This window comes from Ranitomeya variabilis, chromosome 5 (genome assembly GCF_051348905.1).
Source record: "Ranitomeya variabilis isolate aRanVar5 chromosome 5, aRanVar5.hap1, whole genome shotgun sequence".
NCBI lineage: Eukaryota > Metazoa > Chordata > Amphibia > Anura > Dendrobatidae > Ranitomeya > Ranitomeya variabilis.
Genome location: NC_135236.1, coordinates 104,763,488 through 104,835,576, shown reverse-complemented (window position 1 = coordinate 104,835,576; position 72,089 = coordinate 104,763,488). Strand labels below are relative to the sequence as shown.

General features: G+C 46.0%; 1 protein-coding gene across 4 annotated transcripts; it reads right to left on the bottom strand.

Moving 5' to 3' along the window:
- Positions 1-24,787: 24,787 nt before the first annotated feature.
- Positions 24,788-65,855, bottom strand: C5H2orf42 (chromosome 5 C2orf42 homolog). 4 transcript variants are annotated; one of them, XM_077263086.1, is made up of 9 exons: positions 65,614-65,855; positions 60,986-61,821; positions 56,268-56,393; positions 38,909-39,001; positions 37,697-37,801; positions 29,408-29,515; positions 28,647-28,747; positions 26,469-26,628; positions 24,788-25,173 (listed from the first exon to the last, which is right to left on the bottom strand). In XM_077263086.1, the coding sequence occupies exons 2-9, from the start codon at positions 61,806-61,808 to the stop codon at positions 24,962-24,964; spliced, it is 1,728 nt and encodes a 575-aa protein (XP_077119201.1). In that variant the 5' UTR covers positions 61,809-61,821; positions 65,614-65,855; the 3' UTR covers positions 24,788-24,961. The 4 variants fall into 4 exon arrangements, with proteins under 4 accessions (XP_077119201.1, XP_077119200.1, XP_077119199.1 ...); XM_077263085.1 differs by having other exon boundaries at positions 65,659-65,792; XM_077263084.1 differs by lacking the exon at positions 65,614-65,855 and adding an exon at positions 65,520-65,579.
- Positions 65,856-72,089: the final 6,234 nt, after the last annotated feature.

Below are 72,089 nucleotides of genomic sequence, written 5' to 3'. Positions count from 1 at the left end.
TTTTGAAGATAGGAATGTTTGCTCTTCTCCAGTCTTGAGACTTCTCCTGTTCTCCAAGAATTTTCAAAGATTATGGAGAGTGGTTCAAAAATTTCTTCTGCTATCTCCTTCGGTACTCTGGGATGTAATTTATATGGACCCAGAGATTTGAATTCATTTATGTTAGCTAAGTGTTTCCTCACCATCTTTCTTTTTATAGATATCTTGAATTCTTCTATTCCCTTAATAGGACAGTGAAAAATCAGCTGATGTTAGATTTTCTTTTTGAGAGAAAACAGATGCAAAATAGGAATTTAAAGGGAACCTGTCACCCCGTTTTTTCAGTATGAGATAAAAATACTGTTAAATAGGGCCTGAGCTGTGCATTACAATAGTGTATTTTGTGTACCCTGATTCCCCACCTATGCTGCCGAAATATCTTACCAAAGTCGCCGTTTTCGCCTGTCAATCAGGCTGGTCTGGTCAAATGGGCGTGGTGACATCGCTGTTTCTTCCCCCAGATCTTGCTTATCTTTCCGTTGGTGGCGTAGTGGTTTGCGCATGCCCAACTGCCGAATCCACTGCGCAGGTGAAGAAAAGAGCGCGATCTGCGCTATTCCCCTGGTTATCGTGGGGGCGGCCATCTTTCTGAGGCCGCACGTGCGCAGATGGAGCGCTCTGCTGCCCGGGGCTTCAGGAAAATGGCCGCGGGATGCCGCGCGTGCGCAGATGGAGATCGCGGCGGCCATTTTCCTGAAGCCGAGTTCGCATCTGGTGGCATGCGCAAACCACTACGCCACCAACGGAAAGATAAGCAAGATCTGGGGGAAGAAACAGCGATGTCACCACGCCTACTTGACCAGACCAGCCTGATTGACAGGCGAAAACGGCGACTTTGGTAAGGTATTTCGGCAGCATAGGTGGGGAATCAGGGTACACAAAATACACTAGTGTAACGCACAGCTCAGGCCCTATTTAACAGTATTTTTATCTCATACTGAAAAAACGGGGTGACAGGTTCCCTTTAAAAGTTTGGCCTTCTCAACATCCTTTCTTACCATTTCATCATTGTTATAATGTAAAATTCCTATATCATCTTTGACTTTTCTTTGACTTTTGACATATCCCCCAAATCCTTTTTTATTGCTGTTGACGTGTCTTGCAAGCCTTAATTCATTGTCAGCTTTAGATAATCTGATTTGTGCCCTGCTGTCTTTAGATATGCCTTCCTCTTTCCATTTGATAAACATTTCTTTCTTCCTTTTTAGCATGTGTTTAAGTTCTGTGCTCATCCATCCTGGTTTCCTTTAATGCTTCCTATTCTTCCCTCTTTTCGGAATTGTTAACGATTGTGCTTTGAGAATCTCATTTTTCAACATTTCCCAACCTTCCTTGACATTTTTGTCCTGAAGGATATCCAGCTATTGGATCCCTCCGATTCTCTGAGTCCCTTAAAATCTGCCTTTCTGAAATCTAACCTTGACGTCTGAGTCTTCACAGGTCTTCCTCCTCTACTTATCCAAAATTCTAAAATATCATGCTCGCTACCCCCTAAGGTCCCAGCCACTCTTACCTCCTCAACCATTTCCTTCCTGTTTATAAGGATTAGGTAGCAGATCCCCTTCTTTTCTCTCCTACCTTTTGGAAGATAAAATTGTCAGCAAGAGAGGATAAGAATTTGTTTGACCTGTTAGTTTTGCCTGAGAGAGATTCCCGACAAATGTCTGGATAGTTGAAATCTTCCATGACAACTATGTCATATTTGTGAAGAACTTGGCCATTTGATGCATAAAGAGTTCATCCATATCTTCAGCTTGCACAGGCGGCCTGTAGTAAATGCCTACAATGGTGTCCTTTCCATTGTTCTCTCCTTGTATTCTTACCCAAAGTTTCCACAGAACTCCCAGTCTCTGAAGCTTCAGTCTCTGTGCAGATATATGCTTTTCTAACATACAATGCGAATAAGTTGTATCCTTCTAGCCCTGTATTCCAATCATGTGTATCGTCCCATGTCATGTGTATGTCTTTTTTTGTCCTTTTGCTTCTCTTCCCACTTTGTTCTAGTTTAAAGCTCTCCTGATGAGTGTAGCAAGGCGACTTCCAAATACATGTTTTCCAGTCTTCGTAAGGTGCACCCCATCTCTAGCAAGTAGCCAAATCCTTGCTGACAGCACCATCGACATAGCCAGTTGTTCACCTGCAGAATCTTATTCCACCTCCTTGTTCCATCGCCATCCACTGGGAGGATGGAAGAGAAGACCACCTGCACTCCCAGATCTTTCACTTTCTTACCTAAGTTTTCAAAGTCACTGCAGATGGTTTCCAGGTCGTTTCTTGCGGTGTCATTTGTCCCCACATGTTAAAGCAGGAATGGGTAGTCATCTGTAGGTCTGAAGAGTCCTGCTATCCTGTCAGACACATCTTTAATTTTGCACCTGGAAGACAGGACATTTCTCTTGAGGTTATATCCGGTCTGCAGAGTGTGGCCTCTGTTCCTCTCAACAGGGAGTCCTCCATGATAACAACTCTCTGTTTCTTCTTCACAACATTTTTCTTTCTCCATCCAGGACTCTGAGGGCGTCCAAGGTTGTTCTTTGTAAGCAGAGTCTTATCTTCATGTATTTCTTCGTCGTTCTCCTGTGTGAGAACCTGGTACTGGTTCCTGAGCAGTATGGGTGCTGACTGCCTCTTGATCCTTCTGCTTCTCTGGGTCACATGCTTCCATTCCTCTGTTTCTTCAAGTGCACTTCGAATTTCTTCTTTTTCTGTAACATGAAGAGATAATTCTCTGTCTAAGAACTCTTCACCTTCTTTAACCCCTTCATGACCTTGGGATTTTCCGTTTTTCCGTGTTCATTTTTCGCTCCCCTCCTTCCCAGAGCCATAACATTTTTATTTTTCCGTCAATATGGCCATGTGAGGGCTTATTTTTTTGCGGGACGAGACATCATTGGTTTTAGCATGTCGTGTACTAGAAAGCGGGAAAAAAATTCCAAGTGCGGTGAAATTGCAAAAAAAGTGCAGTCCCAGACTTGTTTTTTGTTTGGCTTTTTTGCTAGGTTCACTAAATGCTAAAACTGATCTGCCTCTATGATTCTCCAGGTCATTACGAGTTCATAGACACCTAACATGACTAGGTTATTTTTTATCTAAGTGGTGAAAAAAAATCCAAACTTCGCTAAAAAAAAATAAAAAAAAATTGTGCCCCATTCCGATACCCGTAGCGTCTCCATTTTTCATGATCTGGGGTCGGTTGAGGGCTTATTTTTTGCATGCCGAGCTGGCGTTTTTAATGATACCATTTTGGTGCAGATACGTTCTTTTGATCGCCAGTTATAGCATTTTAATGCAATGTCACGGCAACCAAAAAAACGTAATTCTGGCATTTCGAATTTTTTTCTCGCTATGCTGTTTAGCGATCAGGTTAATGCTTCTTTTTTTTATTTATTTTGAATGGGGCGAAAGGGGGGTGATTTAAACTTTTATATTTTTTTTCACATTTTTTTTTACTTTTTTTTTTACTTTTGCCATGCTTCAATAGCCTCCATAGGAGGCTAGAAGCTGGCACAACGCGATCGGCTCTGCTACATAGCAGCGATCATCAGATCGCTGCTATGCAGCAGAAATGCAGGTCTGCTATGAGCGCCGACCACAGGGTGGCGCTCACAGCTACCGGCGATCAGTAACCATAGAGGTCTCAAGGACCTCTATGGTTACTATTCAGAAGCATCGCTGACCCCCGATCATGTGACGGGGGTCAGCGATGCGCTCATTTCCGGCCGCCAGGCCGCAAGCGCCGGTTAAATGCCGCTGTCTGCGTTTGACAGCGGCATTTAACTAGTTAATAGCGGCGCGTGTATCACGATTTCACCCGCCGCTATTGCGGGCACATGTCAGCTGTTCAAAACAGCTGACATGTCCCGGCTTTGATGCGGGCTCACCGCCGGAGCCCTGCATCAAAGCAGGGGAGCTGACCTCGGATGTACTATCCCATCTGAGGTCAGAAAGGGGTTAATGATTTTCAATGTAGCTAACCTTTCGTCTAGATTTTGCAACTTTTCCTCCAACAGGGACACAAGCTTGCATTTCTGGCAGTGAAGTTTGGCTTTGCCACTGGTAAGTCTGTGAACATGTAGCAAGAAATGCAGCTCACCAAATGGCTCCCGGCCTGTTCCATGTTCTTATTGTTAAAAAGATATCAAAACGGTGAGAAATGTGCCAAAATTTGCCTATGTCCTCCTTTCAGCTGCAACAGCCAAAATTCAGTGTTCTTTAGCTCGTGGAGACTCTTCACTTATCCCAGAAGGCATTGGGAATATGCAAATTCTCTCCTCAGGACTCTTCCCCTGGTTTGGATGGACATGATGGAATTGATAAAGTTTTGGCAAAGTCAAGTACCAGGAAGTATAAAAAACAAAGCTTTATTTAAAGCATGACACCCCAAACAAGAGGTAAAAAACAGTATAAAAATAGTGATAAAAATGCATGTAAAAAAAAATGCACTCGAAAATGCAATGAAAAAAACTCAATTCACCTAATCTAACAATCAAAGCTCATTAAACACTCATTGTGGGAACACAGTATTTCCTCACCGGCCAATGATACGTTCAATAATGTGCGATATGAAATGGTCATCTGACAAAAGGGCAAAATGTGCACAGCAGTATATGTAAAAATAAAACCATCTTGGGGCTTTGGCATCATAATGCCAGGAAATTATGCCACATAAGAGAAACTGTATGGAAGTACACTTCATCACCTTGGGTTTTTCCATTTTTTAGTTTCTTTTTTTTTTCTGCTATCATCCCAGAGCCATACCTTTTTTCATTTTCCTTCAATATGGCCATGTGAGGGCTTGATTTTTGTGGGCCGAGTTGTACTTTTGAACGACACCATTGATCTTACCATATAATGTACTGGAAAATGGGAAAAATATTCAAATTGTGGTGAAACTGCAAGTCCACAATTGTTTTTTTTTTTTTACCATGTTCACTAAATGCTAAAGCTGACCTGCCATTGTGATTCTCCAGGTCAATATGAGTTCATAGACACCAAACATGTCTAGGTTCTTTTTTATTTAATTAGAGAAAAAGAAATCCAAAAGTTTGGTTGCCATTTTCCCAAGACCCGTAGCATTTTTATTTTACGTAATCTAGGGCTTGGTGAGGTCTTATCTTTTGCGCCCCGAACTGATGTTTCCATGGCTACAACGTTCACTTGCTATGACCCCAGGTTGTCATGCCAACCCATTGTCGACCCGCTGTCATATGACACGAGCGCTGACGGGCCGGGGTTGTGATGCGCTTCCATTAAATTCTGCTGTCAGATATTGACAGTGGCATTTAACATGCTAGCTGCGAGTGGATCACGATTCAGTCCAATGTATAGGATGCAGTGATTCCGCACGGTTTAATGAACACATGCGGAATCACGAGCGTACAAAAGCCAGCAGCGCTTTGGACGGAGTGCACATGTTATGTGGAAACATACCTTAGTCTATAAGAGCCAGAATGAGGATCCCATAGACTTACAGTGAGAGGTTGTGACTGCTACCTCTGAAGTTACAGTGATAAGATGGTGGCGTGGGACCAGATAAGCTCCAGGAACAATATTGTTAGGGTAAAATAGCAGCACTCCAGCGCTGAAATAAAGAAACATACAGGAGTGCTGCTTTAAATATTACTCTCTTCCATTCTACATAGGGAAACAAGACTAACAGAGAAAATAAATTCTCCCACTTAATTTTCTGTATTAGGGTGCTTTCACATCGCATTTTGTTACACGCTCGGTGGCCCCTTCTGAACCCCATCACCCGTAAAACGATATTCGGGTGGGATTCTACTCTGTCTGGGTGTCCACCTCCCGTAGGCATATAGGCCCTACAATAATGCGCAACAGAGCACCATAATAGTCTGTGCACCACCCTTACCAACATGGAAACTGCTTTTAGGTTCTGCTAAGAAATGATCCATACACTATATTGCTGGCTGAGCAGCAATTGAAAGCAGCTTCTGAAGAAAAATGAACTGGGCATGTGAATGCAGCTACGGTATGTCTCCTTTAACACAACGGTATGTCTCCTTTAACACAAAGAATGGTGGCTCTGTGGATAGCACTACAGCCTTGCAGCGCTGGAGTCTTGGGTTTGAATCCCACCAAGGACAACATCTGCAAAGAGTTTGTATGTTCTCTCTGTGTTTGCGTGGGTTTCCTCCGGGTACTCTGGTTTCCTCCCACATTCCAAAGACATACTGATAGGGAATTTAGATTGTGAGCCCCATTGGGGACAGCGATGATAATGTCTGTAAAGCGCTGCGGAATATGTTAGCGCTATATAAAAAATAAAGATTATTAAAGAATAGTAGGAGGAGCCAGCACACGAATGGAGAGAGAAAATATCCATTTCTTTTTTTACCGATATTTAGAATGCAAAATTTGGAACCCGATGTGTCGCACCCCCAGTAATGCTCTGGAACGCCCCAAAAATCATCCACCTTCCATTGTGGTTTTGCTAAACTATTCCTCCTTTCGGTTCTGGTGAAAGGAATTTAACCAGCAAAAATGGGGGTGTTGAAGTATGCAACTTCTAGAAACCACCAGAAGGTGCAATGGGGACCTCAGATATTTGGGTTGTACACATTTCTGTCTACACTACATGTAACACACAATGTAAAACACATATAGGGGGGGTTGTTTTTGGTAACAATACTATTATTTTGCTTTGACTGTGAAAGGAAAGAAATGCAGAACACAGATCTGAGTGCTAATGATGGACGATGGGAGATTCTAGCAAAATTCTAACTTGGCAGATCGCCATGAATTTGGCTGATTAGTTTGATGCCAAATAATTCAATGTGAGTTTCATTTGCCATTTAAACATGCCTCTCCAGACCCCAAATAAATGCAGGGTTTAAAAAAAAAAAAAAAAAAAAGTTTATAACACCTCTGCCCGGCCCCACTTGTTTCGCCACTAAGCTGTCTCCAGTTCCAGTCTTCAGAACTTCTGGGGTTGATTAGGTCTCACGATGTTGTAACGTGTGACACCCCGTAACACTGAGACCCGGTGAGTGCCAGAAGCGCTAAAGAGCTCTTAAGAGTGACTGCAGAGGGAAAGAGCCACATTGTAGGACTGGTGAAGACTGAGAAGATAATATTTATTGTATTTTACCCTTCCCAGCCCTAAAACAAATCCAGGAAAATGGTGGCTCGTTGGTGGACATATTGCTAAATTCAAATAAAAAAAAATTGAAAAAAAAATGGCCAGACCTCCCAAAAAATAGTATTATGGCAAATAGGGTTTTCTTTGTAAAATTAGATTCTCTTCGCGATCTCTACCAATTGCTGAATCTGGCCACATACATTTAATATCTGCAGGCCAAATGAGGGTGTCACAAGTATACCTGGTCACACATGGCCATTGCGTATGGATTTATATAAATATGTGTCATGAAAATATCAGCCGAGAGCACTTAGGGCCCCCTGTAATCTGGGCTGGACCCCCCGCTGACACCACATTCATGTCATATCTAATCTGTGTTCCAATGAACAGCCCCTTTAAGAATATATGCTGCAGTATTGCAGTTATCCTGCCCAGAGATAAAGGATTGTGCCAGACATGAAAGGAAATCTCTTTAATTTGTGAAACATCTCTGGGGATTGTGAGTGAGCGGAAATGCTCACTCAGAGGCCGGCTGTTCTGCTGCTTTGTTTCTTTATGGCATCAATAAAAAGGTTCTAGAAATAACTAGTAATAAACCGAGCACAAAAGGGAGTCGAGCAATCATTCTAATTAAAAAAAGACCTGATGACACTACTACACAGACCACAGGGCGCAGAAAATGTTTATAGAAGAAAGCTGTAGGAAAAGGTGCTGACCTCAAGATGGACAAGTGAGGAAATAGGAAGCTTCAAGGGGCCACAAAGTCTCAACAAGTTTCAATCATGGAGAAGAATGATCACGTGGTTCTGCTAATCCCCAAATTAGAAGCTTTATTAAAGGGGTTGTCCGGGCCTGGGGTTCATGTCTGCAGTCACTCTATGCTTGCACAGTGCGTACTGTCAGGATTCTCCGATGCCGGGAGCGGGTGGTCATGAGACCACAAGTGTGCGATTTGCATATATCCGTCCACATTCCGACTAGACTTGTTTGGCCGCACACAACTAGTCAGCATGTGACTGCATGTATGGAAATCACATACCTGCGGTCACGATCAGGCACGCCTCCTAGCGGAAGAATAAACATGCTACTTCTTTTAATTGCTTCATAGTTTCTGAACCTTGAAGTGATTAAAAGAAGTAACAAAAGACCGAACATCACACAGCAATGTGTTTTTTTTATATTGCTGTGCATTATGTGGGTTCAGTGGGGCTTTTTAAGGCAGATTCCAGGTGGAATTCGCCTAAAAAAAGATGAAAAAAAAAATAATGAAACTTGGTCCATTTTTCACTGGACACCTGAATGAGACCTAAAAAGGGCCAGATGGCCAACACCCTCTGGCAGAAGCTGCCATGATCACTCAGTGCACCGATGTAATGTTTTTATGTTATGTCTGATACGCTTGTTTTTGTTGTGTAGTAAGTGCCTTCTCTTTTATACTGAAGCACATTACTGTGATTTTATAATTACTAGAAGGTCGGGACAGGAGTGTCACTGCAGATACAGGGGCAGGGAAGAGGTAATCCGATATAGCCAGACCCTGCAGATGGGAGATTGGAGAACACAAGAGATATGGTTAGAAAGTTCTAGTCTGTTTAGTTAGGCAGCAGAAAATTCTCAGGACTGTGGCCACAAAGTATATAGAAAGGAGCCAGAGGCAACAAGCCTGCGAATGACCTGAACAGTGGTTGTTGGATCTGAACACAGCAACACAGGAGAACGGACCACTTCAGTGGTTCGGAGAAAGAGGTCCAAAAAGGTATATGGGCTATAGGTTAGCTGGGAGCCTGTGGGCCGGACCTGGGGGGTTATTGAAGGAATAAATAGTTAAAAAGGTTGTCGGACATTAAAAAAAGACAAGATGAAACAACTGGTGATTTTAGACGCTGCCACCCCTTCTATTCACCCAACCATTCAACTAATCAGCCCCTTTTAGTCGCTGACACTACTCACAGCTTATCCAGAATCGGTGCACAAGTGCTGGACCATATGCTACATAGATAGGCTCCATCCCCCAAGACCAGGACTTCTCACTCTATGTAGATAGAACGCTTTTCAGTCTACCCTCATTCTCTCAACCTAGGCTGTGGGATGTTCTGCCATCCGACCTCTCCTCAGCACTAGATAGGAAGGAATTGGTTCTTATTTTCTCAAATATTTCAAAATGGTGCAGAACGTGGAGACAATCTTACTCCTTAACTCAGTGTTTTCCACCCAACAATCAGACCCCACTGTTTTCTTAGGTGGCAGAATGAGCCGACAACCCTTTTTTTTTTTCACTTGATGTAAAAGTGAAAGTCTTAATTTTTTTTACATAAACCTACAATTTCTGGGAGAAAAACTACAAAACGTTCTCTCCCTGATGTAGGCTTTATGCAACTCTCCACTCATAGGCGTATTTGATGGGATTGTCCACATCTGAACCGCTTCTAGGTGATCTTCTCCCTGCATGTTTGCAGAGGATGCCTCACATTGACATGTGACATGAAGACTTCTCCTGAGCGCTCTCTCCAAAGCAATGAAGGGTCTGTTTTAATACATTATTATTGGAGTGGGAAATCGCTCCTTCTTTTCCCTAATGGAGTTTGTAGAGCACTTAAATAAGTAATCGATAATGACTTGTTATACACGTCTCCTGACTCGAGCACCAGGGCTGTCATTTCCTCTCTCCATTGGCAAGCTCCTCTCCACGTTGGGTTGCCAAGTATCATGGCAGAATCCCATCATCCCACTGGGTTATACAAACCGGCCCAGGCAGACGGCATCCTGTCGCTACTTGGAGCTCGGTCTCCAGTATTGATTCAGTTCTGCTACATCTGCCACCAGTTCCAGCTTCACTACATTAGTCTCCACTTTAATAACTGCACTAATCTAATCCAGGCTACATTACGTCTCCCATTTCTATAGCTTAGCTGCTCAGTTTTGCTGCCATCACATCAACATCACACCAGCTCAACAACTCCTTTAATCTGCTGCACCAGCTCCATCTGTCCGTGTTACTTACAATCTACACCATAGGCCGTGGCTCCAACTCAGCAGGCGACACATGAGTGCTTTGGTTACTTCCCTGAAACATGGTATTACTAGATGTCTTTTCACTTCCAGCATTGAGTGCCAAGTAGTATCTAGGTGGCATCTATTAAAGTTATGTTCCCCTCTACATTTACGTACCTTAAAAGGACTGTTGTCTGACATGTCACTTAAAGCACCTTTTTTCCAGAAACAGCACCATTCTTGTTCATGGTAATTGTCTGGTATTGCAGTTCAGTCCGTCACTTAAAGTGGCACACACAACTTTTGCTTAGCAAAACTACGCAGATCACCAAAATAAAGCAAACAATAGGAACGAGATCTTGGGATTTTTGCTCATTTTAGTTTATGGTGTTTAAGATTCTCATTTTTAGTCTTCACAGGAATTTTGTGCTCCTGTGTCCGATTAATTTAACGGTTACAATTCTTCCGTACATGATCGCCTATGGCTGCCCAATATATTAACTATATACACTTGGGATAAAAAAAAAGTGGGTTACACAGGCAGGCAGATAAAATAACAGATGGGAAATCTATAAAAAGGTTTCACTGGAAGAAACACTTCATGGTGATCATTTGCCATCTTATCTACTATGTAATTGTCTAAGGTCACTTCCGTCTGTCTTTCACGGATATTGATTGGTCGCGGCCTCTGTCTGTCATGGAAATCCAAGTCGCTGATTGGTCGCGGCAAAACGGCCACGACCAATCAGCGACGGGCACAGTCCGGCGGCAAAATGGCCACTCCTTACTCCCCGTAGTCAGTGCCCGGCGCCCGCTCCATACTACCGAGTCCCCTCCAGTCAGCGCTCACACAGGGTTAATGGCAGCGGTGAAAGACCGCGTTATGCCGCAGGTAACGCACTCCGTTACCGCTGCTATTAACCCTGTGTGTCCCCAACTTTTTTACTATTGATGCTGCCTATGCAGCATCAATAGTAAAAAAATGTAATGTTACAAATAATTAAAAAAAAAAAAAAAAAACCTGCTATTATCACCCTCCGTAATCCGCCGAGCTGCACGCGGCTGCTGCCATCTTCCGTTCCCAGAGATGCATTGCGAAATTACTCAGAAATTACCTTCTGGGTAATTTCGCAATGCATCCTGGGAACGGAAGATGGCGGCAGCCGCGCGCGGCTCGGCGGAGCTTCGGTGGATCCTGGTGGGTGAGTATAGAGCTATTTTTTATTTTAATTATGTTTTTTTAACAGGGATATGGTGCCCACACTGCTAAATACTGCGGGGGCTGTGCTATATACTACATGGGCAGTGTGATATACTGCGTGGGCTGTGTGATATACTGCGGGGGCTGTGCTATATACTACATGGGCAGTGTTATATACTACGTGGGCTGTGTGATATACTGCGGGGGCTCTGCTATAAACTACATGGGCAGTGTTATATACTACGTGGGCTGTGATATACTGCGAGCTGTGCTATATACTACATGGGCAGTGTGATATACTGCGTGGGCTGTGTGATATACTGCGAGAGCTGTGCTATATACTACATGGGCAGTGTTATATACTACGTGGGCTGTGAGATACACTGCGGGGCTGTGCTATATACTACTTGGGCTGTGTGATATACTGCGGGGGCTGTGCTATATACTACATGGGCAGTGTTATATACTGCGTGGGCTGTTATATACTGCGCGGGCTGTGCTATATACTACATCGCCTGTGTTATATACTGCGTGGCTGCTATACACTGCGTGGGCTGTGCTATATAGTACGTGGGCTGTGTTATGTACTGCGTGGCCTGTATTAACGCATCGGGTATTCTACAATATGTATGTATGTATATAGTAGCCACATAGTATATAGCACAGGCCACGTACTATTTGTCTGCTATATACTACGTGGCCTGTGCTATATACTATGTGGCTGCTATATACATACATATTCTAGAATACCCGATGTGTTAGAATCGGGCCACCATCTAGTATTCAATATCAGCGGATGGTCCCTGTCAACCCTCTACCAATGTGGCCACTTTAAAGCACCACTCCAGTGTATTTTTTTACGTTAACGCTGGAGTGGTGCTTTTAATCTTAGGTTCATGCTCTAATCTAATGCCCCTGCCTCAACTCTCATACTTACCAGAAGCTGTCTTCACCTTCTATGGCGCGGCTCCCATTATTGGTCTCCAGCAGTTTGTGATCTGCCGTAGGGCTCCAGTGTTTGCTAGGTGAGCCGAAGGTCACTTTTCAATGCAAGTCTATCAGAGCCTCATCTGACCATCATAGACTGGTAATGAGAGTTTGTGATAGTTACTCAAGACTGATGGATGGTCAAAAATAGGGATTTTTGTGTTACTCACAGTAAAATCCTTTTCTCCGAGACGCTCATTGGGGGACACAGGACTGTGGGGACACAGGACTGTGGGTGTATGCTTCTGCCGCCAGGAGGCTGACACTAAGTAAACATAAAAAAAGTTTAGCTCCTCCTCCGTCGTATACACCCTGACACTGGCTACCAGAGAATCCAGTTTGGTGCAAAAGCAGTAGGAGAACAAAAAAACGAGAAATAATATAACAGCATAAACATAGAAAACTCATCTCTAGAAAAGACCTACTGACTGATAAATTCAGACACAACAAAAGCAGCCATCAGGCTACCAGGGAGGGAGCTGTGTCCCCCAATGAGCGTCTCAGAGAAAAGGATTTTACGGTGAGTAACACAAAAATCCCTATTTCTCCTTCGCCTCATTGGGGGACACAGGACTGTGGGATGTCCTAAAGCAGTCCCTGGATGGGGAATTAACTCACCGGTTATAAATATCCAGGCAGCTGTCATTATAAGTGCGTTACTGCCGCCTGAAGAATCCTTCTACCCAGACTTGCATCTGCAGAGATCTGGGAGTGGACATGGCAAAGGTATGCAGACTAGACCAGGTCGCAGCTCTGCAAACCTGTTCTGCTGAGGCCTGGTGCCGAATCGCCCAGGAAGCACCCACTGCTCTAGTGGAGTGGGCTTTGATTCCAGCCGGGACCGTCATGCCCTTGGCGCGGTAGGCCTCCTGAATAGCTGAACGTATCCACCTGGCCAAGGTAGATTTCGAGGCTGCGAATCCCTTCCTGCGACCCTCTGGGAGGACAAACAGAGCATCCGTCTGTCGAAAAGGAGCGGTTTGAGAAATGTACCTACTCAGCGCTCTCACTAGGTCCAACGTATGGAGGGCTTTTTCCAAACGGTGCGTCGGTGCCGGACAAAAAGAGAGAAGAACTATATCCTCGTTAATGTGGAACGAGGAAACAACCTTCGGCAAAAAGGAGGGCGCTGGTCTGAGCACCACCTTATCCTGATGGAACTGTAAAAAAGCAGCACGACAGGAAAGGACTGCCAGCTCGGATACCCGCCTTATGGAAGTTATGGCCACTAAAAATACGACTTTCCAAGAAAGGAAAGTTAAAGAAATATCATGAAGAGGTTCGAAGGAAACTTCCTGTAAAGCCCTTAAGACCAAATTAAGGTCCCAAGCTTCCAAAGGAGCTTTATAAGGAGGGACCTTATGAGCGACTCCCTGAAAAAAGGTCCTTACCTGTAGGTTAGAAGCAATCCTGCGCTGAAAAAGGACTGACAAGGCTGAAATCTGCCTTTTAAGAGTACTTGGAGCCAGCCCTAAATCTAGGCCCGCCTGGAGAAAGGCAAGAATATTTGGGACAGAAAAACACAGAGGAGACAACCCGCGCCCTCTGCACCACGAAATAAAAACCTTCCAAGTGTGATAATAAATCTGAGCCAAAAGGTTTTTTCGTGCACTGATCATGGTATCAGCCACCTCTTGGGAAAACCCGGCCTGAGTTAAAACCCAAGATTCAACGGCCAGGCCGTAAAGCACAGGACCCCTGAGTTCTGGTGGTAAATCGTCTCTTGAGATAGAAGATCTGGACGGTCGGGGAGCCGCCGTGGGACTCTGGTGAGTAGCTGTACTAGGTCCGCGTACCACGACCGATGCGGCCAATCCGGGGCGACAAGAATAGCTGGCACTCTCTCTGACTTGATTTTCTTGATTATTTTCGGGAGCAGTGCCAGAGGGGGAAACAGATATGGGAGATTAAACTGGTTCCATGTCAGAACTAGTGCATCCACGGCGATTGCCTGTGGATCTCGGTACCGGGCGACAAATCTGGGAACCTTGGCATTCCTCCCGGACACCATTAGATCCACGTCCGGAGTCCCCCATTGATGGCATATTTGCTAAAAAACCTCGGGATGGAGAGACCATTCCCTGGACGCTAGGCCCTGCCGACTGAGGAAATCCGCCGCCCAGTTCTCCTCGCCTGGAATGTGGACTGCCGAAATCACCGAGTGATTCCTCTCAGCCCAGTTCAGAATTTTCTTTACTTCCTGCATGGCCGCCTTGCTGCGGGTGCCCCCCTGATGATTTATGTATGCCACGGCTGTGGCATTGTCCAACTGAATCCGGAAAAGGCGACCCGCCAGAAGATGATGGAAATACTGCAAAGCCAGCCGAACTGCCCGAATCTCCAAGAGATTGTTCGGAAGCTCTGACTCCCGGGAAGACCAGCGCCCCCGAGCAGTGTGATGAAAGAACACCGCTCCCCAACCTAGGAAACTGGTATCCGTTGTAACCACTAGCCAATTGGTTGGAGGAAAGGGTTTCCCCTTCAGTAGGGACGGACTGTTTAACCACCATGAAAGATCCTGCCTGACCTGGGGGGACAACCGGAACATGAGGTTGAGGGAGAATGGATTCTTGTCCCATGCTGCCAAGAGCGTATGCTGGAGAGGACGAAGATGAAGTTGTGCAAACAGCACTGCTTCTATTGTTGCAACCATCCTTCCTAAGACCCTCATGCCGGACCGGATTGTATGAAAGTACGGCTGCCGAAGGTACCTCACCTCTCGCCGAAGGGCTAGGACCTTGTCCTGGGGCAGGATCGACAAAGCTTGAGAGGTGTCAAAAATTATCCCTAGAAATTAGATTCTCCGAGATGGTACTAGGGATGACTTCTTAAGTTCACTAGCCAACCCAGACGAAACAGAGTGTCCAGAGAAATGCTGACATTCTCCTCGCAGGCCTGAAAGGTCGGCCCTTTGATGAGAAGATCGTCTAAATATGGCAAGACTACGATGCCTCGGGAGTGTAGAATGGACACTACAGTTGACATGACCTTTGTGAACACCTTGGGGGCGGAGGCCAGCCCGAAGGGTAAAGCCGTGAACTGGAAGTGTAAGTTGTTTATTTCAAACCGGAGAAATCTTTGGTGAGAAGGAAATATGGGAATATGCAGGTAAGCATCCTGAATATCGAGGCTAAGAACTCCCCCTCTTCCATTGCCGCAATGACCGACCGGAGAGATTCCATCTGAAAATGACGAATTTTGACAAACCTGTTTAAGCGTTTGAGATCTAGAATGGGCCTCACTGAACCGTCCTTTTTGGGTACTATAAATAGGTTGGAATAGAACCCCTGAAATCTCTCCTCCCTTGGAACAGGAGAGACAACCTCGCGGAGATGAAGGGACTCTACAGAATTGAGCAGGGCTTGACGCCGGGACTCGGACTTGGGAAGACAGGATGAGAAGAACCGGCGTGGAGGTTGACAAACCAGCTCTATCTTGTACCCTGAGGACACGAGCTCTCCTACCCACTTGTCGTGAATTGAATGGAGCCAGGCCTGGCGAAACCAAAGTAGGGGTCCGCCTACTCTGTTGACAGCAATCTGAGGATGCCTCCAGTCATTTGGTTGTAAACCTTTGAGCCCTGGATCCCCTGGATCTAGGTAGCTGGGAGCGCATTCTTCCCCCCGGGTTGGTTCCATAGGAGATCCAATTGTCTCGATCCAGATTGGGTCGAACCTCTGCAGCGGAACCTGACGCTGGTGTCCGTATAGTATTACGAAAGGGTCTAAAACGGGCCTGGAACTGGTGACGAAAAGGCTGTCTAATCCTCTGCTGAGGGAGAAAATTGCTTTTCACTTCTGTGGTATCAGAGATAAGCTGATCCAGCTTCTCTCCGAATAAGCGACCCCCCTGATATGGAAGAGTTGTAAGAGATTTCTTGGAGGTAGAGTCTGCCCGCCATGTTCTTAAAGAGCGCCCTTCTAATGGCAATTGCATTTGCCGCTGCAGAAGCAGCACAGTCTGCTGCATCTAAGGATGCATTAATCAAATATATACATTACTGTCAACTCCGCTGGCAAGTCCCTCTCTTGAAGCGCCTTTGTCAAAGATTCTGACCAAGACATCATGGCCTTAGCAACCCAAGTTGCCGCAAAGGAGGGAAAAAGGGATGAACTTGAAGCCTCAAAAACGGAACGAGCCAAACTTTCTATAAGACGATCCGTGGGATCCTTAATAGAAGAGCCGTTGGGAAGGGATAACAGAGTGTTACAGGCTAAGCAGGACACTGGCGGATCTAACGAAGGAGATTCTGCCCATTTACTACGTAGCTCAGAAGAAAAAGGGTATCTCGCCTTCAAAGCCTTCTGCCCTGAAAAACGCTTGTCCGGGTGCTCCCGGTTTCGCTGAACCAGGTCCTCAAACTCGGGGTGAGAGGAAAACACTTTATGAGACAGTTTGGCCCGCTTAAAGGAAACCTTGTGATCCGAGGGTAAGACAAGTTCGCCTTCTATTCCCAGGGTCTGATTGACGGCCTCGATCAGGCTATCTACTGACTCCTGAAACCCAGGAGTCTCTAAATTAAGGGCCCCCTCTGAATCATAGTCTGACCCGAGTTCCCCGCTTTCTGCTGGGGAGGGAGAGCGAGACACGGAACTCCAGGATGCTGATGCACCTGAAGGGCCGGGAGACGCTGTGAGATTTCGCTTCCCCCGCGTCTGCCTAGTGAGAGTGCGGCCCCTGCAGGCCGGAGGCTCCTGAGAACGAGGCTCTCTTTAAGATAGATGAACTGCCGTCCCTGACTCCAGCCGGGGTCTGAAGGGACTCGATTGCCTTAGTTAGGGATGACATGGATTGTGACAATGACATGACCCATTCCGGTGGAACCACCCCAGTCTCCACCTGAGAGGCAGGAGTAATCGCCGGGGAGATTGCTGGGGAACTCGCAGGGGGGGGGTCCTGAGCGTGTTCAGAGTCGCAGGCCTCGCAGAGACGATTGCTCTGGGCATGCGGGAAGGCAGCACGACAAGCTACACAAACGGTATATAGGACCGTGTGAGATTTGACCTTTCTAGACATAGTGATCCGTAAATGCTATACCCAGGGCTTTAGACTGGGAAAAAAACAGTGCTTCTGTCAGGCTGGAGGGAGAAGCACTTACCCCAGTCCTGTGTCCCCACGCGTACAGTAACACCAAATGCTGAACAAATGTGCCACCTTTATCCCCAGCAGTCCTCAGGGGGAGGAACCGCCATGATTGCAGTGCTGATGCGGCCTGTAGTAGGCCGAAGCCAGGGCCTCGATTTTCTCCAGCGAGGAGAGGACGGACCGGAAGTAGACGCGCCGGAGGGGGCGGGGCCTCACAGAGCGGCCTGTCCTGGATGGAAGCCGGGCTTGATTGACCCGGAAGTGCACCCGGGGTGCTAGGCCGGAGCCTCTGGAAAGGCCGTGGCACCGTCCGCACTGTACCGCTGCAGTGGCGGCGTCGGACGAACCGCAGCGCCGACTGGAGTTTTGGGGGACTGCGGCGCCGCTCATTAACCCGGCGCCAGATCGCCGCAGGGACACCCGGAGCTGCCTTAAAGGTAAACCGCGCCTGTATCAGGAGCCCCCCTTTCATACCCCTCCCCGCTTTTTGCAAGCTGAACCCTCTGAGAGAAGAGGGCCAGTAAAAAGTCTAGCGGGGGGAGAGCAGAACACATGACTGTGCAGGAACCCTAGCTCCATTTTCCGCCCTGGGATAAGGAGAGGGACCGTCCACCACCCCTTTATCACCGCTGTAGAACATAGGTGTAGAAAGCAGGGGGGTCACACGGACATCTAAGGGCACCTGTACAGCCTATGGTCTTAAATACCTTAGGGTGGTCAGGGCCAAGTCCGGTGTGCAATCCCACGTCGCAGGAGAGGATACATGGAGAAAACTCGCACGTGCTTGCCCGTTGCTGGTTTGGGGAGATCGGACCCTCAAAAGGGTCCGTTGCCCCTCTCAATCCATATGAAGTAGAAATGAAATGGGGATCCGAAGAATCCAGGACCCAGACGTGTGCCTCCTTCAGACACTAAGCAAGAACTGGATTCTCTGGTAGCCAGTGTCAGGGTGTATACGACGGAGGAGGAGCTAAACTTTTTTTATGCTTACTTAGTGTCAGCCTCCTGGCGGCAGAAGCATACACCCACAGTCCTGTGTCCCCCAATGAGGCAAAGGAGAAAGTTGTGGTCACAAGACGGCACTGATAAAAGGTGAAAACAGTGGTGGTGGGTGGGAGTGTTAGGCAGGCGACACACATAATGTATAAAAATACGGTCTGTTTTTTACGGCCGAGAATTGCAGAAATGTTCCCGAACAGTGATCCGTATGTCATCTGTGTGCAATCCGAGGATGCAATTTTTTTCTCAAAAAAGTATCCGTGTGTCATCCGTATGGCGAGATCTTCTCGCCGGCTTGCAAAATGGACATATAATGGATCAATGGCCTCAAATATTTGTGAAAACATATATATATATATATATATATATATATATATATATATATATATATATATATATCTATATATACATACACACTCACCGGCCACTTTATTAGGTACACCTGTCCAACTTCTTGTTAACACTTAATTTCTAATCAGCCAATCACATGCAACTCAGTGCATTTAGGCATGTAGACATGGTCAAGACAATCTCCTGCAGTTCAAACCGAGCATCAGTATGGGGAAGAAAGGTGATTTGAGTGCCTTTGAACGTGGCATGGTTGTTGGTGCCAGAAGGGCTGGTCTGAGTATTTCAGAAAATGCTGATCTACTGGGATTTTCACACACAACCATCTCTAGGGTTTACAGAGAATGGTCCGAAAAAGAAAAAAAATCCAGTGAGCGGCAGTTCTGTGGGCGGAAATGCCTTGTTGATGCCAGAGGTCAGAGGAGAATGGGCAGACTGGTTCGAGCTGATAGAAAGGCAACATTGACTCAAATCGCCACCCGTTACAACCAAGGTAGGCCTAAGAGCATCTCTGAACGCACAGTGCGTCGAACTTTGAGGCAGATGGGCTACAGCAGCAGAAGACCACACCGGGTACCACTCCTTTCAGCTAAGAACAGGAAACTGAGGCTACAATTTGTACAAGCTCATCGAAATTGGACAGTAGAAGATTGGAAAAACGTTGCTTGGTCTGATGAGTCTCGATTTTTGCTGCGACATTCGGATGGTAGGGTCAGAATTTGGCGTAAACAACATGAAAGCATGGATCCATCCTGCCTTGTATGGAACATCTTTGGGATGTGCATCCGACAAATCTGCGGCAACTGTGTGATGCCATCATGTCAATATGGACCAAAATCTCTGAGGAATGCTTCCAGCACCTTGTTGAATCTATGCCACGAAGAATTGAGGCAGTTCTGAAGGCAAAAGGGGGTCCAACCCGTTACTAGCATGGTGTACCTAATAAAGTGGCCGGTGAGTGTATATATATATATATATATATATATATATACATACATACATACATACAGTGGGGCAAAAAAGTATTTAGTCAGTCAGCAATAGTGCAAGTTCCACCACTTAAAAAGATGAGAGGCGTCTGTAATTTACATCATAGGTAGACCTCAACTATGGGAGACAAACTGAGAAAAAAAAATCCAGAAAATCACATTGTCTGTTATTTTATCATTTTATTTGCATATTATGGTGGAAAATAAGTATTTGGTCAGAAACAAACAATCAAGATTTCTGGCTCTCACAGACCTGTAACTTCTTCTTTAAGAGTCTCCTCTTTCCTCCACTCATTACCTGTAGTAATGGCACCTGTTTAAACTTGTTATCAGTATAAAAAGACACCTGTGCACACCCTCAAACAGTCTGACTCCAAACTCCACTATGGTGAAGACCAAAGAGCTGTCAAAGGACACCAGAAACAAAATTGTAGCCCTGCACCAGGCTGGGAAGACTGAATCTGTAATAGCCAACCAGCTTGGAGTGAAGAAATCAACAGTGGGAGCAATAATTAGAAAATGGAAGACATTCAAGACCACTGATAATCTCCCTCGATCTGGGGCTCCACGCAAAATCCCACCCCGTGGGGTCAGAATGATCACAAGAACGGTGAGCAAAAATCCCAGAACCACGGGGGGGGGGGGACCTAGTGAATGAACTGCAGAGAGCTGGGACCAATGTAACAAGGCCTACCATAGGTAACACACTACGCCACCATGGACTCAGATCCTGCAGTGCCAGACGTGTCCCCCTGCTTAAGCCAGTACATGTCCGGGCCCGTCTGAAGTTTGCTAGAGAGCATTTGGATGATCCAGAGGAGTTTTGGGAGAATGTCCTATGGTCTGATGAAACCAAACTGGAACTGTTTGGTAGAAACACAACTTGTCGTGTTTGGAGGAAAAAGAATACTGAGTTGCATCCATCAAACACCATACCTACTGTAAAGCATGGTGGTGGAAACATCATGCTTTGGGGCTGTTTCTCTGCAAAGGGGCCAGGACGACTGATCCGGGTACATGAAAGAATGAATGGGGCCATGTATCGTGAGATTTTGAGTGCAAACCTCCTTCCATCAGCAAGGGCATTGAAGATGAAACGTGGCTGGGTCTTTCAACATGACAATGATCCAAAGCACACCACCAGGGCAACGAAGGAGTGGCTTCGTAAGAAGCATTTCAAGGTCCTGGAGTGGCCTAGCCCGTCTCCAGATCTCAACCCTATAGAAAACCTTTGGAGGGAGTTGAAAGTCCGTGTTGCTAAGCGAAAAGCCAAAAACATCACTGCTCTAGAGGAGATCTGCATGGAGGAATGGGCCAACATACCAACAACAGTGTGTGGCAACCTTGTGAAGACTTACAGAAAACGTTTGACCTCTGTCATTGCCAACAAAGGATATATTACAAAGTATTGAGATGAAATTTTGTTTCTGACCAAATACCGTATATACTCGAGTATAAGCCGAGATTTTCAGCCCAAATTTTTGGGCTGAAAGTGACCCCTCGGCTTATAATCGAGTCATGATCGGTGGTGGGGTCGGCGGGTGAGCACTGTCATATACTTACCTGCTTCCGGGGCTCCTGTCGCCCCCCCTGCACGTCCCACTGTCTCCGGGTGCCGCAGCCTCTTCCCCTGAGCGGTCACGTGGGACCGCTCATTAGAGAAATGAATAGGCTGCTCCACCTCCCATAGGGGCGGAGCCGCCTATTCATTTCTCTAATGAAGCGGTGCCGGTGACCGCTGATAGAGGAAGAGGCTGCGGCACCGAAGACAGGCAGGGGGAAGGAGCGGGACGCCGGGAGCAGGTAAGTATGTCATATTCACCTGTCCACGTTCCACACGCCGGGCGCTGTCTCCATCTTCCCGGCGTCTCTCCGCTCTGACTGTGCAGGTCAGAGGGCGCGATGACGCATATAGTGTGCGCGCCGCCCTCTGCCTGATCAGTCAGTGCGGAGAGACGCCGGGAAGATGGCGCCGAGGAGCTGCAAGAGAGGTGAGTATGTGTTTTGTTTTTTTTTTTATTGCAGCAGCAGCACAGATTTATGTGGAGCATCTATGGGGCAATGGTGCAGAGCACTATATGGCACAGCTATGGGGCAACGGTGCAGAGCACTATATGGCACAGCTATGGGGCAACGGTGCAGAGCACTATATGGCACAGCTATGGGGCAACAGCGCAGAGCACTATATGGCACAGCTATGGGACAGTGGTGCAGAGCACTATATGGCACAGCTATGGGGCAACGGTGCAGAGCACTATATGGCACAGCTATGGGGCAATGGTGCAGAGCACTATATGGCACAGCTATGGGGCAACGGTGCAGAGCACTATATGGCACAGCTATGGGGCAATGGTGCAGAGCACTATATGGCAGAGCTATGGGGCAACGGTGCAGAGCACTATATGGCACAGCTATGGGGCAATGGTGCAGAGCACTATATGGCAGAGCTATGGGGCAACGGTGCAGAGCATTGTATATATGGCACAGCTTTATGTGGAGTATCTATGGGGCCATAATGAACGGTGCAGAGCATTATATATGGCACAGCTTTATGTGGAGCATCTATGGGGCCATAATGAATGGTATGGAGTATCTATTTCTAATTTTGAAATTCACCGGTACCTGCCGCATTTTCCACCCTAGGCTTATACTCGAGTCAATAAGTTTTCCCAGTTTTTTGTGGCAAAATTAGGGGGGTCGGCTTATACTCGGGTCGGCTTATACTCGAGTATATACGGTACTTATTTTCCACCATAATATGCAAATAAAATGATAAACAAACAGACAATGTGATTTTCTGGATTTTTTTTTCTCAGTTTGTCTCCCATAGTTGAGGTCTACCTATGATGTAAATTACAGACGCCTCTCATCTTTTTAAGTGGTGGAACTTGCACTATTGCTGACTGACTAAATACTTTTTTGCCCCACTGTATGTATGTATATATATATATATATATATATATATATATATATATATATATATAATCAGTGACACACACATATATATATCATACAGAGCTAGATAGCAGAATAGCCGGTAATTCAATTGCCGACCCGACAGGATATGAGACATGGTTTACATACAGTAAACCATTGCATATCCATTAGATTTATATATGTCCCTCATTCTCACTGGTGGAGAAAATTGCGCGGTAGCCCACGCCAGTTATTTCCGTGAATTAATCCTTTCATTTAACACCTACAGCTCCAAAATTTTACAAACACACACTACTAACATTATTAGTGAGGGACATATAAAAAACTAAATTATAGGGTATGTGCATACGTCAGGATTTCTTGCAGAAATTTTCTGAAGAAAACCGGAAATTTTCTGCAAGAAATCCGCATTTTTTTTAGCATTTTGCAAGCGTAATTAGCTTGCAGAATGCTAAAGTTTTCCAAGCGATCTGTAGCATCGCTTGGAAAACTGACTGACAGGTTGGTCACACTTGTCAAACATAAGTGTTTGACAAGTGTGACCAACTTTTTACTATAGATGCTGCTTATGCAGCATCAATAGTAAAAAGATACCATGTTAAAAATAATAAAAAAATTAAAAAATGGTTATACTCACCCTCTGCAGACAGCCGATCTCCTCAGCGGCGTCCGTTCCTATAGATGATGTGTGTGTGCAGGCCTTCGATGACGTCGCGGTGACCGCGACGTCATCGCAGGTCCTTCACACACACCATCTATAGGAACGGAAGCGGCAGCGTGCACCGATGAGAGGCGGGAAGACTCCGGGGCCATCGAAGGCGAGTATATGACTATTTTTTATTTTAATTCTTTTTTTTTTACCAATTATATGGTGCCCAGTCCGTGGAGGAGAGTCTCCTCTCCTCCACCCTGGGTACCAACCGCACATAATCTGCTTACTTCCCGCATGGTGTGCACAGCCCCGTGCGGGAAGTAAGCAGATCAATGCATTCCTAGGTGTGCGGAATACCCGCAATTCCGCAAATTTAATGAACATGTTGCTTTTTTTCGTGGAAAAAAATGAAACATTTGCACAAGTAATGTGGAATACACTGTAAATAATAGGAGGCATATGTAAGCGTTTTTTTCGCGTTTTTATCACGTTTTTATAGCGAAAAAAACGCAAAAAATACTGAACGTGTGCACATGGCCTTACTGTATATAAACCAGGTGTCATATCCTGTCGGGTTCCGCAATGATTTTACAGAACCCGACAATTGAATTATCGGCTAGTCTGCTATCTAACTCTGTATGAAATTATATATATATATATATATATATATATATATATATATATATATATATATGCATACATACATACACACACATATACATACACACACACACACAAACTGATGGCCCGTGTGGTGTGCGAGTTTTTCTCCCACCCATAGACTTGCATTGGTGTATTTCGGGCGTAATACGGTGACAAGCGCAGCATGCTGCGATTTCGTACGCACGTATAATACAGCCGAGAAAATTGCGAACTGTCCCATAGATTAACATTGGTCCGAGTGCTATGCGATTTTTTTACGCTCTAGTGTGACTCCAGCCTTAGACTGGGTCAAGGACCTTAGATTAGAAGCACTATTTCAGTGCTGAAAAAACAGGGATTTTTGTGTACTTACCGTAAAATCCTTTTCTCCGAGCCACTCATTGGGGGACACAGGACCATAGGTTTATGCTGCTGTGTCCTCCAATGAGGCGAAGGAGAAACAGAGATTTTTGTGTACTCACAGTAAAATCCTTTTCTCCGAGCCATTCATTGGGGGACACAGCAGCATAAACCCATGGTCCTGTGTCCCCCAATGAAGCGAAGAAGAAAACAAAAATCCACAAAACGCTGGAGCGGTGCTTTGAAAGACAAGGCTCCTGTATCACAGCTATGGATGGAAGGGCCATAAAAACTTGGAACAATTATTTTTTCAAAAATTAATCTTTAAAATACGGCTTCTCAAAAAATTCATAGTGACGATCTGAACCCTATTCTAGTCCAGACTTCAGAATAATATTGGCTGTTTTATGAAGACAAGAAGGATGCTCGACTTAAATACACACAAAAGACAGCGAGTGTACCGTAGCAGCAAATAACATTAAAAAAGAGAAACTCTGCATATTAATGCACAAGAAAAGTTCATGGTCCTGAATTTGTGTCACTGGATGAAGCGCTCCTCCTTTGGCAGCAACAAACCACCAAGATGGCAGATGCAGCGCAGTCATCCTGCTACTTCCTACTGCACAGAACTATTAATCAAAGGTAATGGTGGTCAAAGGTGTGATCTCTAGGGTGTGCTCCAGGGCGTGGGGAGCGGGATCAGTGAATTCGGGCAATGGTCCGTTTCGATGGTGGCCATATTCAAATTTAATGCGCAGCTCTCCGATCTTGGACAGAGGAAGAATATCTGGGATCCACTCAATAGTGAATGGGGTGGGCTCCTTCTGATCTGGGGATGTGTTACCTGCAAAATAAAGAATGTTAAAAGCCTCGGAATTAACCCCATCAAGTAAATTCGTATATACATACATACACAAAAATGTTTAATATTAAATAGCTGGCACCTATCTTTAACAGCCGTGGCTGGAGCAGAGTTCCAGCTGCCGCAGGTAATAACCCATTTAAATGCACCATCAGAAACATTTAAATGATGTCACAGCCAATGTGATCAAGCGATGGTTCCCAATGGCGACCCTCTTTCCATTAAAAATAATGAAAAAAATACACATTTGTGGTATCACAGCGTTAGTAAAAGTACGGTTTAGCAAAATATAAAATTAATTAACCCAATCAGTACATGCGGCAACAAAAACAAATTTAAAAAACCCCCCACAGAATTGTGTTTTTGTAAAAAGAAAAAATAACACGAAAGTGAGAGAAATGTTGCATGTACCTCAAAAATGGTATCCATGAAAATGTACTTTGCTTTCATACAGTTCCATTGATGGAAATGTAAAAAACGTTGCGAGTCTCAGACAATGGCGACAAAAACACATTTTTATTTTTTCCTTATCAAACTTCTAAATTATTATTATTTTTTTTATTTAAGTGGTGAAAAATAAAAGGTGGAAGTTTGGCATTGCCACGATCATACTGACATGGATAATTGGGTTTACAGGTCATTTTTACCACTCAATGAATGTTGTAAGAACTAAACCCAAAAAAAACAAATGTCAGCATTGCATGTTTTTCACCCATTTCGCCCCACTTGGAAGGTTTTTTCCCTCCATTATTCAACATATGATAATGTAAAAGAATGGAGTCATTCAAATGTATAATTCGTTCCTCAAAAATAAGCTCTCATACAGCTATGTCGACGGAAAAAATAAAAAGTAATGAGTTTTAAAATAAATAGGAGGAAAATAGTCAAAAAAGAATTGAAACTGGTATATTTTTTTTATTTGATTTCCTCTGTATACTGTAGTATATACAGTATATAGTGCAAATATGACATTTTTTTTACGAGGACCAAGATGGCAATGATAGGTGTTTTCAGTAGGCCCCAGCTGCTATGGCAGCCCATCAGCACCACGTGAATGTCACCGACAGGGATAGACAATGGCATTTAAATGGTTAAACAGCAGAGATTGGAGCTAGCGATAGGTGCCAGCAGCCACGTATGTATCGGGCACAGCTCCTACCAGCCAGCATTATATGGAGGGGGCACAGTTTCTGAGCCTGCTCTATACACCCACAGCCTCCCAAGGACGTACTATTACCTCCTGGGGAGTTAGAGAGTTAATTATGCACAGAACATACCAACTTTCAGGAAGGTTTTCAGCTCCAGAGGACGTATAGGCTGTTTTTCCAGTCTTCCATAGGTTTCTGCTATGTTTTCCACTTCCACCTTCGGGCATTTAAATAAATCGAATGTCCCATCTCTGTTCTGGACAAAGCTTCGGGTAATTTCTAGGGGCATCTGAGCGCGAAAAAAAAAATCCATTAGTGCTGTGTAATACTGACGTATAGCAGCCAAACGTACTCTCTTTTGGTACTGAAAGCACATTAGCATCTCTGCTGAGGACTTTGCCACACACTTTAAAAATAAGATCGCCCAAACAAGGCAAGTCTTCACTGTTCAACCACCACAACAACCCCTTGTAAAGGATATCACACTTTCCCCGTACCGGAAGTCCGCTGCCTTGGAGTAACCCTTGACTCTGCCCTGTCCTTCAAACCGCACATCCAAGCTCTTTCCACCTCCTGTCGCCTCCAGCTCAAAATTATCTCCAGAATCCATCCTTTCCTCAACCGTCAATCTACTAAAATTCTTGTGCATGCCCTCATCATCTCCCGCCTTGACTACTGCAACATCCTTTTCTGTGGCCTCCCTGCTAACACCCTTGCACCTCTCCAGTCCATCCTTAACTCTGCTGCCCGACTAATTCATCTCTCTCCTTGCTACTCCTCCGCAAATCTCTTCACTGGCTCCGATTCCCTCAGCGTATCCAGCTCAAATTACTAATACTGACCTACAAAGCCATCCACAACCTGTCTCCTCCATGTATCTCTGAACTAATCTCCCGATATCTTCCCTCACGTAATCTCCGGTCCTCCCAAGACCTCATTCTCTCCTCCACACTTATTCGCTCCTCACCCAACCGCCTCCAAGACTTCTCCCGAATATCCCCCATCCTCTGGAATTCTTTGCCCCAACACGTCTGACTATCAAATCAACCACATTCGGATCCTTCAGACGGAACCTGAAAACCCATCTCGTCAGGAAAGCCTACAGCCTGCACTGACCCCGCTGCCTGCTCACTACTACCGATGCTACCGCCTCACCAACACCGGGGCTCCTGCAACCCTCAACCTATTGTCTCCATCCCCACCATCCTGCAGAATGTAAGCCCGCAAGGGCAGGGTCCTCGCCCCTCTGTATCAGTCTGTCATTGTTAGTTTGCTTACTGTAAGTGATATCTGTAACTTGTATGTAACCCATTCTCATTTACAGCACCATGGAATCAATAGTGCTATATAAATAATAATAATAAGAAGCATGTCAGAGTAATTACCCATCTTATAGCAGAACGTTCAATGCAAATGTGAACCTTGTCTGACTTATGTTAGAGGTCAAAATAATATTAAAAAGTGAATACAATGTTTTCAGTTAAAGGTTATATAAAAAGGTAATGGCCACGTATACTACTCATAATAAAGATAAACGTGGTTCCAGCTTTGCAAGGGACCACATTTTCTTGGGAGACATTTGTGTTCAGCCTCGAACATGCCAATCAATTAGAAAAAAAATACATAACACTTAGTTTTAACATCCGTAATAAGGGGGGGGTTACGTCATCCCCTCTTGCAGAACTCTCCGTTTCATCTTTTTATGCCTGCAAGTTCTGTGTAATTGTTGATAAACCTCGTCAGTCAATAAGGGTAAGTTTACATAGAACGACCGGCGGCACGATATGACCGCTGATCGGTATGAACCCCTTGGTTTACACAGGCAGATCAAAGCAAACAATGCATAGGCTGCCATTGTTCTCAACAGCGTAAGTCCTGTTTACACAGAAGAGCTGCCGAGGACGATGATCTTTTACTTTGCATAAGATCATTTCACTCGATTAACAAACATTCATTGGGTGATCGGCAGCCTGTTTACACGGCAAGATGATAGTGAAACCAGAGTTTTTAGCAAGGTTCACTCTCGATTATCATGCATTGTTAATGCACATGAGGTAGTAGACAAGGAGGAGGGGGATGTAGCTGCAGTTATGAACTGCATGCTGCCAGAATGGAGGGGTACAGAAGTGGGGATAGGTTTATTGTGATGAGCAAGTATGATTTCAGAAGAGCACAGATGCTCATGAAGAGAGAAAATAACCATGTTCAAAGGAATGCAGGCAGCTGAAATAAAGACCCCAAATCACAATATCTACAGCGTCCCCATTGTCCTAAATTAGGCAGCTGTAAAAAGGCAAAATTTCCCACCTCTGGTGTGTCAAAGATCTGTTTAACATGTAAAATGTTAGTGATGTGCCAGGTGTACTTGGAGAAAGTTCCCAAAGGAAGGGCGTCTTTTCTTACGAAGGCTGAAAAACACAGACATTCAATGCATCAGCTCAGACCATTCTTTACATAGCAGGTACTGCAAATTTACTCTTTAATATCCCCTTTTCTGTCTGGAACTTCAAGCCATTTTTTTTTACGTTTACTAATAAAACCTAAATGATTAAAATGTAAAAGTCATTATATACCCAGATACCAAAGTATATTTATGGGAAAGAAGACACCTGGCACTTGATAAAAAGGTCACCCAGCAACTTTACACCATTTGATGCAATTTTTGTGGCCACGTCTGACGTAAGCAGAGACGTGCAGAGCTCGTACATGTCACACATGCTCATACACGTCACACATGCTCATACATGTCATACATCTACAGATTTTGTCTACACAGCTTCACAAAGTCTTCTCATCTGAACAGAGCAAAAATGTGAGATCCAGACACTGATACACATTTACATGAATACGTGGATAGATGACTTGAAGTGGCACAAGGGAAGAGGCGATAATATGGGAGACAAGCTCCTGTACGACAGCGGAGGCCATACAGTGGGAGATGTGACAGGAAAGGATTGGATCTTTATTCTCTATCAGGTGAATGTGCAATGTTACCGTGACATATAAGGCTCTGCGCCATGATTAGGTACGGCGGTGCGGGGCGACTTGGGCACATTACATGACCGTACCTGTAGTGCAGTTGGGAAGGCGCATCCTCACATTTCCCATGGACAGTCTCTGTGACAGGGCATCAAAGAAAGATTGGGGAATGTGAAACACCAATGGCTCTGGTTTACCTAGGAGAATGATTAAATGAAGAGGTTAGTTTGTGTATAGAGAGCAATCTCCTACATAAAACACATCTGCCATAGGCTCTATTAAGGGCAGTTTATAATGGAAGCCTGTCACGGTGAGGGACGTAAACTTTTATCAATGGAACCGACTGACATAAGGGTTTTGTCATAAAAATGATAGAATTCGTACAAAGTGATTAACCCCTTCACCCCCAAGGGTGGTTTGCACGTTATGGACCGGGCCAATTTTTACAATTCTGACCACTGTCCATTTATGAGGTTATAACTCTGGAACGCTTCAACGGATCCCGGTGATTCTGACACTGTTTTCTCGTGACATATTGTACTTCATGATAGTGGTAAAATTTCTTTGATATTACCTGCGTTTATTTGTGAAAAAAAGGGAAATTTGGCGAAAATTTTGAAAATTTCGCAATTTTCCAACTTTGAATTTTTATGCAATTAAATCACAGAGATATGTCACACAAAATACTTAATAAGTAACATTTCCCACTTGTCTACTTTACATCAGCACAATTTTGGAACCAACATTTTTTTTTTGTTAGGGAGTTATAAGGGTTAAAATTTGACCAGCAATTTCTCATTTTCACAACACCATTTTTTTTTTTAGGGACCACATCTCATTTGAAGTCATTTTGAGGGGTCTATATGATAGAAAATACCCAAGTGTGACACCATTCTAAAAACTGCACCCCTCAAGGTGCTCAAAACCACATTCAAGAAGTTTATTAACCCTTTAGGTGTTTCACAGGAATTTTTGGAATGTTTAAATAAAAATGAGCATTTAACTTTTTTTTCACACAAAATTTAATTCAGCTCCAATTTGTTTTATTTTACCAAGGGTAACAGGAGAAAATGGACCCCAAAAGATGTTGTACAATTTGTCCTGAGTACGCCGATACCCCATATGTGGGGGTAAACCACTGTTTGGGCGCATGACAGAGCTCAGAAGCGAAGGAGCGCCATTTTACTTTTCAATGCAAAATTGACTGGAATTGAGATGGGACGCCATGTTGCGTTTGGAGAGCCCTTGATATGCCTAAACATTGAAACCCCCCACAAGTGACACCATTTTGGAAAGTAGACCCCCTAAGGAGCTTATCTAGAGGTGTGGTGAGCACTTTGACTCACCAAGTGCTTCACAGAAGTTTATAATGCAGAGCCATAAAAATAAAAAATCATATTTTTTCACAAAAATGATCTTTTCGCCCCCAATTTTTTATTTTCCCAAGGGTAAGAGGACAAATTGTACAACAACTTTTGGGGTCCAATTTCTTCTGAGTACGCTGATACCCCATATGTGGGGGTAAAGCACTGTTTGGGCGCATAGGAGAGCTCCGAAGGGAAGGAGCGCCGTTTGACTTTTCAATGCAAAATTGACAGGAATTGAGGTGGGACACCATGTTGCGTTTGGAGAGCCACTAATGTGCCTAAACATTGAAACCCCCCACAAGTGACACCATTTTGGAAAGTAGACCCCCTAAGAAGCTTATCTAGAGGTGTAGTGAGCACTTTGACCCACTAACTGCTTCACAGAAGTTTATAATGCACAGCCGTAAAAATAAAACAAACATTTTTTTCCCACAAAAATTATTTTTTAGCCCCCAGTTTTGTATTTTCCCGAGGGTAACAGGAGAAATTGGACCCCAAAAGTTGTTGTCCAATTTGTCCTGAGTACGCTGATACCCCATATGTGGGTGGGAACCACTGTTTGGGCGCATGGGAGGGCTCGGAAGGGATGGAGCGCCATTTGGAATGCAGACTTAGATGGAATGGTCTGCAGGCGTCACATTGCGTTTGCAGAGGCCCTAATGTACCTAAACAGTAGAAACCCCCCACAAGTGACACCATTTTTGAACCCCCTAAGGAACTCATCTAGATGTGTTGTGAGAGCTTTGAACCCCCAATTGTTTCACTACAGTTTATAACGCAGAGCCATGCAAATAAAAAATATTTTTTTCCACAAAAATTATTTTTTAGCCCCCAGTTTTGTATTTTCCCGAGGGTAACAGGAGAAATTGGACCCCAAAAGTTGTTGTCCAATTTGTCCTGAGTACGCTGATACCCCATATGTGGGGGGGAACCACTGTTTGGGCGCATGGGAGGGCTCGGAAGGGATGGAGCGCCATTTTGAATGCAGACTTAGATGTAATGGTCTGCAGGCGTCACATTGCGTTTGCAGAGCCCTAATGTACTTAAACAGTAAAAAAAAAAACACAAGTGACACCATTTTGGAAAGTAGACCCCCTAAGCAACTCATCTAGATGTGTTGTGAGAGTTTTGAACCCTCAAGTGTTTCACTACAGTTTATAACGCATAGCCGTGAAAATTAAAAAAAAAAAATTTCCCCCCCAAATTATTTTTTAGCCCCCAGTTTTGTATTTTCCCAAGGGTAACAGGAGAAATTGGACCCCAAAAGTTGTTCTCCAATGTGTTCCGAGTACGCTGATACCCCATATGTTGGGGTAAACCCCTGTTTGGGCGCACGGGAGAGCTCGGAAGGGAAGGAGCACTGTTTTACTTTTTCAACGCAGAATTGGCTGAAATGATCATGGCTGAGATCGGACGCCAAGTCGCATTTGGAGAGCCCCTGATGTGCCTAAACAGTGGAAACCCCCCAATTATAACTGAAACCCTAATCCAAACACACCCCTAACCCTAATCCCAACGGTAACCCTAACCACACCTCTAACCCAGACACACCCCTAACCCTAATCCCAACCCTATTCCCAACCGTAGATGTAATCCAAACCCTAACTTTAGCCCCAACCCTAACTTTAGCCCCAACTCTAACTGTAGCCTTAACCCTAACCCTAGCCCTAACCCTAGCCCCAACCCTAACCCTAGCCCCAACCCTAACCCCAACCCTAGCCCCAACCCTATCCCTAGCCCCAAACCTAGCCCTAACCCTAGCCCCAACCCTAACCCTAGCCCTAACCCTAGCCCCAACCCTAACCCTAACCCTAGCCCCAACCCTAACCCTAGCCCTAACCCTAGCCCCAACCCTAACCCTAATGGTAAAATGGAAATAAATACATTTTTTAAATTTTTTTATTTTTCCCTAACTAAGGGGGTGATGAAGGGGGGTTTAATTTACTTTTATAGCGGGTTTTTTAGCTGATTTTTATGATTGGCAGCCGTCACACAATGAAAAGCTTTTTATTGCAAAAAATATTTTTTGCGTTACCACATTTTGAGAGCTATAATTTTTCCATATTTGAGTCCACAGAGTCATGTGAGGTCTTGTTTTTTGCGGAACGAGTTGACGTTTTTATTGGTAACATGCTCGGGCACGGGAGATTTTTTGATCGCTTTTTATTCCGATTTTTGTGAGGCAGAATGACCAAAAACCAGCTATTCATGAATTTCTTTTGGGGGAGGCGTTTATACCGTTCCGCGTTTGGTAAAATTGATAAAGCAGTTTTATTCTTCGGGTCAGTAAGATTACAGCGATACCTCATTTCTATCATTTTTTTAATGTTTTGGCGCTTTTATACGATAAAAACTATTTTATAGAAAAAATAATTATTTTGGCATCGCTTTATTCTGAGGACTATAACTTTTTTATTTTTTCGCTGATGATGCTGTATGGCAGCTCGTTTTTTGCAGGACAAGATGACGTTTGCAGCGGTACCATGGTTATTTATATCCATCTTTTTGATTGCGTGTTATTCTACTTTTTGTTTGGCGGTATGAGAATAAAGCGTTGTTTTTTGCCTCTTTTTTTTTTTTTTTTACGGTGTTCACTGAAGGGGTTAACTAGTGATATAGTTTTATAGGTGGGGTCGGTACGGATGCGGCGATACTAAATATGTGTACTTTTATTGTTTGATTTTTTTTATTTAGATAAAGGAATGTATTTATGGGAATAATATATATATATTTTTTTCTTTATTTAGGAATTTTTATTTTTATTTTTTTTTTTACACATGTGGGAATTTTTTTTTAAAACTTTTTTACTTTGTCCCAGGGGGGGGAACATTACAGATCGTTGATCTGACAGTGTGCACAGCACTCTGTCAGATCACCGATCTCTCTTACAGCCGTGCAGGCTGCAGCTTTCATCTGCAGCCTGCACGGCACCCGGAAGTAATCCCTGCAGGACCCGGATGCAGCCCCACGGCCATTTTGGATCCGGGGCCTGCAGGGATAGGAGGTAGGAGACCCTCGCAGCAACGCGATCACATCGCGTTGCTCTGGGGGTCTCAGGGAAGCACGCAGGGAGCCCCCTCCCTGCGCGATGCTTCCCTGTACCGCCGGCACACCGCGATCATGTTTGATCGCGGTGTGCCGGGGGTTAATGTGCCGGGGGCGGTCCGTGACCGCTCCTGGCACATAGTGCCGGATGTCAGCTGCGATAGGCAGCTGACACCCGGCCGCGCTCCCCCCGTGAGCGCGGCCGATCGTGCTGGACGTACTATTCCGTCCTTGGGAATTAGGGCCCACCCCACATGGACGGAATAGTACGTCCAATGGCAGAAAGGGGTTAAAACCTCAATGGGACCTATGTCAGAGACTTGTGACGCACATGTAAATAGAAGACTTACAGCTTTTATGTTAATTTATACACATAAAAGTAATGACTGTGGAAATACATATACTGGATATAAAAAGCCTACACACTCTTGCTAAAATGCCAGGCTGTCATAAAAAAAATCATACCAAGACGAATCATTTAATTTTCGGTTAAAAAGTGGCGCTGAGGAATAAGTACCCTTATCTGCTGCCGTTAAAAGGCGTATCAGCGGTTAAGGGGTTAAATTTGGCATTTTATAATGCTGTATATCAGCCCCCAACCCGACCTGTACGAGAAGAAAAATAACTATTATACTCTACTGGGGGCGGTCCAGTCCGATGGGCGTCACAGGTCTTGGACCGGCGCATTGGTGCCAGGAAAGGTCAGAGAAGCCCAGCGCCTGTGCACTGCAGGACTTTGTTCTGCCCGCAGGAGCGCGATTCCGGGGAGCCTGTGTGGATGACGCCGGGACGTGTCATCCACATGAAACAAGCAGGAGGACGGGGAGGTGCCGGACCAAGACCAGCGACACCCATCGGATCAGACCGCCCCCTAGGTTAGTATAATAAATGCTATATATAAGCCCTGAAAGCGGGTGCGTGTAACTCGTACCGGCCAAACCTGGTGACAGGTTCCCTTTAAATGTAGCTTGTCCCTCAAAATTGATGAGAAAACATTAAGAAAATTGGTCCGGGAGGCTCCAAAAGGCCTACAGAAACAATAAAGGAGCTGCAGGAATTCCTGGCAAGTACTGGTTGTGCATGTGACACCAATCTGCTGCATTCTTGATATGTCTGGCTTGTGGGGTAAGGTGGCAAGACGGAAGCATTTTCTTACAAAGAAAAAAAATCCAAGACTGGCTATGTTTTGCCAAAGCCTAGATCAAGTCTGCTAAAAGCATGTGGGAAAATGCGCTATGTTCTTATGAGACAAATGTTGACATTTTTGGCCATAATTCCAAAAGGTATGTTTGCTGCAAAGCCAAAACTGCACATCACCCAAAGAACACCATACCTAACCCACAGTGAAGCATGATGGAGGCTGTATTATGCTTTAAAGCTGTTTTTCAGCAGCTGGAACTGCGGTTTTAGTCAAGGTGAAGTGAATTATGAACAGTTCCAAATAGCCATCAATTTTGCAACAAAACCTTCAGGCCTCTGCTAAAAATGAAAAGTAATGATACTAATCATACCTCCAAATCAACACAAGAATGAATTCGCCAGAAGATCACAGCTTTGGAATGGCCCAGATTGGCATGCAAATTAAAATCTAACAGATTTGGAGCTACTGCGAGGATGAGAGGACAAAGACTACCAATCCTTTATGTGCCACACTGATAGATTCTGACCCAAAAAGACTGAATACTGTCATAAATTCAAAGATTATTTCAACAAAGTATTAGTTCAGGGGTGTGCATATTTATGTAATCACATTATTTTAATTCTATATTTTTCTTTTTCCGCCCGAAAACATTTCAGTATATTTTTCAATTGAATTGTGCATATTATGGGTGACATCAATGGTGGAAGAAATGATTCTTTTTGATAGTTTTTTTTTTCTACATGACAAAAACATGGCATTTTTTCCAAATTATTGTATGGTAGCTGGTGTATAGACTATGGGTTATATAATGAAATCACAACCATGTGTAGCGCAGACACTGAACAAGCAAATAAAGCTGGAAGCTTTCTCTGAAACCTTGACATTTTTAAAAGCAGCTCTAGATAATACAGGCTGTATGTTTGGACCATGTAGAAAGTATTTCCAACATTACTCCATGTTTTCTGGATATTAATTCTATATATTAGCAAGAAGTGTACATTGAAGCTACTGGGTACCAGCTCAAAATCTGCAACAGAGCCTCACTTACCCTGTGCCATTTATAAGAAGGGCATCTACAGGTCCTTCTCAAAAAATTAGCATATAGTGTTAAATTTCATTATTTACCATAATGTAATGATTACAATTAAACTTTCATATATTATAGATTCATTATCCACCAACTGAAATTTGTCAGGTCTTTTATTGTTTTAATACTGATGATTTTGGCCTACAACTCCTGATAACCCAAAAAACCTGTCTCAATAAATTAGCATATCAAGAAAAGGTTCTCTAAATGACCTATTACCCTAATCTTCTGAATCAACTAATTAACTCTAAACACATGCAAAAGATACCTGAGGCTTTTAAAAACTCCCTGCCTGGTTCATTACTCAAAACCCCCATCATGGGTAAGACTAGCGACCTGACAGATGTCAAGAAGGCCATCATTGACACCCTCAAGCAAGAGGGTAAGACCCAGAAAGAAATTTCTCAACAAATAGGCTGTTCCCAGAGTGCTGTATCAAGGCACCTCAATGGTAAGTCTGTTGGAAGGAAACAATGTGGCAGAAAACGCTGTACAACGAGAAGAGGTGACCAGACCCTGAGGAAGATTGTGGAGAAGGACCGATTCCAGACCTTGGGGAACCTGAGGAAGCAGTGGACTGAGTCTGGTGTGGAAACATCCAGAGCCACCGTGCACAGGCGTGTGCAGGAAATGGGCTACAGGTGCCGCATTCCCCAGGTAAAGCCACTTTTGAACCATAAACAGCGGCAGAAGCGCCTGACCTGGGCTACAGAGAAGCAGCACTGGACTGTTGCTAAGTGGTCCCAAGTACTTTTTTCTGATGAAAGCAAATTTTGCATGTCATTCGGAAATCAAGGTGCCAGAGTCTGGAGGAAGACTGGGGAGAAGGAAATGCCAAAATGCCTGAAGTCCAGAGTCAAGTACCCAGTCAGTGATGGTGTGGGGTGCCATGTCAGCTGCTGGTGTTGGTCCACTGTGTTTCATCAAGGGCAGGGTCAATGCAGCTAGCTATCAGGAGATTTTGGAGCACTTCATGCTTCCTGGCACCTGCTCACAGTGCCAAAACCACTGGTAAATGGTTTACTGACCATGGTATTACTGTGCTCAATTGGCCTGCCAACTCTCCTGACCTGAACCCCATAGAGAATCTGTGGGATATTGTGAAGAGAAAGTTGAGAGACGCAAGACCCAACACTCTGGATGAGCTTAAGGCCGCTATTGAAGCATCCTGGGCCTCCATAACATCTCAGCAGTGTCACAGGCTGATTGCCTCCATGCCACGCCGCATTGAAGCAGTCATTTCTGCCAAAGGATTCCCGACCAAGTATTGAGTACATAACTGAACATTATTATTTGATGGTTTTTTTGTTTGTTATTAAAAAACACTTTTATTTGATTGGACGGTTGAAATATGCTAATTTATTGAGACAGGTTTTTTGGGTTATCAGGAGTTGTAGGCCAAAATCATCAGTATTAAAACAATAAAAGACCTGACAAATTTCAGTTGGTGGATAATGAATCTATAATATATGAAAGTTTAATTGTAATCATTACATTATGGTAAATAATGAAATTTAACACTATATGCTAATTTTTTGAGAAGGACCTGTACTTATATTGCATAGACCTTCCATGAACAAGTGACTGAGTGCAACCGATACCTTGGCATCCCCTAAACTTCTGTAAAATGGTGCTCAAAAGTGACCTTGTACATTAATGTAGAAATATTATTAAGCCCACACTCACCAATGAGAATCGGACTTGCCACATTTTTACCCATTTGTATATTGCTACTTACCATCAAACTGGAAATGCATGGTCTGGTGGATCCTCTCTGTCACACTGGCCAACCAGTCCAGGAAGGTCAATGACACCTGACTCTCGTTCATCAGCTGATTTGGCACTAAGAAAAGGATGGAAGCAAGCATTATAAGTTATCTTGCTTAGTGTAAGTTCACACAAACATATTATTTATTTATATAGCACCATTAATTCCATGGTTCTGTTCATGACAAGGGGTTACATACAGAGTTATAGATATCATTTACAGTAAACGAATTTACAATGACAGACTGGTACAGAGGGGAGAGGACCCTGTCCTTGCGGACTTACATTCTACATATAAAAAGTTGTCAAAATATCACCCAGAAAAAAGTGGAACAGCCATATGTTATGCGTCCGTGTGGGACTCGGGCCAATAAAACCGCTTTTTCATGGGATTTACTATTGAGGGCTGCCAATGTTTCTTGTTTTTCTATACATATAAATATATTATACACATATATTGTATACAAATAATATATATATATATTACACACACACATATTCACAAGTCATGTCTTTTTTAAGCAAAATCAGTAGTAAATGCATTAGGGGGTGCCCACATACACACATCACATGGAGTCCCCCCCTCTAATCCAGTATTCTTAATCCACCTGTACAGGGATGGGTACGGAGCTATCGTAACAGATAACTGGGACAGCTGGAGCGCAGCAGCGTAGGTAGCAAAAAAAAGAAATTGACACCAAAAGGTAATTGAGCCAATTTAAAAGTATAAAATTGCTGGGGTTGGTGTTTAAGTAAACCCTTTCTGCCAGCTGACGGAATAGTATGTCAGCTGGCAGTATCCCCCCGCTTTGAGGTAGGCTCCGGCGGTGAGCCCACCTCAAAGCCGCGACATGTCAGCTGTTTTCAACACTGACCAGCTGACTGCAGGGTCAGGCACTTCACGGATTACCAGGTACCGCGCCAGACATTTAGTAGCGGCAGTGCCTGGAATTGCAGCCTAGTCGCAGTCACATATATAGGACTGAGCTGTGGTACCAGGCAATGCCAGATCTGTGGCTCATAAACAGTGGAGGACACCAGACTTATGGCTCCCTGAGTACTCATGGTTCTTTACATTTACTATGACAAAATAAAGAAGATCCACTCCATGGCTTTAAGTGGTTCTCTTAGATTTTTTTTTTCTTTTACAAAGATTTAAAAATGTCTTGCAATTTCAGTTTACCTGGTCTCTTTGTAGCAGAGTTGATTGCTGGCTTTTTCGGAGTGGTCTTCTTCAGACTGGGCGTTACAGCATCCTGGACTAAAGAGTTTACACCTGACAAAAAAAAATAAATAATAGAAAAGCTGAATCAGAAAACATCATTGCTTTATTACCTAAATGATAGAGAACTACTACTATATGTGCATGTTATGCGAGGGCACAATTAGCGAACTGGTTTCTCTTCGAGGGGTTGTCCACTTAAAAGTTTAGCTTAATTTTAACCTAAATGCATTTGTCTTATGCTAAAAAATAGGTCTTGAAAACAGGGATTTTTGTGTACTCACTGTAAAATCCTTTTCTCCGAGCCAATCATTGGGTGACACAGGACCATGGGTGTTATGCTGCCTGCCACTAGGAGGACACTAAGAAAACTTGAACAAAATTAGCTCCTCCTCTGCAGTATACACCCTCATGCTGGCTGTAATCGAACCAGTTCAGTGCCAAAGCAGAAGGAGCTTATAACAATCAAACAGAATACAGTATGTCAAACCAAATAACAAAACAGAAGCCATCAGACTAACAGGGTGGGTGCCAGGGTGGGTGCTGTGTCCCCCAATAATTGGCTCTGAGAAAAGGATTTTACGGTGAGTACACAAAAATCCCGGTTTCTCCTTCGCCTCATTGGGGGACACAGGACCATGGGACGTCCTAAAGCAGTCCCTGGGTGGGAAACAGCACACAGCTGAAAACCCCATGTACCGTAGTCTACAGATGTGTAACCACCGATTGCAGAATCTTTCTGCCAAGGGCCGCATCAGTAGAAGCCTGAACATGAATATTATAATGCTTCACAGAGGTATGCAGGCTGGACCAAGTCGCTGGAAACTTGTTGTGCAGTCACCTGATGCCGAAAGGCCCAGGAGGCCCCCACTGACCGAGTGGAGTGTGCCTTAATCCCCGCTGGGATAGACTTGCCTCTGACACGGTAAAGTCTCTTGAATCGCCGAGCGAGTCCACCTGGCTATTGTAGCCTTAGAAGCAGGTAGACCTTTCCTGAGCCCCTCCAGAAGCGCAAACAGGGCATCCGACTTGCGGAAAGGCGCCGTCCGTGAGACGTACCTTCTAAGAGCTCTCACCACATCGAGTGTTTGAAGAGCCCTCTCAATACGATGGACAGGTGCTGGACAAAACGAAGGCAAGAGAATGTCCTCGTTTAGGTGGAAGGAAGAGACGACCTTCGGTAGGAAGGACGGAAACGTCCTCAAGACTGCCTTGCCTTGGTGGAAAATGAGGAACGGAGTTCGGCAGGATAGAGCCGCTAACTCCGAGACCTGTCTGATCGACGTTACCACCACCAGAAAAGCTACCTTCCAAGAAAGCAAGGTTAGCGATACATCCTGCAGCGTTTTGAAAGGAGCCTCCTGAAGAACACCTATGACCATATTAAGATCCCAGGATTCCAACGGCATTTTATAGGGAGGTACCATGTGGGCTACCCCATGAATGTAGGTCTTCACTTGCAATCTGGTAGCTATCCTGCGTTGGAATAGGACGGATAAAGCAGAAATCTGGCATTTTAGAGAACAAAGCGCTACATTTGACTCGAGACCAGCCTGGAGAATTTCCAAAATGGAAGAGATTGAAAACACGAGGGGAAACCGACCACGGTCCTTGCATCATGAGAAAAAAAATAGTCTTCTAAACGCGATGCTAAATGTGCCTTGACGTGGGCTTCCGAGCACCAATCATGGTGGAACCACCTATTGGGAAAAACCGCTTTGGGCTAAAACCCAGAATTCAACAGCCAAGCTGTTTAAGACAGGGCCCCTAATTTCTGGTGGTAAATTGGCCCATGGTAAAGCAGGTCGGGACTATCGGGCAACCTCCAGGGAATGTCGTCGACGAGCTGTACCAGTTCCGCGTACCACACTCGACGGGGCCAATCTGGCACGACCAGAATCACCGGGATCCCTTCCGCTCTGATCTTCCTGATGACCCTCAGAAGTAATAGGAGAGGGGGAAACACATAAGGCGAAATTGATGCCACGGGAGAACGAGTGCGTCCACCCCGAGGGCTACCGGATCGCAATAACGAGCTATGAACTGTGGAACCTGTACATTCAGCCTCGAGGCCATCAGACTGACATCCGGCGTCTCCCAGAGATGGCAAATCTGCTGAAAGACTTCCAGATGAAGAGGTCATTTTCCCGAGGTGAGACCCTGATGGCTGAGAAAATCTGCCACCCAATTTTCTACTCCCGGGATGTGAACTGCTGAGATGACCGAGTGATTCCTCTCGGCCCATCGGAGAATGTAACTTACTTCGCGCATCGCAAGCTTGCTGCGGGTGCCCCCCCTGACAGTTGATGTATACCACAGCTGTGGCGTTGTCCGATTGAATCCGGATGGGGCGACTTGCCAGGAGATGATGAAAAACCGCCGAAGGGCCAATCTGATTGCTCGTATTCCCAAGAGATTGATTGAGAGATGCGATTCCAGAGCAGACCAGCGTCCCTGGGCTGTGTGATGACAGAAGACCACTCCCCAACCCAGGAGACTGGCATCAATGGTCACTACCAGCCAATGTACTGGAAGAAAGGACTTTCCCTGTTCCAGAGAAGACCTCACCATCCACCATCTGAGGGTCTGTCTGACCCGCTGACACAGCCGGATCCGATGGTCCAAAGAGAATGGATTCCTGTCCCAGGCTGTTAGAAGCGCATGTTGCAGGGGATGGAGGTGTAGAGGGGCGAATGGAACCGCCTCCATTGCTGCGACCATCTTGTCTAGTACTTATCCCGAACCGAATGGAGTGAGGGACAGATCGGGACAGCATCAGTGCTCCCTTTCGTAATGCCACAATTTTTTCTGGAGGAAGGATCACCAACCCCGGGAAGTGTCTAGGATCATGCCTAAGAAGGGTATCTACTGAGCTGGTACCGGCGACGACTTGTCTAAGTTGATCATTCAACCCAGCCGAGAAAGAGTATCCGTGATGCTTACGCAGCCTGCGCGGGCCTGAAAAGATGGGCCTTTGATTAATAGGTCATCTAGGTAAGGTAGAACAACCATACCCCAAGAATGAACATGACTGACTGCCGCCATGACCTTGGTGAACACCCTAAGGGCAGTGGCGAGGCCGAAGGGCAAAGCATTAAACTGGAAGTGTTCGTCGTGAATCGCGAAACGTAGGAATCTTTGGTGAGGTGGAAAAATCGGGATATGGAGATTAGCATCCCGGATGTTGATAGATGCGAGAAACTACCCCTTCTGCATTGAGGTGATGACCGAGCAGAGGGACTCCATTCGGAAGTGACGAACTCTGACAAATTTGATTAACAGCCTTAGATCCAGTATGGGGCACACTGTTCCATCCTTTTTTGGAACCACGAACAGGTTCAAGAAAAACTCTTTGGTCTTTGGGCACCGGAATGATGACTCCATTTTTGGGGAGTGCGTATATGGCTTGGTAGAAAGCCGTCGCCTGCGATTCTCTTTTGGTGGAACGAGACTGGAAAAAAAGTGTGGGCGGGGGAAGAAGAAAACTCTATTTTGTAACCGGAAGACACAAGGTCCCTGACCCACCTGTCGTGAACGACCGACAGCCAAGCCTGACAGAACACAAAACAGATGGCCGCCTACTTTGCTGGTGTCCGTTGGATACCGGAAGGAGTCATTGCGCAGAAAATCTGTGAGATCTGGATCCCTTGGATTTAGACTGTTTTCGTCTGCTTTTCCATGAGGGACTGGGTCTATATGAGACCTGGGATTCCCTGTCTTTACGCGAAGGACGCACCGAGCTGGAAGAAGCGGACGTAGAGGGCCAGCTCGTGTTGCCGCGAAAAGTCCGGAACCGTGTCTGTTGTTGACTCCAAAAAGGCCGGCTAGGCTTACGCTGGGGAAGGAATTTACTTTTCCCTCCAGTAGCATCGGAGATAAGTTGATTTAGTTTCTCTCCAAATAGGCGACCGCTCTGGAAAGGCAGAGAGGTTAGGGACTTTTTTGAAGCTGAATCCGGGCGCCACTCTCTGAGCCATAATGCCCTCCTGATGGAGATGGCATTTGCGGCTACCAACGCAGCGCAATTGGCCGCGTCTTGAAAAGCATGTACCACGTAATCGCCTGGCCGGGAAATATGATTAGCTAGACTCGCTGCCTCAGGAGGGAGGTTACTGTCTTGAATCAATTTAGAAAGGTCCTCTGCTCAAGCGGCCATAGCTTTAGCCACCCATCGCAGCAAAGGATGGAGAAAATGCAGAGCCGGAGGCTTCAAAGGCTGACCGAGCAAGATTTTCAATCTGTCGGTCAGTGGGATTTTTAATCGATGAGAGATGCGATATGCGATCTACTGACGGGGACTATCCAGCTCGTCCTTAGATCAGGAGCAAAGGGATTTCTTGTTTCAAGGTGCTTCTGCCCAATGAAACGTTTGTCCGGCCAATTCCTGTGTCCCTGAACAATGTCAGTAAAATCGGGGTGATTGACAAACACCCTATGGGGACTTTTAGCCCTTTTGAAGGACACTGCGTGATGTGGTATAGCGGAAGAGTTTTCCTTCACCCTCAGAGTCTTGCTGACTGCCTCGATGAGGGTATCGACCGTCTCCTGACACTCCTGAGTCCGGGTCTATGGAGACGTCCGACTCGATTTTGAGTCATGTTCGCTGCGAACCCGTTCAGCGGGAAATGGGACTCACGGACCCTGAAGCACAAGAGTTCGCGGGGGACGTGGCATGGGTTCCGCTTCTTAGAATCTTGTGCGGATATTGCTGGGAACGACCTCTGCTGGCTGACGGTTCCCGTACAGAAGGGAAGCTTTCCGAGCCAGGTAGAAAGGGCACCCTGACTTGAGGAGGGGTCCCAGAGAGACTCTATTGCCTGACCAGAGAAGACATAGACTGTGCCAGAGACGTAGCCCCCTTAAGGGGACTAGGTCCACTAGGGTCGGCATTGGTGGAGGGCTCCTGGACGCATGCCAGATCACACGCTGCGCAGAAAGTGGTAGTGTATTGCAGAGAAGGGGTTAAGCGCAGTTTTGTAGCTTACCCAGGTCCGGTGCCCCCAAGGTCGGTGTCCAAGATGGTTGCCGAGATTACAGTGGCACTTCTCGTTTGGTATGAGAAGCGCCTGAAGCACAGAGAGGACCGCCCCTGTGGGTGGAATTAAGGGAGGGGAGGTCCTAGCCCTGGCAGAAGCCGGGGACTCAATTTTTGGGCCGTGGGCGGGGTAAGAGGGAACCGCGGCCTAGTCCGGCCAGAAGCCGGGGACTAAATTTTCGGTGCCAGCCGGCGCGCGATGAGAGGGGAGCGGTGAAAATGCCACCAGACATACAGGACACCCCCCCAGGGGCCAGGACCTTCACGGCGCCTGAGAGCCCTCCTGCGCTTACTCATGGTCAGATGCTGCAGCGCAGATATAGCAGAGCCGAAAGGGTGCTGTGCCTCTTAGACCACTCAATCCACCATCCGTTTGATAGGGAGGTGGAGAGGGACAGACTGCCTCCTTCCATCACCCGCTTTCTGTCAGTGGTGATGCAGTGGGGGCTGCACGGACACCAGAGTGGGGGTCTCTGTATTGGGCAGAATGTCTGGCTGTAGGCCTGGCTCCAGGAGAGGATACAAGGAGGTGACACTCCATGTGGTCGCCTGATGCTGGGGTGGGGAGATCGGGACCCGAAGGAACCGTCGCCCCTGAAGTGAGCTCAGGCATGGCATCCCACGTCGCAGGAGAGGGTACGGGGAGGCGACACTCCGCGTTCTCGCCTGTTGATGATTCGGGAGAGATGGGAACCTTGAAAGGATCCGTCGCCCCCTTCACTCCGTTAATTAAAAAATAAAAATTTACAGGTAAGTAAAAATAAAATAAAAACGTTGGGGTCTGAAAGCAGACCCAAGTGCCTCCTACAGACACTAAGCAAGAACTGGTTCGAATACAGCCAGCATGACGGTGTATACTGCAGAGGAGGAGCTAATTTTGTTCAAGTTTTCTTAGTGTCCTCCTAGTGGCAGGCAGCATAACACCCATGGTCCTGTGTCCCCAATGAGGCGAAGGAGAAAATGGATTTTTGGTTCCTCACCATAAAATTGGTTTCTTGGAGCCTTCATTGGGGGACACAGGAAAACATGGAGGTGTGCTGCGGCCACTAGGAGGCTGACACTATGCACAATTTTTTTTTTTTTTTAATCTCCTCCCCAGTGTTCACCCCGACTGATACCAAGTTAATCAGTGAGAAAGCAGTAGGAGAAGCAACATGTAAAGCAAAGATATACCACAAAACCAAACTGCTGAAATAGAAAGAATCAACACAGGGGAGGGTGTCGTGTCCTCCAATGAAGGTTCCAAGAAATAGATTTTATGGTGAGTAACCAAAAAATCCTGTTTTCTCTATCGCTTAATTGGGGGACACAGGAAACCATGGGACGTCCCAAAGCAGTCCCTAGGAAGGAAAACAGTACAAACTCCATTCAGGTCAGAGATCTAGCCACTGCCGCTTGCAACATTCTCCTACCTAGGGTGACATCTGCTGAGGCGTAGGTAAGAACCCTATAGAACTTGGCGAATGTGTAAATAGAAAACCATGTCGAAGCTTTGCAAAGCTGTACGGCAGATGCCCGATGGCAAACGACCCAGGAGGCACCTGCCCCTCAAGTAGAGTGGGCCTTAATTCCAAGGGGGCACGCGTTCTTTTCTTAACCCGATACGCCTCCAAGATGGCCGCCCATATCCAGAGAAAAATTGCAGCCTTGGACGTAGGAAGGCCTCTACGACTACCTTCAGGGACAACAAAGAGAGAATCCGTCCTCTGGAAGGGGGCGGTTCTGGAAAGGAAAACGCAAATGCCCTGATCAGGTCCAACATGTTCAGAGAACGTTCCAAGGGATGAACCGGAGAGGAACAGAGGGGAGAACTATGTCGTCATTGAGATAAAAGGCAGAAACTACCTTGGGAAGAAAAGACGGAACAGGTCACAAAACCACCTTATCCTGATGCAGAATAAGGAAGGGGGAATGACAAGAAAGCCCTGTCAGCTCCGTAATCTGCCTGATGAAAGTAATGGCCACGAGAAAGGCCACTTTCCAAGATAGTAAAGACAGAGAGACTTCTCTGAGCAGTTCAAAGGGAGAACTCTTAAGAGCTTCCAGAACCAGGTTGATGTCCCAGGGATCCACTGGCAGACGATACGGAGGAGCTGCATGAGCCATTCCCTGAAGAAAGCTTCATGCTCTTGGGTCAGAACCGAAGTTCTTTTGGAAAAGAAAAAACGCTGAGACTTGGCCCTTCAGCGAGCTGAGAGCAAGCCCTGCATCTAATCCTGCTTGAAGGACGGCCAGAATAGAAGTAAGAGAGAAGACAATAGGCACGATGTGATTAGACTCACACCAACGGAAAAAGGCTTTCCAAGTCCAATAGTAGACTGGATGGTGATCCAAGCTCGGAAGATTGCGTTTGAATCACTCGGTCTGAGAACATGGACACTCTTAAAACCGTGGTTTCAAAAGCCAAGCCGTCAAATCGAGTGTCTGAGAATTCCAGTGGCAGATGGCACCCTGAGAAAAAGATCAGGTCTGTCCGGGAGTCTCAAAGGGGCGTCTGTGAGCAGATTGATTGATGACCTCTGTATACCAGGCCCTCCTGGGCCAATCCAGTGCTATCAAAATGACCGGCACCCCCCTACTTTGATTTTCCTCAAAATGCTGGGATGAATAGGAAGCGGCGCAAACAGGTAAGGGAAGCATGAACCGTGACCAGGGAATCTCTAGAGCGTCAATGCCCACCTCAAGAGGATCGCGGGACCTGGAGACGAACTGCGGTGCCTTTATGTTCATTTGAGACGCCATAAGATCCACTCCTGGAGTGACCCACCGGTAAAAATCTGATGGAAGACGCCCTCTTGTAGAGACCATTACTCACGCGTCTCAGAAAGTCGGCAGCCCAATTGTCTAAGTCATGGATGTGCAGTCGGCAGCCCAATTGTCTAAGTCATGGATGTGCACTTCCGATACTGCAGAAACCTTTTTCTCTGCCCAGAGAGGAATCTTGGAAACTTCGGCCATGGCCAGAGGACTCAAGAGTTCCTCCCTGGAGCAGAGCTTACCCACAGGAGTGCTGAGGTCCCGCAAAATGATCCTAGGGTTCTATAGTGATGAGGGGGTCAGAAGGGCTGGCTGGAGAGGCTCCTGTGATGCGGAGTCCGAATGATGGAAAATGGTGACCGCAGGGAGGAAAAGGCGGGCCTCCTGAGAGAAAAGGGCACGCAGTTTCCCGGGCAACAGGAGGTGTTGCCACGGCAGTTGGGAGAAAAGCGAAGTGACAAGGAAGGAATGAGGTGGCAGAGCCGAGCGTGGCGGCTAGGCCGCACTGAAGCCGGGGCCTTCAGTATGAAGAGAGGCCGATGCAGGAGGGGCGAGAGGCATGGAGGACGGAAAAAGCAGGTCAAGAGAGGGCCTGATGGTCAGTATAGAAAAAAACAGAACACAGGCACACAATAATAACTCCCAATAAAGAGCCACACACATATGCACATTGATAGCTAATAAAGAGCCCCAGTCTAGTGGATCCTGCGAGTACATAATATCTTGTAGACTCTGTCATCGCCTCCGTTAAATCTTCCTCTGCTCCTGGGGTCTGCCCAGACGCTCTATAAGGCCAGAGCTTCAGCCATAGCGTCTGCTGATGACCAATCTCAGAGGTGGGCAAAACCTATGGAAAAACAGGATTTTGGTTGCTTACCGTAAAATCTGTTTCTCGGAGCCTCCATTGGGGGACACAGGAACCATGGGTGTATGCTGCTGCCACTAGGAGGCTGACACTATGCACAAAAAAGTTAGCTCCTCCTCTGCAGTGTACACCCCACCGACTGGCATTATGCACTTCAGTTAGTGAGAAAGCAGTAGGAGAAAAACAACAAGGTTGAAACATAACCATAAGGACGCATCAGAGAACGCCTCGTCTGACTCAGGGGAGGAGGACCGAGGGGAAGCCGACGGCAGACAAGGACCGTGTGGCGAGATGGAGCGAGAAAAGGACTCAGACCGGCGTTCCTGTCTGGACCTTTTGCGGCTTATAATGGAGGGCTCGGACGGAGGCTCCTGCGACCCGCTGGCAACTATGGGAGCCTGCAGGGGAAATTGATCGAGCACGGACACCAGAGTTTGAGACACCCGGACTTCTGAGCAAGCTTGTGTGCTAGGATCTTGGTCCTGCTGAGGGATCTATGAGGATACGGGGTGGCAGTACACGCCGTACTCATAGTCCATAGTGTGGGACTACAGGTATGACTGTTCACCCTGCACCCTGAATGTGCCTTTACAGTCTCAGGTGGATTCTCCCCTTTAGACGAATAGGCCAGGTATATCGCTTCCCGAATCCATCGGGATAATGTGCCTTTTGTAACACCAGCTCCTTTCCTTTGACCCTGGAAGGAAACAAAGAGAGCCCTGCTCTTCCTCCAGGGACTAGTCCTGTCTAGATAAGTTATTACAGCCCTTCTCACATCTAAAGTATGGTACTTTTCTTCTTCCTGATTTGTAGGGTTATTATAGAAGGTAGGAAGAAGAATTTCTTGAGATCTATGGAATTTAGTACACATTTTAGGTAGGTAGGAAGGGTCTGTTTTCAGGACAATTCTATCTGGAAATATTGACATAAAGGGAGGATCTACTGATAGTGCCTGCATGTCACTTACTCTTCTTGCCGATACTAAAGCGACAAGAAGAGCAGTTTTGAGGGAAACGTGTTTAATGTGAGCCGAGTGTAGAGGCTCGAAAGGGTGATCTGTCAAGGCTTCAAGGACTAAATTAACATCCCAAGGAGGTAAGCGGGGAATTTGAACTGGTTCTGATCTTTGGCAGGCTGAAATAAATCTGGCTATCCACCTATCACCCGCAACGTTGTGACTATACAGGGCCCCTAGTGCAGAGACTTGTACCTTTAAGGTACTAACTGAAAGGCCTAAATCACGTCCTTTCTGGAGAAACTCTAAAATAGTAGAGACTGGAATTTCATTCGACAGGGCCGATGGATAGAGGCTTAGGAATTTTCTCCACACTCTTACATAGATAGATGTAGTGGATTTTTTCCTACATAATAATAAGGAATTGATCACGTTATCAAAGAAGCCTCTTAATTTTAACAGCTGCCTCTCAAATTCCAGGCTGTCAATCGTAGACCCTTCACCTGAGGGTGGTTGAAGGGCCCCTGGAAGAGAAGATCCTGATCCTCTGGGACAGGGGTCGGGAACCTATGGCTCGCGAGCCAGATATGGCTCTTTTGATGGCCGTATCTGGCTCGCAGACAGGGCTCCTACCTGTCTATGGGAAGGATCAGTGGCGTAGGAAAAGGGGTGCGGGGGGGAGGCGGTCCGCCCCGGGTGGCACAATGCGGGGGGCGGCACAATGCGGCGGTGAGTCAGTGGCGTATCTAGGGGGGCGCAGCCGGCAGGGGGGCGCAGTCGGGCCGCCTAAAGCGGCGGTCCGCAGTGTCTCCCCCGGCGGCTGCATTCTGTCACCCCCCGCACTGGGAGTCAGCTGTTCTCTGTGCCGACTGTCAAGCTGACAGCCGGCACAGAGAAGCTGCGGCGCGCCGGCTCCCAGTGTTCAATTGTACTCGTATCTGTGATGCGAGTACAATTGAAGCTCTGACTGCCGGGTCAGAGCGACGCCAGCAGCGTGATCAGGTCATGTGATCACGCTGCTGACGTCACTCACCTGCGCGGCAGAGCAGGAGCTGCAGATCGACCAGGAGACACAGAGCGGTGGAAAGTGCTCCAGTGGAGCTGAAGACACCGAAGGTGCAGGGGGGGGATTTACTGTGAGTGGGGATGGGGGGCATATAATATTGTGGGGGGATTTACTGTGAGTGGGGATGGGGGGCATATAATATTGTGGGGGGATTTACTGTGAGTGGGGATGGGGGGCATATATTGTGGGGGGGGGATTTACTGTGAGTGGGGATGGGGGCATATATTGTGGGGGGGGGGATTTACTGTGAGTGGGGATGGGGGCATATATTGTGGGGGGGATTTACTGTGAGTGGGGATGGGGGCATATATTGTGGGGGGGATTTCATGTGAGTGGGGATAGTGGGATATATTATTGGATTGGGGATATTTAATATGAGTGGAGATGGGGGGATTTATTGTGGGGGGAAATTTAATGTGAGTGGAGATGGGGTATTTATTGTGTGTGGGGGGAGATTTGTCATGGGGATGGGGGGATTTAATGTGTGGGGGAGATCTGAGGACACAAAATGAAGAGCAAAGGGGGAGATGGGGGGGCATATATGAGGAAACAGTATGGGGGATGGGTGCAGACAGCTTGGGGTCAAACGGGGGAATGTATGCGGACACAGTATGAGTAGCGATGTGAAAAACGTATGTGGACAGAGTACGGGGAGTGAGGGTGTTGGGATGTGTGCATGCGTAGCATGGGGGACAGTGTAAGGGCACAGCCAGGAGGGGACAGTATACAAAGGAGGGGGAGTGTGATGAGAGAGTACAGTATAAATACTGGGCCCTATAGGGGGGACACAGTGTGAGAGGTCAGTGTGAAGAGGGGTCCGGTATAGAAAGGGGAGGTCAGTGTGAAGAGCATGTACCATAAGACAGACAGTGTGGGGGTCATATTTTATGCAGACAATATAGTGAGGGGAAATTTTTTATTCAGGAGCATTATAATGACACTTGTATCTTTAAGGGCGTCATGTGGAGATTTTCTGCAAAAGAGCGGAGAAGATGGAAGTCTGCAGAGACAGCTGTGGATGAGAAAACTCAACATGGGGAGAACGGCTCCAGAGGAGACGTCATCTATCAGGTACCTGGATGTAAATGTTATTTGTGATACTAACTCTCATGTTTTTATTTATGTTAGGAGCATTAAAGGGGATGTCCAGGTTTGTGATGAGTCTGCAGTCATTCTTTGTGACTGCAGACTTCTGACTTCTCACAGTGCGCCCTGCACACTGTCAGGATTCTCTGGTGCTGGCGATTTACATACATGCGGTCACGTGCTGACTAGACATGTGTGGCCTCACTCTATGAAAATGAACTGAGTGAGGCCGGGCACGTCTAGTCGGAATGTGGTCAGAAGTATACAAATCACATGCTTGTGCTGACATGACTGTCCACCGGCAAGGGAGAATCCTAAAAGTGTGCAGTGCATGCGTTGTGAGAATTCAGAAGCGTGCGATGTCAGGATTCAGCTCCGCAGGTTCCAGTCGTCGACACATGGAAACTTCACTCATATGCGATTTTCATACTCATGGTCCTGTGACAACGAGCTTCTCTTCTGCTTCTCTCAGTTTTTCACTGAACATTGGGAGCTTAAGGGAGAGGAGCTCGTCGGTACATGACTAAGTGTGAAAATCGCATACGTTCTGGGGGGGGGCGCCAAACTCGGGAACAGCCCCGGGCGGCAAAAGCTCTAGCTACGCCCCTGGGAAGGATGCATGCACCGCACTCCATCAGGCCGCGGTGCACGCTGATATTGGTAGTTCTTTGATGGCCTGATAAGCATTGGCGGCAGTGGTGAGCGGCAGGGAGCATGGACTACATTTCCCATAACTCCCTGCATAGCCACGCCGTCTGCAAGCACGTACGGCTCTCGCGGAATTATATTTCAAAATATGTGGCGTTTACGGCTCTCTTAGCCAAAAAGGTTCCTGACCCCTGCTCTGGGAGAATCCATGGATCTGAGATGGACATGGCTCTGAGCAGGGAGAACCATGGTCTTTTCGGCCAAAACGGAGCAATAAGGATTATATTCGCTCTGTCCTCCCTTATCTTCCTGATCACTGTTGGAAGAAGTATCAGCGGAGGAAAGGCATATGCTTTCTGAAATGTCCATGGAACCTGGAGAGCATCGAGAATATCGGGATTGTCGGTTCGGAACATTGAAGCGAATCTTTTTAACTGCCTGTTGTCTCTCGTAGCGAAGAGATCTATTTCGGGTATGCCCATTTCATGGTTATCATTTTGAAAATCCGATGATTTAGAACCCACTCGCCCTGGTGGAGGGTATGACGACTGAGGAAGTCTGCTTTTGAGTTGTCCACTCCTCTTGACATGAAGCGCTGATAGGGACGGAAGATTTTCTTCGGCCATAGTTAGGATGTCTTCGGCTATAGACATGAGAGAGCCTGATCTTGTTCCTCCTTGATGATTGATATAAGCTACTGATGTCATGTTGTCTGATAGAATTCTGGTATGTGTTCCGTGTAGCTGCGGAAGGAATTCACATATGGCATGATAGATAGCTTTTAGCTCTCTTTTATTAGATGAGTCATCTGACTCCGTAATTGACCATAGTCCTTGGACTAACTGGTCTCCTAAGTGTGCTCCCCAACCACTAGGACTGGCGTCCGTAAATATTGTGTTCGAGGGTTTAATTACCCAGGGAACTCCGGTAACCAGATGATTTGGTTCTAGCCACCAGTTTAGAGATTGGATTACTTCACTAGAAAGGGAGATTTTACCGTCCAAATGCCCTTGTAATTTTACCTCTTCATGTAAAATTGCATACTGTAAACGCCTCGAATGGAACTGAGCCCAAGGTACAGCTGGGATACACGATGTGAAGGAGCCAAGAAGGGACATGCCTTCCCGCAAGGAAATTAAAGGTTTATTTATTACCGACTGGACTTTATTTCTAACCGTTATTTGTTTAGTTTCTGGGAGAAAACATCTCTGGCTTATAGAGTCTAATATAATCCCCAGAAATGTTTGCCGAGTTGTTGGAAATAGCCTAGATTTTTCCCAATTTATTAGCCACCCTAATCTCTGTAGAGTTGAAATCATATCACTCAATCGTTGCCGACATTGAGAAGGGGAATTTCCCACTACCAAAAGGTCGTCTAGGTATGGGATTATTAGGGTGTCTTTTAGTCTTAGATATGACATTACCGCCAACATTAGTTTAGTGAATACTCTTGGGGCTATTGATAGTCCAAAGGGCATTGCTGTATACTGAAAGTGCCGAATACATCCCTTCAATACAATTGCCACGCGGAGATATTGTTGGTGTTCCATAAAGATTGGTAGATGATAATACGCATCTTTAAGGTCAAGAACCGTCATAAAGCAATGGGGAAACAGGAGTTTTATGGTGGATCGGATAGACTCCATTTTAAAGGTTTGATTTTCTAAGAAGGTGTTTAACTTTCTAAGGTTTATAATGGTTCTGAATGATCCATCCGGTTTTGGTATTAAAAATAAAGGGGAATAAAACCCTTTACCCTCCTGAAGAAATGGAACTTCCACCAAAACCCCCTTGGATAGAAGATTCATTACTTCTTGCTCCAACGCCTCCTGTTGCGATTGTGATTTTAATGAAGTCAATAGAAATGAGTCCAGAGGGACTCGGGAAAATTTTAATTTTAAGCCAGAGGTGACGAGATTATTTGCCCAACTATTTGAGTTTATCTGCCGCCATTTATCTGAGAAGGAGGACAATCTACCTCCCACAGGTAGATCCACTCTAACGGGGTTTGTCCTCAGGTTTGAAAGGGCGCTTCCCAAAGAATGCACCTTTTTGTTTGGTGTCTCTAGTGGCCCAGCGGTCTTGGTTCTTAAAATCTTTCCTCCTATTAAACACGGGCTTCCGGAACGCTCTCCTATAGGACGGAAGGTAATTAACATTAGGGAAGCCCTTCTTTCTCTCTCCCGCTTTGGTTAAGATCTCGTCCAGCTTAGTACCAAACAGGTACTCACCCTGACATGGGAGGCCACACAATTTGGATTTTGTCTGGGGATCACCCTTCCATCCTTTAAGCCACAGGGCTCTACGTGCTGCGTTCGTGAGGCCCGCTGACTTGGCTGCCAAGCGTATGGAGTCAGCAGATGAGTCCGCCAGGAAGGCTGTAGCCCCTCTGATCAGGGGTGTAGAGGACATTAATTTGTCTCTAGAGAGACCGCTTTTTAGTCCTTCCTCCAAGTCATTCAGCCAGACTAGAATGGACCTAGCGGTGCATGTAGCGGATATTGCCGGCCTAAAGGCTCCCGTACATGACTCCCAGGCTCTTTTTAAAAGAGAGTCGGTTTTACGGTCCAGTGGGTCTTGCAATGAGCCCGAATCCTCTACAGGCAGTGAGGATTTTTTGGATGTGGATGCCACTGCTGCATCCACCTTCGGGGCTTTTGACCATGATGAGAATTCTTCATCATTGAAGGGATAACGCCTTTTTGAGGTTGGTGGTAAACCCCTTTGCCCCTGGCTTTCCCACTCTTTTTTTATTAGATCTTTTACCGCTGCTATTACAGGTAAGGAGGGCCTTTTCCTTTCTGACAGACCAGCGAACATAATATCTTGCTGCGTTCTAGGGACCTTAGAATCTTCAATGCCCATGGTGTTGCAAACGGATTTTACCAGGTTATCGATGCTATCGGTGGGAAAGCATGTATCTTGATCCTCATCTGAGGAAACGTATTCGCGGGAGATATCAGAGTCTGCATTTTCTCTATCAGACAACTGGTCAGACATAGGGGAAACATACCCCTTTCTTCCTTTAGTACGCGGCTCTTTGTCAGAACCACGTAGGGCTCGTAATTCCTCCCTGATCATGACTCTAATGTCTTCTGATTTAACCGAGGCTTCTTCCCGTAAGGTAGAGTCAATACACGGTTTACAAAGCCTCTTTTTGTGACTATCCGGAAGGGGCTGGAGACATAACGCACACTGCCTGTGTTTCGTTTTTTCAGTCCTTTTGGCCTAGGGTGTATAGAGGGAGAGGGAACAATAATCAGCCTAATAGGGTAGATATACACTCACCCCAGTGAAGCTGTCTGTGGAGGTACCAGCTGATGAGGAGGAGACTGAGGCACAGGTTGAGGAATAGCTCGATCCGACTTGCTCTTCCTAGAAGATCCGCTCTGTTTAGAGCGGCTGGTGCTGGCATGGCTGCGTGGAGTGGATGCGGTGGCTTCAATAGAAGACATCACAGGGTCCTGCGCAGAATCCATAGTGGACGCCGGAGCGATATTGCCGGCGTCTTTTCACATGGGGGCCGCCATCTTCTTCCGGTTGTACCCGGAAGTGCTAATCACTTCCGGGTCGCGGCCATACTCTATGCGCCTGCGCTGCCACCGGTATCAGCGCAGGCGCCGTCCTCCTCCTCCATAACCCCGGAAGCTTACCTGTACTTCCGGGGGAATACACTGGGGCTCCACGCTGTCTATGCGCCTGCCGAGGACGGCGCGACGCTGACCGTACCACAGCGCTTGCTCCCGCAGACGATTCCGGATGGCACCTCGTGAGCCAGCAACTGCCCGTCCTGGCCTCACGGCGTCGGCCAGCAGAGGGGGGAAACTGAGCCAGGACCCCCGACGCTGCTTCCAGCTCTGGAGCCCTTGCCGTCCTCAAAGGTAAACTGCGCAAGCGGCATCCAGGCTGGGTATCCTCTTCTCTCCGTGGATTCCCGTAGGAACAGGAAACCAAACTGTGGGAGCGAGGGGGACCGCCCCTTTTATCTCTCCGTAGGGTTTCCTGTTCCTAGGGGCGGATCCCCTCTCTCAGTGGGTGCTGTCGTGGCGAAGAGAAAAAAGGGCACAGATTTTCAGGAAAAGAACATCTCGCCAACCAAACTGAAGGTTTTACAATGGCCCTCACTGTCCCCTTATCTGAACATATTAGAAAATTTTGGGCTAGACCTCAAAATAACAGTGCCTGCAAGACGACCCAGGAATCTGGAAGAATTATCCAAGAAAGAATGGATGAAAATCCCTAGAAACAAGAATTCAAAGACTCTTGGCTGGCTACAAAAAGTGTTTACAAGCAGGGATACTTGCAAAAAGAGGGTGCCACTAGATACTAAACATGCAGGGTGCCCAAACTTTTGCATGGGACCATTTTTTTTCCTTTTTGTAATTTTTTTTTATTACCTAAAAAACTAAGGAAATGTGTCACCTCTATTTTTTATCCCTTTTAGAGATCATTTCATCTTCAACTTGCTTAACTGTTCACAATAACAGTAATTTTGCTCAGGGGTGCCCAAAGCTTTATGTGCCACTATGTGCACATGACATCTATTTAGTCACCATTTTCCCTGACGCACCTTCTTTAGTGTATCTTCCGTTGTTTGTGTGGCAGCGTTTTTTTTTTATTTATTTTTATTAGAGCTGTATATATGAAAAAAAAAGTGAGCGACTTCCAAACAAAAGCCGCCTGCGACACACAATCAATAGCAGTGATGCTAAGAGTGAGCACAAGGGTGGCTGGAGTGAAGGCTACATGCTGCGGTCCCCGGTGTCAGCCACCAATAACTCACCACTTGTTCTCATTTATGCCTTTAATATTTGCATCTCATTTTCTTTTGCGCAGCTGAACGAATCCGCTTATGCACATGGCCCCACATTGTACACAGAGGACTTCTGAGGTGTGTAGTATCTTTACCTGGAGACTCCTCATTTCTTGGTTTCTTGGGTTTGAGCATTGGCGAGTATTCTTCATGTATCTGCACCACGGTCTCTACAGTATCCATCTTATTGTCCGTCTCTAACACTGTGATCTCTTTTATTCCTGAGGATTTACAAGGAGGAAATAGTGAGCAGTACAATTAATGTGGCCTGGGCTTCACAGTGATAGCTCAATAGTGAAAACTAAAATTTATAGAGGTGGGTTACGTCACATGCGACATGAATTATTTCATCGGACTGCAGCTGTAGCTTAAAGGGAATGTGATTTTAAAAAAAATGTCTTCAACCATTGAAACATGCAAAGTATTAGGCTGTGCGCACACGTTCAGGATTTCTTGCAGAAATTTCCTGAGCAAAACGGGACATTTTCTGCAAGAAATCCGCATGGGTTTTTCTCGCGTTTTTGGTGCGTTTTTTTTTGCGGATTTTTCCGGAGGTTCCCAATGTAATAGTATAGTGGGAAATCCGCAAAAAATCCGCAACATTAATGAACATGCTGCGTTTTTTTACCGCGATGCGTTTTTTTTCGCGGAAAAAAACACATCATGTGCACAAAAATTGCGGAATGCATTCTAAATGATGGGATGCATAATGTATGCATTTTTTTCGCGTTTTTATAGCGAAAAAAACGCGAAAACGCGAAAAATCTGCAACGTGTGCACACAGCCTTAATCTTTTTCATTTAAAACAAAAATTACTATTTTTCAATGGTATAAAATGTGAAAAATAATCTAAACAGTTGATATTTTCAACTTTTAAACACTGGAGGGAGCAGCTACTAAGAAAACCTAGTGTACTGCTTAGTGGTAAAGTAATCTGGAGACATGGCCCCAACTCGGCCACCAGACAGGGCCATGGCCCCAACTCGGCCACCAGACAGGGCCATGGCCCCAACTCGGCCACCAGACAGGGCCATGGCCCCAACTCGGCCACCAGACAGGGCCATGGCCCCAACTCGGCCACCAGACAGGGCCATGGCCCCAACTCGGCCACCAGACAGGGCCATGGCCCCAACTCGGCCACCAGACAGGGCCATGGCCCCAACTCGGCCACCAGACAGGGCCATGGCCTCAACTTGGCCACCAGACAGGGCCGCGGCCCCCACCAGACAGGGCCGTGGCCCCCACCAGACAGGGCCCCCACGCTCCTGCGCCGAGTACTGAGTAACACAGCAACATTCAAGTGAATCATACAGTACAGACCAAAAGTTTGGACACACCTTCTCATTTAAAGATTTTTCTGTATTTTCATGACTATGACAATTGTACATTCACACTGAAGGCATCAAAACTATGAATTAACACATGTGGAATTATGTACTTAACTTTAAAAAGTGTGAAACAACTGAAAATATGTCTTATATTGTAGGTTCTTCAAAGTATCCACCCTTTGCTTTGATGACTGCTTTGCACACTCTTGGCATTCTCTTGATGAGCTTCAAGAGGTAGTCACCGGGAATGGTCTTCCAACAATCTTGAAGGAGTTCCCAGAGATGCTTAGCACTTGTTGGCCCTTTTGCCTTCACTCTGCGGTCCAGCTCACCCAAAACCATCTCGATTGGGTTCAGGTCTGGAGGTGTGTTTGAGGTCATTGTCCTGTTGAAAAACAAATGATGGTCCAACTAAACGCAAACCGGATGGAATAGCATGCCGCTGCAAGATGCTGTGGTAGCCATGCTGGTTCAGTATGCCTTCAATTTTGAATAAATCCCCAACAGTGTCACCAGCAAAGCACCCCCACATCATCACACCTCCTCCTCCATGCTTCACGATGGGAACCAGGCATGTAGAGTCCATCCGTTCACCTTTTCTGCGTCGCACAAAGACACGGTGGTTGGAACCAAAGATCTCAAATTTGGACTCATCAGACCAAAGCACAGATTTCCACAGATCTAATGTCCATTCCTTGTCTTCTTTAGCCCAAACAAGTCTCTTCTGCTTGTTGCCTGTCCTTAGCAGTGGTTTCCTAGCAGCTATTTTACCATGAAGGCCTGCTGCACAAAGTCTCCCCTTAACAGTTGTTGTAGAGATGTGTCTGCTGCTAGAACTCTGTGTGGCATTGCCCTGGTCTCTAATCTGAGCTGCTGTTAACCTGCGATTTCTGAGGCTGGTGACTTGGATAAATTTATCCTCAGAAGCAGAGGTGACTCTTGGTCTTCCTTTCCTGGGGCGGTCCTCATGTGAGCCAGTTTCTTTGTAGCGCTTGATGGTTTTTGCCACTGCACTTGGGGACACTTTCAAAGTTTGCCCAATTTTTCGGACTGACTGACCTTCATTTCTTAAAGTAATGATGGCCACTCATTTTTCTTTACTTAGCTGCTTTTTTCTTGCCATAATACAAATTCTAACAGTCTATTCAGTAGGACTATCAGCTGTGTATCCACCACACTTCTGCTCAACACACCCCATTTATAAGGCAAGAAATCCCACTTATTAAACCTGACAGGGCACACCTGTGAAGTGAAAACCATTCCCGGTGACTACCTCTTGAAGCTCATCAAGAGAATGCCAAGAGTGTGCAAAGCAGTCATCAAAGCAAAAGGTGGCTACTTTGAAGAACCAAGAATATAAGACATAATTTCAGTTGTTTCACACTTTTTTGTTAAGTATATAATTCCATATGTGTTAATTCATAGTTTTGATGCCTTCAGTGTAAATGTACAATTTTCATAGTCCTGAAAATACAGAAAAATCTTTAAATGAGAAGGTGTGGCCAAACTTTTGCGGTGTACTGTATTTCTGCCACAAATGAAAATACAGAATAAGATTCCACTGCGCTTTACTGATCTCCGCTGCCCCTTCCTTGCTGGCATCAGTGATCAAATCATTCATTGACAGATATCTAATAAAAATACCTTCACTGCATGGCACAGAAATATCACTTCACATGACTTGTCTCAAGATGGCCCCTTTTTAAAGGGATAATGTGAAGTGGGGCTCACTGGTTAGCACTGTTGATTTGCAGCAATGAGGTCCTGGGTTAAAATCCCACCAAGGACAACATCTGGAGCTTGTTTGTTCTTCCGCTGTTTGCATTGGTTTCCTCCCACACTCCAAAGACATACTGATAGGGAATTTAGATTGTGAGCCCCAGTGGGGACAGCGATGGTGACATCTGTTCAGGGCTGCGGAATTCATGGTGCTATATAAATGAGTAAAATAAATAAATCTGACTCGTACGGCCCGAACCACGAGCAGCATGAATCAGACCAAAGCTTATACATTTAGTCCCGACAGGCTCTGGTGTTTCGGAGGAAACTTTGTAAAGCCATGCATGGACCATGTGTGTGGGATGACAAGTCTAATGGGGGTCCCTGGCGGCTTCTCCCCACCCCACTGCCTGAGCTGACAGGTCTCTACTTACACACACAAGGACAGTGACAATGAGAGCGGGCAGGGAGAAGCCGCTGAAGACCTGCCTGGGACTGGTCCCAGAGACATACTGGGTTCAATTCATCGCCATTTTCCCACACGTGCAACTTTTAGATTTTTCTGTCTTAACTATGGAAGGGCACAGAGATTTATCAATTTTATTTTGGGGTGCATATATTGTTTTGATTAAAAAACAAAGACAAATCTGGGGTTTCAATTATTGTTCCATTTTGATATTTACTTTTGTATTTCATTAGTTTGGGCAAATATGCAAGCAGCAATATGAAATATGTTGAGAGGAATCTGTCACCAGGTTTTTGCTACTTCATCTGACAGCAGTATAATGTAGGGGAGAGACCCTGATTCCAGTGATGTGTCACTTGCTGGGCTGCTTGCTGTCATTTTGATAAAATCATCGTTTTACCTGCAGTTCTCTCAATGCTGAGCTCTCTGTAACCCCTCCCACATCAATGATTGGCAGCTTTCTGGGTACACTATGCATAGGCAGAAAGATGCCAAACAGTGACATGGTGGGGACAGGGTTATTCAGAGCTCATGAATATTGAGGACTACATGGCAGCAGTTTTTGTAGTCCTCTAGTGATATCTCCTGCTGATAAAACAGTGATTTTATCGAACCTTCAACAAGCAGCCCAGTGAGTGACACATCGCTGGAATCAGGGTCTCTGTCTCTATATTATGCTGATCTCAGATTAAATGACAAAAAAACGGTGACCGATTCTTTTTAATTGTTTTATTTTTTTACATTTTGTCGTTTACATTTGTTTAAAAATGGGGAAGGGGTAATTTACATTGTTATTGAATTTATTACACTTTTAAGTAAGGAACCTGTACCTGCGATAGCTTGGTTGCATATCCAATACACTGTAGTACTACAGTCTGTCAGACAACTGAACAGAATATTGGTTCCCTTAAAAGGACTAATTAACAAAAACTAAAGAAATGTGAAAAAATATAAAAGTCTGGCTTCACGAGAGTTCAAACATATCCACCAAAGAAAAAACACGACAAAAAAAATCCCAATTATACTTAAGGTAGAGTTCAAACATGGCAGACGCACAAACTTCTAAAGGCTCCAGGCTGCCATAACAATCAATCGGCACCCTGTGATGTTACGCAGCGAGCCGCCGGTAGCCGTGAGAAGTGACAATGGTGTTCAAGAGGTAAAACGGATGGGATCAGAGCTTGCTGCTGGCATGGTCATTTCATAGCGTGGGCTCATCTCGTAAGCCCGCCGACACATGTAGTGACACCACTGCTAACGAGTCGTCATCAATGTCCTTCATTCTATACTAGTCCCTTACCTTCAGACATAATGTAGAAATACTCGGTGAATTCCTCAGTAAGGGTATCATCACTGGCAAAAGCCCCCAGGCAGGTGTAGAAGTGCACACACTTCTCCTCATTCTCACCCTTTGACGATGTGGCTTTGGCCGTTTTCTGGGTTTCACAGGAACAATGAAACAGGTGGTTGGCGCCTTTCTGCGTGCCAGTTTTTTGGGTGAAGTACACATGGATGTAGCCAAGGCTGTTCTGTGGGCTCGGCTTGCACCGCACCACCAGGACAGATTTGTTCACCCTCTGAACCAATGGCCCCATGCACTCACTAGCGAGCACCCAGATATCCTGCTTAATTTCTGTTGGCATCTGCATAGCATTCAGCACCGAGCTTTTCAGTGGCAGCGGCTCCGCTTCAGTGTGACAGGTAACTGCCTGCTTAATGTGCTGGCACTGATTCTCTACCACCCCTCGAACTGCAGCTTTGAGACAAGACGGAGCAAAACAGCGCCCAGAGCTGATCTGGGTAATGATTGTCCCCTCTGCAGTCTGTATGGTGGTCTCAGAAATACCCAGGACCACCAGGCATCTGTGATCAGGACCGCGGTCCCTTTGCCTCACTGAGAATATCTGCATATCAGATCCGGTAAGAAGCTTCACGGCATCTCGAGGAGGAGGCTTGTTGTTTCGACAACGGAAGACGGTGCCACAGCTCTTGTTCTTGCAGCTCAGGCCACGGGTCCCATTGTAAGTACCACAGTGCGGGCATTTCCGAACACCTCGTAGGGTAGGTTTTCCCAGGTTAGAGAGAAAATCAGGGACTTTTGGTTTCCCAGGACTTGGTTCCATATTGATATATACCCTAAAATGAGAAAACAATCACATTTAGATAATCCATCATTTCCTAATATACCTAAGAATGGATTGTGAACCCACTGTAAAGAAAAGTTTCCTAAATATAACAGAAGCTGTCAGACACTTCTCTTAGGGCAGCAGTAATGAGACATTGGCCAATGTCAGCAGGATGGATCAGTGACATTAGCGTACCCATCCTGAAAGCTTCAATACATCATGAAAGGCTTATTCCTACATATGAAGGTTAGCAACTTTCCAGAAGATAAAGGATAATTTCATGATCAGTGGGGGGTCCAACCGTTGGGAGCCTCACTGATCCTGAGACTGGAGCTCTGTAGAACCACGTCTGAAAGGATCTAGAGCACTTCTGCTTCACTCATTCTCTAGGGAAGAGTTGGAAATAGCCAAGTGCTGAACTTGGCCATCCAGGGACCCCACAGATCAGCAATTCAGCATATTTTCTGAGGATTTGTACAATGGGAATAACCCTTTAAGGGCTGTCTTATATTTACAAGAAACTTTCCTCTACAGTTCAGTCCAATCATCTATATACCTGGCACTTAAAACTAAAGAAAACAAGAAAATCACAATGCGGGGCACAGTGGGGAGGGGTATTGCAAAAATCCTTCAATATGCCTGGATAAAGTCCATCCTATGGCCCCTTGTACTGGTTATCATAGGGGGACAGCTTATCCTGAAAGATGACCCACCAGGGCACGTTTCTGAAAAAACCCTTTTATTTATAAAATATGGGTATTTATTGAAGGCAGGGGGAATCCACTCGGTCAACAGATATTAATCTATTTCCTACTGTGATGACATATCCTTCAGATATACTATAGGACCCCCACAACCCTAATAATAAAGGGGCTTCATCATCAGTAATGCCCTATGTCCTGCCCACACAACTCGGCTCCATAGACTTGAATAGCATTGCAGACTGCACAGACCGAAAGCCCCTCATCATCAGAGTTAGTGGGGGTTTGGGCAGTTGGTCCCCCACCGATCATGATGGCACATCCTTGTGAGATGGGGATACTGCTTAACCCCTTCTCGGCCTTGGGATTTTTCATTTTTGTTTTTCGCTCCCCTTCTTTCCGGAGCCATAACTTTTTTATTTTTCAGTCAATATGGCCATGTGAGGGCTTGTTTTTGAGGAACGGGTTGTTCTTTTGAACGACATCATTGATTTTACTATATAGTGTACATAGTGTAGTGGGAAAACAAGAAAAAAATCCAGGTGTGGTGAAATTGCAAAAAATTTGCAATTCCACAATTTTTGTTTTCTTTTTTCCCCATGTTCACTAAATGCTAAAAATGACCTGTCTTTATGAGTTTGCAGATACCAAACATGTCTAGGTCAATTTTTATTTAAGTAGTGAAAAAAAAAAAAGAAGTTTGCAAAAAAAAAAAAAAAAGTGGCATTTTCCAAGACCTGTAGCGTCTCCATTTTTCGAAATCTGGGGCTGGGTGAGGGCTTATTTTTTGTGTGCCGAGCTGTTGTTTTTATTGATACCATTTTGGAATAGATACGATCTTGTGATCACCCATTATTTCATTTTAATGTAATGTTGCACAGACCCAAAAAAAAAAAAAATTAATTCTGGAGTTTTGATTTTTTTTTTTTCGTTAAACAGTTTACTGATTGGATTAATTCTGAATATATATATTTTACACTTTTCACTTTCTTCAATAGTCTCCTTAGGAGACTTGAAGCTGCGATCGTCTGATTGCTTGTGCTATGCATAGCAGGGCTTCAGACCTTCCATGTGTAGCAGAATCGATCATCTGAAAGGAGCGCCGGCCATGTTGTGACACTCATTGCAAATAGGCATTCTCCTGTAGACCCCTGGTTGTCATGCCAACCCATCAGTACCTCAAGATCATGTGATGGGTGCTGATGAGCGGCGTATCCATGTTAAATGCCAGTATCAGAGATTGACAGTGGCATGTAACATGTCAACAGTAGAGTTGAGAGAATTTCTTCGGGTCCCCGCTTATTTGGGAAGCTATAGCGCTTACAGAATAAGCTCAAGAGGGATCACAGATGCGTGGAGCACCGGCTGATCAGCTCCATGTGTCGCGGCTGTGTGACAGTCACAGCACATGCATGGAGAGGCTGTTTGTTGGGCTCTCCATACATGTGCTGTGACAGTGACACAGCCGCGACACATGCAGCTGCAGCGCTGATCAGCCGGTGCTCCACGTATCTGGGGTCTCTCTGCAGCTTATTCTGTAAGCGCTATAGCTTCCCGAATAAGCGGGGACCTGAAGAAATTCGCTCAACTCTAGTCAACAGCCACGGGTGGATCATGATTCCACCTGTGGCTGTTAGGGACACATGACAGCAGATCAAATTAGCCATCGTGTGGCAGAAAAGATGCGGGTTCAGCATGAAAAAGAGGGAAGCGATCTATGATGTACCTATACGTCATAGGTTGCAATGGGGTTAAAGGGGTTGTCTGGTCTTCAACTACAAATTTGCAGTTAGTCTATGTGAGGAGGGAGCATGACCACAAATATGTGACTTGCATACATGCCGACTAGAGGGGAACAGCCTTTCTCAATGCAAGAGTATTGAGTGAGGCCGGATAAGCTAGTCGGAATGTGGTCAGAAATATGCAAATCGAGTACTTACGGTCACATGACCACTGATCCCAGGAAATCCCCACAGCGTGCAGACATAGCGTGACAGCAGACTTGCAGCCTAAGGCCAGAAAACCCCTTTAAAGGCCGTTTTCACACAACCGATAGTCACGGTCCAAGTATGAACTGTGACGTCAGAGGAGGTCATGGATCTTGTAACCCCAACACATGGCATCAGTGTGCCTGGGAGGCTGCGGCGCTCAGGTCAGGACACCGCTGGCTGGTTTGGGCTGTGGGGTTTGTACATGTGAATCAGCTCGTTCGGCTCCTGCACCCGGCACTTATACAGCAAGGCGCCCCACACTCAGCACTGCCCTTTACACCGTGACCACTGGTTCTGGCTTGTGCACCAACAGCCAAATTGTGTTATCGATAGCAACCATCACAACGCCGCTCCTGCAATACAGCAACTATGGCCCCGGCCAGGGTGTAAACTGCCTGCTGCTATCAGCCATTGTCTGGATCAGTCACAGAGACATAATATCTACATCACTGGGGGAAACTACAGGAGGGCCCCAGGGGCCAGGAGATAGAGGAGAGGGCCCCAGGAGACGGAGGAGAGGGCTCCGGGGACCAAGAGATAGAGGAGAGGGCCCCGGGGGCCAGGAGATAGAGGAGAGGGCCACAGGAGACGGAGGAGAGGGCCCCGGGGGCCAGGAGATAGAGGAGAAGGCCCCAGGGGATGGAGGAGAGGGCCCCAGGGGCCAAGAGATAGCCCCAGAGGACAGGAGATAGAGGAGAGGGCCCCACGGCCCAGGAGATAGAGGAGAGGGCCCCGTAGGCCAGGAGATAGAGGAGAGGGCCCCAGGGGATGGAGGAGAGGGCCCCAAGGGCCAGGAGAGGGCCCCAAGGGCCAAGAGATAGCCCCAGAGCCCAGGAGATAGAGGAGAGGGCCCCACGGCCCAGGAGATAGAGGAGAGGGCCACAGGAGACAGAGGAGAGGGCCCCGTAGGCCAGGAGATGGAGGAGAGGGCCCCAAGGGCCAAGAGATAGCCCCAGAGGCCAGGAGATAGAGGAGAGGTCCACGGGAGACAGAGGAGCCCTCTTCCTTGTCCATACATCAGCCCTAGGTCAGAAGCACCGGCACCTACTGACGTCACTTCCTGTCCCTGAACCCGCTCCGCCAGTCCCGCACAGTTCCGTTATATCTCACCCACTGTTGCCGCCTCCGTCCTGCTACCCGTATCCCAGCTCTTACCGACGGCCAGGGGCCCCTCTGTGCTCTGCAGGGCCCTCGCCTTCTCCGGACCCTGCTCCGGAGCGTCTTACAAACGCAACGCAGCGAGCGCTGTAACAGAGAAAGTGATTGCACGGCTCCGGTCACGTGAGAGTGACGTCACCCCGGGGACGACGGGAAATGTAGTTCAGCAGAAAGCTCGGCTGTGCGGCTGTTGCTCCTGGGGGAGGAGGGTTGTCCGTAACTACTGGTCCCAGGCAGCCAGGCCGCAGTATTGGTGCAGTTCTTCAGTTGTGTCACCCACCTAGACGTACGAGGACGGCTTGTGTCTTGTAATTGTGAATGACTCCATTCATTATATCACATTATGTACTTGAAAATATATAAAAAAAATGTTAAGTGATGTTAAGCGTCTGTGTATTTTCTTCGAACTTTTATATATGTGGCAGCACAGGCTGTTTGCCAGGAATGATGCTAGGGAGATCATGCAGATCCCACCGCTGTCACCGGATTGTCAGGGGAACAACGCTCCGCTGCCTCCAACCGTCAGGACAATTACGCAGATGGCTGATGGACAAGATGGCGGCAGCTCCCACTACTAGGCCTGATATTAGGGGACGCACAGTGAATGTACAGTATTGTCAAGGTGAAAATATATTTTCTTATATACTTTTGTATTTTTATACTCTTATACTGTGAAACAATAAGTTTTTCCTAATTGCTGCTAATGCAAATGTAATTGTATTTAAAGATGGCCGCCAGTGTTCAGTTTCGTTTCAGTTTAGTGACCGAAGGGTTAAGATTCATTTCTTTGGAAATTGAAACTTAGAGAAGTAAAGAAGAGGAGGAATCCACCAGAAGACGTCCAGCGAATCAGGAGGAGATTGAGCACTGGACGTATGCTGCTGAAACCCCGCCTATTGCATTCCCTTTTAGTATTGTGTATTTTAGAATAAAGTCAGTTGTTGTGACCGTTGCAGACATGAGTAGATGCACGGGCATTCAATTGAGATTGAATCAGCACCTTGTCTGAGTCATTCTTACCCGGTACCAGATGCTCAGCTCATACTTTAATTTGGAATGACTGGTGAAGGAAGGTTATTTGTCGTTACGACCCCGACAGTATATACACCTCCAATTACACTCATGGAATATACATATGCCCCGATACAGTCACAATAACAAATGGAACCACTAGCTGCCACCTCAGTCTTCCATATTGGTCAACAAGACATCCGTTACAGGTGGGGGATGGCTTCAGGGGTGCGGTTTAGAGAGCAAGAGGAACAGAGCTATTACATTTTATATATTTAATCCGGAAAGGTAGGAAGCGTATATAAAAATATACAAAGATGATACAAAATGGAAGCAAAACAATACGATATATACAGTGGGGCAAAAAAGTATTTAGTCATTCAGCAATAGTGCAAGTTCCTCCACTTAAAAAGATGAGAGGCGTCTGTAATTTACATCATAGGTAGACCTCAACTATGGGAGACAAACTGAGAAAAAAAAATCCAGAAAATCACATTGTCTGTTTTTTTATCATTTTATTTGCATATTACGGTGGAAAATAAGTATTTGGTCAGAAACAAAATTTCATCTCAATACTTTGTAATATATCCTTTGTTGGCAATGACAGAGGTCAAACGTTTTCTGTAAGTCTTCACAAGGTTGCCACACACTGTTGTTGGTATGTTGGCCCATTCCTCCATGCAGATCTCCTCTAGAGCAGTGATGTTTTTGGCTTTTCGCTTGGCAACACGGACTTTCAACTCCCTCCAAAGGTTTTCTATAGGGTTGAGATCTGGAGACTGGCTAGGCCACTCCAGGACCATGAAATGCTTCTTAGGAAGCCACTCCTTCGTTGCCCTGGTGGTGTGCTTTGGATCATTGTCATGTTGAAAGACCCAGCCACGTTTCATCTTCAATGCCCTTGCTGATGGAAGGAGGTTTGCACTCAAAATCTCACGATACATGGCCCCATTCATTCTTTCATGTACCCGGATCAGTCGTCCTGGCCCCTTTGCAGAGAAACAGCCCCAAAGCATGATGTTTCCACCACCATGCTTTACAGTAGGTATGGTGTTTGATGGATGCAACTCAGTATTCTTTTTCCTCCAAACACGACAAGTTGTGTTTCTACCAAACAGTTCCAGTTTGGTTTCATCAGACCATAGGACATTCTCCCAAAACTCCTCTGGATCATCCAAATGCTCTCTAGCAAACTTCAGACGGGCCCGGACATGTACTGGCTTAAGCAGTGGGACACGTCTGGCACTGCAGGATCTGAGTCCATGGTGGCGTAGTGTGTTACTTATGGTAGGCCTTGTTACATTGGTCCCAGCTCTCTGCAGTTCATTCACTAGGTCCCCCCGCGTGGTTCTGGGATTTTTGCTCACCGTTCTTGTGATCATTCTGACCCCACGGGGTGGGATTTTGTGTGGAGCCCCAGATCGAGGGAGATTATCAGTGGTCTTGAATGTCTTCCATTTTCTAATTATTGCTCCCACTGTTGATTTCTTCACTCCAAGCTGGTTGGCTATTGCAGATTCAGTCTTCCCAGCCTGGTGCAGGGCTACAATTTTGTTTCTGGTGTCCTTTGACAGCTCTTTGGTCTTCACCATAGTGGAGTTTGGAGTCAGACTGTTTGAGGGTGTGCACAGGTGTCTTTTTATACTGATAACAAGTTTAAACAGGTGCCATTACTACAGGTAATAAGTGGAGGAAAGAGGAGACTCTTAAAGAAGAAGTTACAGGTCTGTGAGAGCCAGAAATCTTGATTGTTTGTTTCTGACCAAATACTTATTTTCCACCAGAATATGCAAATAAAATGATAAAAAAACAGACAATGTGATTTTCTGGATTTTTTTTTCTCAGTTTGTCTCCCATAGTTGAGGTCTACCTATGATGTAAATTACAGACGCCTCTCATCTTTTTAAGTGGTGGAACTTGCACTATTGCTGAATGACTAAATACTTTTTTGCCCCACTGTACATTTACATAACTTTAAAGGGATAACCAAAGAGAAGTACTGAACCTGATGTTGCAGGAACGACTTATCTTTCCGGAGGGAAGCACTTACAATGAACTATGTCTTCCAGAAAGAACGATGACAAAACCCCAAACTATGCTTTTATTAGATCACAGTTACAGACACATTAATTGTAGACTATTTTAGTTTTTTAAATGTCCCTTATTATGGAGATCTGAACATGGGCTTGTCTTATAGTTTATATTATATACTGCAATACTTCTGTCCTATGAGAAGCACCAAGATGGCAGAGGTGGGGGCCTTCAGCAGGCAATCACCTGAGATAGTAACCGCCTGAAATGGCAAGCTATCCGCACCCCGCGATCACCTTACAGGGGGGCCTAGAATAGACACCCCACTGAGGGTGTACCACTTTTGAGCCATGTAACCTATTATGACCATACAGGTTATAGACTGCTGAGGAGAGTGATACCTGTGTGCCTCATATCAGATGCATGTAGGTATATCATCTTTTATCCTTTTATGTAAATGTCCAAGCTATGGGGAGGACACTGCCCAGAAAATAACTCTGTGTCCGTACTTTATTATCCTGTGACTCGCCTCCCACAGTGTCAATGTGTGTCTGTGACGTCGGCTTTTCATCCTGTAGTGTCGCGCCTGCGTTGTGCCATTGTTGCTCCTCAGTGTTCCGTCCTTCTCTGGGCATGGCAGAGGTGCGAGTGAGTCACTTGTACTTCCGGTCCCAGTGTGTCTACTCGCTGGAGAATGCTGAGAGCAGAAGTACCAATGACTAGCTGGCACCTGCGCAATAGGAACATACAGCCAATGCCCAGGAAAAAGGCGTAACACTGAAGAGTAAAGACGGCACTGGGACTGCGCAGGCGCGAGATTACAGGATGACAGTGACACTGTGGGAGGGATTCACATGATAATGAAGTACAGACACAAGTTATCTTCCACGCAGCGTTCGCCCCAGAGCAGGGAAGAGGTCATTTATATAAATCAATAAAAGATGGCATCTGATATGAGGCACACAGGGATCACTCTCCTCAGCAGTCTATAACCTGTATGCCCATATTAAGTTAAGATAGGTCAAATGTGGTGACAAATTCCCTTTAACTACCTCTGTCAGACAATTACAGGCTTGTGTGGACACATGAAGTTTTCGATGCTGCATATTTTTGCGGTATCAAAACCCCGCGTCTTACAGATCCAGTAGAGTAGATAGGATTTATTCAAATCTCATGCCCACTGTGCTTCTTTTTTTGACTTGGTCCCATCAGTGACTCATTACAGGAGCATAAGAATCTGGGGATGAATGCTATGGAGGCCTCCTCACAGAGCGCCTTGATATCGGGCACAGGAATGGGACACTCAGGAAGTTAAGTCCATTCTGTTCCTGCATCACAAGACTTACTTTGGCCTCATGACCCCCTAGACATGTGATCGTGTCCTCCAAAAAAAGCTGGCACATATGGGGGTCAGGGAGAGCTCTTGGGTCTGGAACCTGTGTTCACATACTCTGATCATGTGAAAGGAGTGGGGGGTTAGAGCACAGCCCCTGCAACATTGGGTGATGACCTGCTGGATCAGGATTCCACTCTGCCTGCCTCTGATTGGATAAGGTACTTCAGTCACCTTCTAAAGAGGACTTGAAAACTCTAAATTACAGAACTTAAAGAAACCTGTTGCTCCGAAATTGCTTGTGTACGACAGGACTTGCAGCACCTTGCATGTAGATTGGAAGAGGACCATGATGTTACTAGGACACATGTGACATCTTCATCCATTAATAATATCTAAAGTACAAATAAATAAATCACCTGCGCTTGTGGAGTGGTAGTTGTTATGATCCTTAGTGGCTGAGGATCACAGAACTGACTAGCTAAGTTACTGAACAGAGAACGAGCTCTAGGGAGGTGGTAACTGGACTGACCGCAATCCTGATCCTAACGAACACACTAAAGGTAGCTGGTGAACGTGCCTGAATTCCTAGACGTCTCGACGCAGCCTGAGAAACTTGCTACCCCTATAGAGAAAGTAAGACCTCACTTGCCTCAGAGAAATGACCCCAAAGATATAGGAAGCCCCCAACAAATAATAACGGTGAGGTAAGGGGAAAATACAAACGTAGAAATGAAAACAGATTCAGTAAATGAGGCCCACTAATACTAGATAGCAGAAGACAGACAGGGAACTGTGCGGTCAGTAAAAAAACCCTATACAAAATATCCACGCTGAGAGTTCAAGAACCCCCATACCAACTAACGGTGTGAGGGGAGAAACTCAGCCCCCTAGAGCTACCAGCAAGCAAGGAAATCACATATTAGCAAGCTGGACAAGGACAAATAAATAACCAAAAAAACATATTGAACACTGATGAGCAAAAAATAACCAAACAGAAACTTAGCTTCTCTTGGTGAGACTGATAACGAAGGAATTCAGGAGAGATCAAAATAGCACTGAATACATCGACAGCAGGCAACAACTGATAGTCCAGGTGAGCTAAATAGGAAACCAGCTAACAGATAACGAGACAGCTGATCCAGCCTCAGACCTGCAGAATGACACAAAGAGCCACCAGAGGGAGCCCAAAGACAGCACTCACACAGTACCACTTGTGACCACAAGAGGGAGCCCAAAAACAGAGTTCACAACAGGTAGTACTGAAAGGTATCCTACATAATGCCTTCCATCATAAGGAAGTGCTGAAAGTTGGCAGACACTGTAGTTAAATGATAAGCCTGGGTCTTTAAAGTATTATACACATATGGATACGGACAAGACCTCCCCGAATAATCCACCCGATAGTAGCCCGTAATGCAAGCGTACTTATTACTGTAAACATATGTACTCACTAGGTGTAGAAGCAGGAGTGAACACAGCGTGGAAGGTAACAGTCGTCCTGCTTGAGAGCGGTGTTATATTGGGCTTGATAAGTGCGGGCTGCACCGTGGGGCTGCGGGGTAATGTCGGGGCCGGCTAAGCTGAAAGAATGTCCGCTCACTCAGCAATGTGTGTGAGCGGGGACCGCGAACTCCTAGCGTGCCCCGGCCGGAAGCAACGCCGGAGCCGGAGCGGTGTTTGTTGGGGGCGTGGTACCTGATGTGACGTCACAGAGTAGGAGGGCGGGCTTTGGACAGGGCAACCAATCCGACGCGTTTTGAAGGGTACACACCTTCTTCGTCAGGGATCCCATGCATTACGGGCTACTATCGGGTGGATTATTCGGGGAGGTCTTGTCCGTATCCATATGTGTATAATCCTTTAAGGACCCAGGCTTATCATTTAACTTCAGTGTCTGCCAACTTTCAGCACTTCCTTATGATGGAAGGCATTATGTAGGATACCTTTCAGTACTACCACTCCACAAGCGCAGGTGATTTATTTATTTGTACTTTAGTATCTACTTCAGACGCGGTGCAGCACAGACTCCGTCACCTCACCAGCTGCTAAC

Excerpts from the sequence above, each read along its gene's own strand:
- C5H2orf42 (XM_077263084.1), bottom strand. Across the intron at positions 56,394-60,985 it reads TTTCTACATTATGTCTGAAG|GAATAAAAGAGATCACAGTG; the intron begins GTAAGGGACTAG and ends GTAAATCCTCAG. Across the intron at positions 26,629-28,646 it reads AGATCTTTGACACACCAGAG|ATGCCCCTAGAAATTACCCG; the intron begins GTGGGAAATTTT and ends TTTCGCGCTCAG.